The 72,089-nt window shown below is 36.6% G+C and overlaps 4 protein-coding genes across 13 annotated transcripts in view; 2 read left to right on the top strand and 2 right to left on the bottom strand.

Annotated features, from left to right (window-relative positions):
* Nucleotides 1-12,811: 12,811 nt before the first annotated feature.
* On the bottom strand, nt 12,812-15,014 carry LOC107803490 (uncharacterized). 3 transcript variants are annotated; one of them, XM_016627230.2, is made up of 3 exons: nt 14,900-14,999; nt 13,632-13,955; nt 12,812-13,535 (listed from the first exon to the last, which is right to left on the bottom strand). In XM_016627230.2, the coding sequence occupies exons 2-3, from the start codon at nt 13,830-13,832 to the stop codon at nt 13,242-13,244; spliced, it is 495 nt and encodes a 164-aa protein (XP_016482716.1). In that variant the 5' UTR covers nt 13,833-13,955; nt 14,900-14,999; the 3' UTR covers nt 12,812-13,241. The 3 variants fall into 3 exon arrangements, 2 of the variants coding, with proteins under 2 accessions (XP_016482716.1, XP_016482717.1); XM_016627231.2 differs by having other exon boundaries at nt 13,632-13,741; nt 14,900-14,980; XR_012695900.1 differs by lacking the exon at nt 13,632-13,955 and having other exon boundaries at nt 14,900-15,014.
* A 3,378-nt stretch (nt 15,015-18,392) lies between these two features.
* LOC107803489 (casein kinase 1-like protein 1) lies at nt 18,393-29,799 on the top strand. The gene is made up of 14 exons (XM_075223534.1): nt 18,393-18,757; nt 18,839-18,879; nt 25,756-25,825; nt 25,927-26,075; nt 26,161-26,256; nt 26,349-26,419; nt 27,502-27,563; nt 27,666-27,729; nt 27,796-27,880; nt 27,960-28,086; nt 28,173-28,255; nt 28,343-28,406; nt 28,580-28,707; nt 29,093-29,799. The coding sequence occupies exons 1-14, from the start codon at nt 18,682-18,684 to the stop codon at nt 29,390-29,392; spliced, it is 1,416 nt and encodes a 471-aa protein (XP_075079635.1). The 5' UTR covers nt 18,393-18,681; the 3' UTR covers nt 29,393-29,799.
* Nucleotides 29,800-44,398: 14,599 nt separating this feature from the next.
* On the top strand, nt 44,399-51,957 carry LOC107787141 (telomere repeat-binding factor 4). 7 transcript variants are annotated; one of them, XR_001648317.2, is made up of 7 exons: nt 44,399-44,619; nt 46,259-46,467; nt 49,286-49,370; nt 50,220-50,303; nt 51,026-51,299; nt 51,392-51,477; nt 51,662-51,957. XR_001648317.2 is itself a non-coding variant. In XM_016608665.2 (6 exons), the coding sequence occupies exons 1-6, from the start codon at nt 44,470-44,472 to the stop codon at nt 51,421-51,423; spliced, it is 834 nt and encodes a 277-aa protein (XP_016464151.1). In that variant the 5' UTR covers nt 44,399-44,469; the 3' UTR covers nt 51,424-51,957. The 7 variants fall into 7 exon arrangements, 1 of the variants encoding a protein (XP_016464151.1); XR_001648313.2 differs by having other exon boundaries at nt 51,565-51,957; XR_001648314.2 differs by having other exon boundaries at nt 51,548-51,957.
* Nucleotides 51,958-65,965: 14,008 nt separating this feature from the next.
* LOC107787142 (eukaryotic initiation factor 4A-9) overlaps nt 65,966-72,089 on the bottom strand; it is a 13,462-nt gene continuing 7,338 nt past the window's right edge. Inside the window, exons 11-20 of one of the 2 annotated variants that reach the window (XM_075222394.1) lie at nt 71,527-71,637; nt 71,005-71,121; nt 70,704-70,777; nt 70,473-70,524; nt 70,221-70,323; nt 69,327-69,518; nt 68,808-68,877; nt 68,520-68,626; nt 67,804-68,234; nt 65,966-66,867 (exon numbers count right to left, since the gene is read on the bottom strand). In XM_075222394.1, coding sequence (XP_075078495.1) covers nt 66,232-66,867; nt 67,804-68,234; nt 68,520-68,626; nt 68,808-68,877; nt 69,327-69,518; nt 70,221-70,323; nt 70,473-70,524; nt 70,704-70,777; nt 71,005-71,121; nt 71,527-71,637 — 1,893 coding nt within the window. In that variant the 3' untranslated portion in view covers nt 65,966-66,231. 2 annotated transcript variants of the gene reach the window in all.

Below are 72,089 nucleotides of genomic sequence, written 5' to 3'. Positions count from 1 at the left end.
ATTAATGTTTTATCTACGTGTTAATGGTTATTAAAAGATAATTAGTATTATTATAATGATAATTTTGTTTTTATTATTTTAATTATGAATTTAATAATTAGGAATTTAATTAGGAAATTAAAAGAAGTAGAAATTAAGTGGGTAAAACGGATCTGGGCCAAAATCCTAAACAAAAAATCAGGCCCAAACCATTTTTAACCCCCCACAGCCCAATCTAGGCAGCCCAGGTCCGGTCCAAACCAGACGAGCCAAAACGACAGTGTTTGGTCGTGGCTTCTCGGGGACCGTTGGATCAAATCCAACCAACGGTCAAGATCTCACCCCCTTACCCGTAACCCGTAACCCGACCCAGTGACCCGACTCAGCCGACCCTGGCATTAAACCAAACGACATCGTTTGGTTTAATGAATTGATCCTGGCCCTTCATTCTACTTGATCTAACGGTTAGTATCAATCCACCCCACCCCTATATAAGTCCCAAGCCCCTACCCCGGCCCCTAACTGAACACCCCCCCTCCTCTCACTGTTCATCATCGTCCCCAAACCCCACTCCTAACCCTAGCCGCCCTAGAATCCCACCGCCTGAAACCCGGCGGCATCAACGCCGCCGGTCACCAAAATAACACCCTAGAACCCCCTGAACATCCTCTACACAAATCTGACCTTAGTTTCCTTCGAATCAGACCCCAACTCTTCGAATACTAAATCGAAGGTGGGTCTGAAAACTCAAACCTTTCCAATGGCTTCCAAAATAACACCATAGCTTCCCCTAACCACCCTAAGTATAGATCTGTTGTTTGTTTGGTTCGAATCCTCTCAGAACTCTTCGAATCTTCTTTTGAAGATTTGGACCAAACAAGAACTTACCCAGACCTGTTCCAAAGTGACACCAAATAACCCCTAGGCTTCCCTCACCCTTGTGTCGTATTTGGTTCTCCTCAAATCTGACCAGAAATGGTTAAGTCCCAAATCGAACTTTCAAGAACCCTAAAAATACCAGACTTTTGGATTCTGTCCAGATTGAATAAAGATTGAGGTTTAATCGACCTTAGTCGAAGTATTTTCAGTGGAAAATACTTCGACTAAGGTCTGTTTAATTTCAAACAAATCCGAAGCCAAGTTGAGTTCGAGTCTGATTAAAATTCAGAGGTACTTTTCTATTTCTGTTTGTGTATTCTGTATGTATTTTCGTTTGTTTTAATAACTTGTTAATTTTTCATATTTTGTTTTGATTAATTCTGTCATCTTTGTCTCATGTCCGTCTTATGATCAAAATATGAAACTGTTTCTGTTGGTTGTGATTATTTACAATGTGAGTAATCGACTCGATTAAGTTCGTCGATTAGTTATATTATGAATTCTCATTCATGATAATACTGATTGAAACAATTTGTTTCTATTTTTATGTACTGTTTGTTGACAGATATTGTAGATAATCATTTTTAATTAATACTCGTCAGTTAAATCATCCTGGTTTATATGAATCTGTCAAAATAAGTGTTGTATATATGTTATTGTCTGAACATTAAAGTTTCAGGGCATTGTCAGTATATTGACAATGCTCCTATGTTTGTTTGATTTTGGTTCAAATTTGAAGTTCAGTTTGAATTATTATGCTGAACTCAGTGTAATATTGTTGTAATGTCAAGTTTGAATTCAAGTTTACAAAAGTTGGTCAAATACAATTATGTTAGGAGGTTAATAGGATTGGTTATAGCTGTAAATCAGAAGGATAATTAAGTTTATACAGATTATAGAATCTGTTTTGCAGTAGGTTCTGATTTTTCAGTAATATTTCTGGGATAAAACAGTAAGGGTAATGTGATAAAATAGTGGACTGAAAGTGGGATGTTAATGGTTATAATTTAAGATACTAATGGGGAACAAGGGATAATGGGCTGCTTAAAATCAGGATAGGATCATTTAAATTATTCAAAAGCAGTTTTAATGGAAACTTTCTGATTTTAAAAGGAAAAAAAGGGTTCATCCAGCACTAAAAGAGTATAGGACCAGCCCTGTATAAATACAGGGAGCTGGACAGACTTTAAGGGACTGATATTTTGAAAGAGAAAAATCTGATTTAAGAGCTTTTCAGAGAAAGATTGAGAGAGATACATTGAGAAAAATCAGAAATAGAAATCTGAAAATTGAGAAGAACAGAATCAGATAGAGGATAGAAGGAAAGAAAGAAAATCAGAAATAGTAAAAAGAATTCTACATATTAAGGCTGATTTTTGAAATTAAGAGCTTTTCAGTTTTCCTTTTCTAAAGTTTTAGAATCAGACATATTGTTCAGTTTAAAAATCTGAAACTTTTAAGAAGTCTTGTACTGTGTTTCTAAGTTCCTCGGGCCTTGTTTTGTTGACCAAATCTGTTGCACACTGGTATATTCTGCTGAATTTGTTACTGCTGCTACTGCTGAAATTTACTCCTTCTACCTTCATTTTCAGGTACATGTCTTTTAAATTTCATGTTGGAAAGAGATTCAACATGACTAATCAATGAAGCTTGAATTGCAATTCTGTTTTTCCATTTGTCCAAGTTCATCAGTTTAAATTTCATTTTTTGTTTCATGTTAGTTAATTAGTAGTGAATTCAATTTGATAGCTATGAGTTAATTGTCTTACCTTGAAATTCATATAAGGCTTTGTAATAATGTTAGCCCTTCATCTCATTAGTTTTGTCATGTTTGAACTGTCAAGGTAGGAAACATGACATAAAGATTGGCCATTAACTAGGCCTTGTGACGTTGTTAGTTGAATAAAGAATAGCGTGAAAATGTCAAAACCATATTGCTAGTTTATTCTGATAATCTGATTTAGTTGTGGAAGGAATGATATAAGTTGTACGTTCTTATGTGGCATTATAACAGGTATCTATAGAACCATTAGTGGATGGTAAGTTGAGTTGTTATGGCTCATTATGATGTTAAAGTGCTACGAATGTTTCAAGACATACAAATATGTGGCATGTAAGGCAATGTTGTTAATCAATTTGTATAATAATTCCCTTTCTTATCAATTTGATGCTTATTTACCATCCTAAATAAATAATTAGGCCTATTGGATTAAAAGCAAGTATATGAGAATAAAATGAGATATACAAATTGCAACACTTTACATCAACGACAATTAGAAATAGGACTTGCACTAAATAGAAATAATAAAAGTTCTTGAAAAAATATTTTTCCCTTTATAAATCATTTTTAGTTTCATATACAATTCATTATTGGGCATATAGATATATATATGTTGTATTTGTGAAGAATAGTATTAATCATGTTCTTATTCTTTATTTTGAATTTGAATAGTCTTGGATGAACATAAATTATACGCGGAGATTATAATCGACGGGCAACATTTAATAAATTGTGAATTTTTTTTAAGAATTAAGGGGTATCTTAAATGGAGATTTCTCATAATATAATAAACAATTTGGGGGACAAGTCCATAATACTATTTTGCGCAATCAGGGATGCGTTCGCGCACCCTGATTATATTTTAAAAGTAACTTCGGATTATGCGTACGCGCAATTTCGAGCGAATATTTAATAAAAACGAATTTCTTTGGAAAATATTAAATAAGTTCATATAACCCGAGATGTGCAGTTCATTATCTAAATACAAGGGTAATGATGTTCCTGATTTTATTTTAAATTTCGAACATATGTTTTTTTGTTAATAAAAACAATAACAATTTTATTGTGTACACGTACGTGTGGCACGATCCCCGGTAATTATAAAAAGTACATAATACGAATATACGTACGCATAATTCGTCCATATAATTGTAAACAATAAGTGAAAAACGGTAGTAAAATCATGCAAATAAAACGTATTTAGTAAAATCAAGATAATTAAGCCAAGAATGAAAGCAGTTGAGCGACCGTGCTAGAACTACGGAATTCGGAAATGCCTAACACCTTCTTCCGGATTAACAGAATTCCTTACTCAGGATTTTTGGTTCGCAGAATAATAAACAGAGTCATATTCTCCTCGATTCAGGGATTAAAATTGGTGACTTGGGACGCCTTAAAATTCCCAGGTGGCGACTCTGAAATAATTAAATAAATCTCGTTTCGACTGTCCTTTAATTGGAGAAAACTCCCTTGTACCCTCTCGGGTATGTAAAAAGGAGGTGCGACAGTAAGTGCCTAGCCTAACCTCGGTGAAATAGTGACGAGGCTAGGACCAGACTACTAAATAAACCTGTGCAAAATAGCGTACAAAAATAATAGGAAGCAGATAACAACGATGGAAACAATGATCAACCAGTGATATAAATAGCAGGCAACAAGAACACCATAAATGTTTCTCAACAAATAATAAATACAAGTGCAATTAATTAATCAAATCCTTCAAATATAAATCTTTCACCTATAAATCTTTCAAGTAATAATCTCTATAATATGCTTTTCAATAAATATATTTCGAATATATTTCCTTCAAAAAATATCTTTCAGATAAGCATCTTTCGAATATAATTCTTTCGAGTAAAGGTGACCTTGTGACACCTCATTTCATAATCATAAATAATATAGGTCTCAGCCCACTTTCATATTTTCATGGCACCTCGTGCCCATATTTATGTCACAACCGCACGGACAACTCACGTGTCATTAAATAAAACCATAATATTTTTCTCTGGCACCTTGTGCCCATATATTTTTGTCTCACATTGCACAACAATATTCTCATGTTACTCAGCTCATAAGTTCCATAACCCAATACAATTAACAGTGTTCAAGGAGCCTCATTCACTTAACATAAAGTAGAGTACAACTTCCAACCCAATTAGGAAATCAACAAGAAAAGATGATTTTTTTTTTAAATCATTTGATAAAGAAAATACCATTTTCAATGAAAGTACAATATCGAAGGAATCATTACCTTTGATACGAGAAATTAATAAATTAAAACATAGTAGAAATTCCTTTTTAAGTAAAGTACAACCTCAAACGGTTTAAGGAAACTTTATTTGAGAAATCAATTGAGTTAAAAATGTAATAATTCTTGAAATTTGAAGTATTGAACATATTAAAAAAATAAGTCGAGGTATTGTAAACACTATGGATTCCAACACAAAGGATCACAACAGTAAAGGGATCTAAACAGTTAATACACTTGAATTGTTAATAACAAGTAAACACAGCAAACAGAAAGTGCACGGCATCACCCTTCGTGCTTTAACACTCTCTCACCAAAACAATACACGGCATCACCCTTCGTGCTTTAACACTCTCTCACCAAAACAATACACGGCATCACCATTCGTGCTTTACACTCTTCCTCACCCAAGCAACAAACACAAGGCAAATAGGGTAAGAGAATCTATAACATCGAAATAAAATCAAGTAATAACGGAAAATCAGTAAATAAACGTACAGGACAACATAACTCAATTAGAATCAGGAAAAATCAAGGACAAGTGCACGACATCACCCTTCGTGCTTTTACTCTCGTCCTCACCATAAGAATCAATATAAACTCACGGAATCACCCTTCGTGCTTTACACTCTTCCTCACCATAAAATCAATATAATCGGCACGGAATTGTACATCGTGTGACACGGCATCACCCTTCGTGCTTTACACTCTTCCTCACAAAATCATACACGACATCACCCTTCGTGCTTTAACAATCTTCCTCACCCAAACAACAATCACAAGAAATAAGGGCAAGGAAATAAATGAAATCACAATAAAATCTCGGTAAGGGAACAATAATACAACAATCAAATAAACGGCAAGGGAAACAACATCAAAATAATAACATCCCGGCAAGGGAGACAATAATATCAAACAAACATCCCAACAAGGGAACAATAATATCAAACAAACATCCCGGCAAGGGAACAATAATAATAATAACATATGAAGCGCAATAAACCACAACGGAATCATAACAATTATAATATAAGACTCACGGGCATGCTTGACACCAACGTATAGATACTCGTCACCATGCCTATACGTCGTACTCCACAATTAACATGTAGCAAATAAGATACAACTCCTAATCCCTCAAGCTAAGGTTAGACCAAACAATTACCTCGCTTTGCAACCAATTCAAAATTCCAACAAGCCTTTGCCTCGCGAATTCGTGCCCGAAATTCCCAAATCTAGTCATAAACAATTCGATTCAGTCAATAAAAATTATAGGAATTAATTCTATATGAAATTCTACATTTTCCATTAAAAATCCGAAATTGCACTAAAAATTCACTCGTTGGGCCCACGTCTCAGAACCCGACAAAAATTACGGAATATGAAACCTCATCCAATCACGAGTCCAACTATACCAATTTTACTAAAATCCGACATCAACTCGACCCTCAAATCTTCAAATTAAACCAAGAGGATTTTCAAGATTTTCCCAATTAAAAATCACCAATTAAATGCCAAAACTAGTAATAGATTCGGGTAATCTAACCAAAATTAAGTTAAGAACACTTACCCTATTGTTTTATCTGAAAATCTCCCGAAAATCGCCTCTTCCCGAGCTCCAATTCGCTAAAAATGGAAAATGGGAAAAGTCCCATTTTCAGAATTTAATGTTCTGTCCATAAAAATTTCGGGTACTGTACACGACACTGTTCATGGGGGTACTGTACATGGGACTGTTCACGGAGTACTGTTCACGGTACTGTACACGGTACTGTACACGGGGTACTGTTCACGGGGTACTGTACACGGTACTGTACATGATGCTGTAAAAAAAGACATCAGTTTCCCAAAGAGAATTTCAGTAGCTTTTTCTACCCGTTGACCTTCCGAAATCCACTCGAGGCCCTCGGGACTTCAACAAAATACACCAACAAGTCCTAAAATATGATACGGACTTAGTCGAAACCTCAAATCGCATCAAATAATGCTAAAACCGTGAATCACATCCTCATTCAAGCCTAATGAAACTAAAAACGTCCAACTTTTATATTCGATGCAAAAACCTATCAAATCAAGTCCGATTGACTTCAAATTTTGAACACAAGTCATAAATGACATAACAAAGCTATGAAAATTTTTAGAACTAGATTCCGACCCCGATATCAAAAAGTCAACTCTCCGGTCAAACCTAAGAAATCTTTAACCTTAGATTTCTAGATTCCGTTAAATGGCGATAATTTGATCTAGGGACCTCCAAATTCGCTTTCGGGCATATGACCAAGTCCCAATTTACAATACAGAACTACCGGAATGGTCAAAACTTTTATCCTGTTTCGTTTGCTCAAAATGTTGACCGAAGTCAACTCAATTGAGTTTTAAAGCTCTAGTTCACAATTTAATCCATTTTTCACATAAAAACCTTTCGGAAAATTATACGGACTGTGCACGCAAGTCGAGGAATTATTGATACCGCTTTTCAAGGTCTTAAAAATAATGAGATGATTATTTAATTTAAAGATGAGATTTTGGGTCATCACATTAAAACATTCATGTAAGTATACATATATTTTCTCAACTTCTAATTTTTCTAATCTCATATAAAGAGTACAAATTTTCGTATGCGTAATTCTTAAAATGGTAAAAAAATAACCTCTTTTTCTTGTGAAAAAATAATTTATCTTTACAATAAAGAAAATCTCATATTATGTGTATAATTTATCATATCCAAAAATAGTAATAATGATAACTATCCAAAATTATACTTATAAAACTTTTACTGAAATACTCCACTTAAAATAAAATACCACACTAACATAATATCTAACGATATTAAGGTTGTAAACTTACAGGGTCTCATAATAATAATGTCTTAAGCCCTCTATAACCTCCTAATAGATATAATTCCTTCGAACTCTTGATGATTTTACCCGCAGTGGCCGAGATGATATGATGGGATGACCTAGAGGCTTGATGAAGTTATGAATACATGTACCTATGCACTACATGACATTCATACGCATATGCATGACACTATGAGTATTTCATGATTTGCAGAGTTATCCAGACTTACAGGTTGAGTCATTTACTCTATATTTCTTCTGTGTCTGTTATGTACTTATTTATGTGCCTTACATACTCTGTACATTATTCGTACTGACATCCCTTTTTGCCTGGGGACGCTGCGTTTCATGCCCGCGGGTCCCGATAGACAGGTCGAGAGCCCTCCAAGTAGGCTATCAGCTCAGCGGAAGATGTTAGTGTGCTCCATTTGCTTCACAGTTGCTTGATTGGTTAGTATGATTAGATGTGTATTGTTTGGTATGGTGGGACTCTGTCCCGACCTTTAAGGAAATTATATATTCTTAGAGTCTTGTTGACAGATGTCAAGTACGTAAAAGATTGTATGGCCTTGTCGGCCCATGTTTAGTACACGAGCGACTATTTTGGTCTTATAAGCCCGTACTTCATATGTATAAGTTTGTATTCCCTCATACTTTACTCCAATTTATTTACCTATGATAGAATGCTATGAAAGATACGTTACGTTGGTACTCAGCTGAGTAAGGTATTGGGTGTCCGTCGCGGCCCATCGGTTTGGGTCGTGACATATGGATAGGCCAAAGAAGTATTGGGGAGAGGTGATTAGACAGGAAATGTCGGCGCTTCACCTAACCGAGGACATGACTAGCGATATGAAGGTGTGGAGGTCGAGGATTAAGGTGATGGGTTGATAGGTAATTTTGAGTTTCTCCTAGGTTACCAGTAGTACTAGTAATATTCTTGTTGTTGGTTGAATATTACTTTCTTTTAGTTTTGTTATTAATACATTTTGTTTGTGCATAGCGCTACTTCATTATCATTTTAAGCTCTACATAACATTTGAAATGATTTTTTTTGGATCCACTGATCATAAACTATGTGCAATAAAAATAATAAAATAAAATCGATTTCTAATCATTCGATACAATTTCTTTTCTTGATGAAAAATCTAAAAGATAAAAATAACAATGGTGAAAGAAGTGCGAAATTGATAAATATGATGGGTTGACACGATAAATTTCATCCCAAAACCATTTTTTGACTGTGCTTCCATTATATCAACTGTATTTGAACTATTAGATAATTATAATCGATGATAACATCACTATGCCCATCGATATTATAGAATCGTATGTGAGTCACCTCATACGCTCCTCAGAGGTCACAAATAAACCTAAAAGACTCTTTTGTATTATGTATCTTGCTATGTTGTCAGATAGAGTAAAAACACACTCGGACCTATGTTCGCTAGATAAATTGAAAAAGGTATGATAATAATCTCACCATGCATTGCGCACTTTGTTCATCCAATTGGGCAGAACTAGATTCAAGATAGAGAAGGAGAGCCCTTCCATTTTTTTATGCACACGACTTTTTCATAGAGTCTTCTTTCACAGTTGCTAGAGAAGATTCCTAGAGAAGTTCTTTGGAGATACTTGGAGGCAAAAGGTGTGTCGGTACCCTACATTATGGCGATTAAGTGTTACGCCCCATGTTTTTGTACATTAAAGTTTTATCGTAAGTTAATCGACGTAAGTTTGGGAATGAGATTATTTTGAAATTATAAGTATTATGTTATTTCAAACAAGTGATGAGTAAATTCGTGAAGGTTAGAGGGTAAGTAAATCGAAAAAAATAAATTTCATCGAAGTTTGTCATGTTGGGATAAAATACGGCCCGAGCTAAAATATCCGGTATTTATGGACTAATGTCATACAAGGTACCATATGACCATGATAGTAAGGTGTATAAGGTGTGTTAAAAGTGAGTAGTATTTTAAGTAATTTGAGATAATCCTTAATTATGTGAATTATTGGATAATGGAGAAATTAACTAGTTAATTAATAATTAGGGGTTGACTAATTAAAGTTTTTGGATTAGATTAGTGAGAAAAACGTGGCAGCCACATGGAGACACATTAAGTGACTCTTGAATCACCTTGTAAGGTGGCAACAATTCAAAGATGAGTATCTTATCTCTTTGGATTAAAGAATGGCATCAAAACACTTCTTTAATTCACAAAAATGAAGTCCTTTTACATCTTCAAAGTGATGGATAGATTCTACAAGAAAGGATATTCAATATTGTGATCAAATTCATTAAGGGAGATGGATTAAACATTCAACAAAGTAGTGATCTTAAGCAAAAAATTCATACGAAATTATAATGCGTAATAGCAACGGGATTTTGCGATTCTAAGGGAGTACGGTATAATTTTTCTCAAGAATCTCATATGGATTTTCACTACTCCGATCTTGCCATTTCGTGTTGTCGCAATTGATGTGTGTTAAATGGATTGTCAAAAGAATTGACCTAGGTATGTTAAGGATATCCCTTCTTTCCTTTTGGCATGATCCATACGATACAAATGAAACGAGCAAAATACGCAACTTTCATAAATGATTCTATTCATAGAAATGCTAAGGGTATCTATATTCTTGATTCCCCAAGTGAATTCTTATTATGAGCCCATTTGGATTAGCTGGAAAAAAGTAGCTTTTAAGTACTGAAACTTGTTTTATAAATAAGCAGTTACCTGTTTGGATAAAAGTGTTGAAACTTAAAAAAAGTTGTTGAAGTGTTTGGTAAACAAGTGCTGGTAAGAACTTTTTTCTGTTAAAAAGACAGAGATATCCTTAAAGCTGTTAACATTATAAAATGAGCTGATTACTACAATATATTTGATTCATAAGTAATGCAAACAAAAAATAATTTATATTTTAATTTAAATAATTACTTAAGATAGTTTTTTTATTTGTTTGCCAAGAAAATAAAAAGAATAGTTTTTGCTTTGTATATATCTGTATGAGAATCTAATTGATCAATTATTATTTTTTTCTTTCCTTGGCTCAGAAAGTGCTGCGACAGAAGTCAATTGCATGGCTTAAGTAAATTTAACTTTATGTGGATTGGGTTATATAAAAGGGCTTTTACTTGTTCTGATGGAGTTAGTGAAAGCGTTAATTTGTTAGAAATTAAAGTTTGTTAGAGGGAGTTAGTTACCGTGCACGTCTATGAGCAGCGTAAAGCGTTGGTAATAATTCGAAGTCAATTGAAGTTATAGATTTGAATTCCAGTCAATTGAAGTTATACACTGATTTCTCAAATTATATAAAAAGTTAGGTCATCATATGCATATTTCAAGAGAACGAAACAAAATAATATTTATTAATTGAAATGTAAAATAATAAATATTAGTTTTTTAAAAGATTCATACAACTACAAGTATCAAGCTTCACAAATTTCATTAGCAATCAAATCGCGAAGACCCATCCAAACAAGATCACTTTGCTCTTCCACATTTTTCGCATTTATATTGTTATTAGCTCTCAAAGATGTACCAACATCAGGATCAACAGATGGAACATATCTCTCATTCTCAGCTGCTCGGAATGCATCATCCATATTGCATTTCTTTCTAATATAGTTATGAATGGCTATAGTAGCAAGTACGATGTCTCTTTGAGTGTCAATGTGATAGAAAGGCATGTCTCGCAAAATTGACCATCTTGATTTCCAAACCCCAAATGTCCGCTCAACAATACTTCTACAGGAAGAATGCAAATAGTTAAATTTTTCAATTCACCCTCTTGGTTCTCGCAATTGTTTTGTTGCACCGCGGCGGAATTGTGCTAGGTGATATCTCACATTATCTCCTTTCTATGGAGCCATATATCCCTTCATGTGAGGATATCCTGCATCAACTAGATAATACTTATTTCCAATTGGGCGTGGAAAGTTAAGTTCTGGTCTACGAAGGGCCTCACCAAATATACGACTATTGTGAGGTGCTCCTTCCCACCCAACCCATGTAATGTAAAACACATATTCAAATCTACGACAACAAGAATATTTTGAGTCGGATAATCTTTACGTCCAATATATGGTATCTCTTGACCTTGCGGTAATCTTGCTTTAACATGTGTGCCATCCAGTGCTCCAATACAATCCTACATACATTTACAAGTATAAATTTAACTTAAGTTAGTAATACTTACAAAAGTTAAGTTGTAAGTTTAATAAAAAATAATTATGTAAAAATATTTCTTACTCTAAAGAAAGGGAGATATCGACCATTACATGGCTTGTGAGCTCCTGCACCATCATTATAATTTTGATGTGGTCTAATTATATCTCTTGCAAGCTCACAAATCGCCTTTAAAACACTATGAAAGTGTCAATGAATTGTTTCTCCCAAATGTTGAAAGATTTCATGTATCAATCGATTTTCATCTCCATGTGCACAAGTTATCAAGAACATGCCTAACATCTCGTGTATAGACATTCCACGTGTGGGTTTAAGTCAATACACTTCAGTTAAGTCATTCGATAGATCAACAAACACCGACTTCCTCAATCGAAAATTTTCATAACAACGAGTCTCGTTTTCTCTTAATATCTCTTGAATAAATACATTTCCAGAGCGACTAGATGTACGACAAGCTTCGTTGCATAAGTATTTTTCGTAATACATCAATATCAATTTGCTTGCTATTTGACATAAAGCAGTTCATTCCTTCTCATCTTGCTCCCTCTGTATTTCCTCCGGTTCTTCTTCATCTTCATCGTTTGACGAATAACTTGGTTAAGGATCTACTATGTCACTAGAGTTCGAACTCTCTATTTTATTGAAAATGAAAACATAAGTAAAGAGGAGTTAACTGAAAGCTTTACAAATTGTGGAATTTAAAAAGAACTGGAGGATATTGAAGCTAACTAAAAGCTATACAAATTCATACGCTCGAATAGTCAGTTAACTGAAGCTTAACATTTAAAATAAATGTTACCTGAAGCTTAACAATAGTAAGCTTAACAAACAAAATCTTTAATTTAATAAAAGTTTAGTGATACAATCACAATATCTAAACAAGAAGCAATATATAAAGTTTACACATAAAACCATAATAAAGTTTACACATAAAATCATAATAAAGTTTACACATACAATCACAATATTCGAACACAGAATAATAGAAAGACTCAACCACAACGATACATTATCCATTTTTCTTAAGGTATAACTGGTAGTTAAACTCCAACCAAGACTTGCGAGCTTCATCAGTAGGCATCCCCAAAAATATTTGTCGGTTATTTTTCTTGCGGGACATATTCATAGTAAAACTGTAAATTTCACTCCCAACTAGAATATCAGGAATTTATCCCAACGTGCTAATACACTTCTCTATGGATGTCTCATCAACTGCAGGAGATGTAGCAGTGCTTTTTCTAAACATAAACTCTATGAGAGAGTGTATATCTTCTATTATTAATGTTGCATCTATTTTTTTTCTTACTTGACTACTGGTGCTAACACCATTAGTTGGTTTTTGTCTTTTTAGTGATGGCTCTGGAAACATAACAGAATTTATATTCTTGTAGATCATCACTTTCATCGCTTATTTCATCATTAAGATAAGTAAAGTGTTCTTTGTCACAATCATCAATAACATTTATCCCTTCTTCATCGAGATTAAGTCCAATGCCAGACGATTGTTCTTGATTTGCTGCACATGCTCTTTCTCCTGTGGCAACAACATCAGCAAACAATGCATCGTAAAACCATGTGAGCGAAAGATCTTTGTTCCTAAATTTCTTATATTTTGCATTTTCCTGTAAAAAGAGAAAATAAAAACTACTTTAATCAAACTGATAGAATTAACAATGACAAAAATAAGAATTACACATATAATAATGTGAGAAATGTACCTTAATTTTTCGCTCCCACCAATCATCATCTGCCATAATCATATTTTTCGTGGCATCCCATCCTAAACATGTCTCCCCTCTCATCAATTGCTTAAAAAGTGTCCATTTACCTTTCATGTAATCCCAATAATGTTTTATTTTTTTTATCATAGTCTTTCCCCGTCTTCTTACAGAACTCGTCAACAATACTTTTCCAACCATCTTTATTTAATTAAGTGTTTGGTCTATTTTCTTTTCTAACCTCTTGCTCACACAACTCAAGAAATATAATATGTGTATCATCGTCCCACTTAGTATTGTCTGGCATGATTGAACGTAAATAATCTGAAGAAAGCAGAACAACCAAGAAGCTAAGACTGAAGTTGCATAAAGCCTGAAAGAGCCTTGTGTTTGACAGAAAGAATGCCTTTAGGCGTTTGCTTTGAGGCTCCGTAAAGGAATTATTCGCAGCTCTCAAGCAAGAATGTGATACTTGTCAAGTTTCTTTTAAATACAACTACATATTTATGTAGGTGTAAGTTAAATAGTACTACTTTGAACTAGCTTATTCCAGTACAAAAAAATTATATTGTTTATGCCATTGAATTAATAGTGTCTTCATCCATTCCATTGCAACAAAAAACTATATTGTTAATGCCTAGAGAGAAGCAAATTCTGCCTCTTGCGCTAATCTACTTAGGGAGTCAAGCAAAAGTATCCAAATAGAAGCGTTTCATGCTATTTGCCGCAAATCACAATAAGCCTCCAGATATTGTTAGCATCCTTATTGCTAACGGAAGCAAACTACTTTGCCTCTTTGCTGATTTTAAGACTGACAAAGAGGAAGAGCAGTTTGAGGCCGACAAAGCGCAAGTTGTTAAAGAAATCGCAGCCCTTGGACACAAGGAATGTTGTTGAACTCGGCACTAGTTATTTTTCTGAGTTGTTGAGTTTGTGTTGTATCTTTAATACCAAAAACAAAATTGCTTTGTTTTCCTAGGTTTTACACACGTCATTCAAACAAGCTAAGGATTTAACTCTGTCTTTTCTATTACTGTAGTAGGACAATTGTTGAGGGCTATACAAATATCAACATAATTACATTAGTAGTTGTAGTAGTAATCAGTAGATTTTCTCCATTAATTTTGAATAAGTAAAAACTGAAAAGTGACTCAAGTAATATGAGCCTCTGTTATACTGTACCAAAGGAAATAAAAAGAAGTTTACAAACATAGAAATCGTATGATTAAATTTACTAGGAATTGAAATTCAACAGGAAGATAACTTACTGGACTGAAGAGGCTTTCAAATTGGAGCTGAAGCTGGGAAGAGTTATGGAAGAAGAGGAAGAAGAAAGCAGAGGCGCTGTTAATAACAGAGAAAAGAAAGAGACCGTATGTTTTTAGGTTTTCTAGTGAGGGGTAATTTCGGGAATAAGAAATATGATAAGGGATAAGAAAGTAATATCCTTGGTCAAACCAATATGGATTTTAAGCCAATTTAAAAAAAGTTGGGTTTACCCAACTTGTTAGTTTTGGCTTTTTAAGCAAATTTTAACTTTTTTATGCCTTTTTTTTAGTTGCCAAACACTTCCAGAAGTTAAAAGTGCTTAAAAGCTTGTTTGACCAGCTTTTAAGCCCATCCAAACAGGCTCTATATCTTCTGTTCATGGGTCTTAGAAAAATACGTATTTAATAAAGTTTATCCGAAAGGAATATTAATTTTTATGGCATTCCGAGAAAATATTATTAACATATTTCTTATACATTTCATGCATTTGTACATGTACATTGACCCATGAACAAATGGCATTATATACGCGTATATATGTATATTATATTTATATGGGATATGGGAAAAGGTTACGGCGTTATATACGCACCACCACCTGATCAACTGGTATATGTTGATGATTTTGCCCACGGTGGCCGAGATGATATGATGGGATGCCCTCAGAGGCTTGATGATGTTATGAATACATATACATATGCACAACATGACATTCATACGCATATGCATGACACTATAAGTATTTTATGATTTACAGAGTTATTTAGACTTACATGTTAAGTTATTTACTCTATATTTCTTCCATGTCTTTTATGTACTTATTTATATGCCTTACATACTCGGTACACTATTCGTACTGACGTCCATTTTGCTTGGAGATGCTGTGTTTCATGCCTGCAGGTTCCGATAGACAGGTCGAGAGTCCTCCAAGTAGGCTATCAGCTCAGCGGAAGATGGTGGTGCACTCCATTTGCTCCGAAGTTACTTGTTTGGTCAGTATGATTTAGACACGTATTGTTTGGTATGGCGAGGCCCTATCTCGACCTTTATGTTAAGTATGTACTCTTAGAGGCTTGTAGACAGATGTCGTATACGAATGCTTATATGGCTTTGCCGGCCTATGTTTTGAGTTTACAAATGATCATGTTGTCCTTATAGGCCCGTATATCACATGTATAAGTTTTTATACCAGGTTGAGTCGCCCTACATTGAGTACTCCCCTATGTTTATTCTAGTTAGCCCATGACGGCCCGTTTGGTCCATTTGCCAATGAAAGTACAATAAGAAAGATATATTATGTTCGTACTCGGTTAAGTAAGGTACCGGGTGCTCGTTGCGGCCCATAGGTTTGGGTCGTGATATTAAGGACATGTATGATGGGGCTAACACTCGAGTTAGGACAGTAGGAGGCGACTCTAAGCATTTTCTGGTTGTAATGGGTTTACACCAAGGTTCTGCGCTCAGTCCGTTTTTATTCCCCCTGGTAATGGACGCGTTAACACACTATATTCAAGGGGAAGTGCTATGGTGCATGTTATTCGCCGATGATATAGTTCTGATTGATGAGTTGCGAGCCGGTGTTAACGAGAGGCTGGAGGTTTGTAGACAGGCTCTTGAGTCTAAGGGTTTCAAGCTGAGCAGGACGAAGATGGAATACCTAGAGTGTAAGTTCAACACTGAGCCGGTGGAAGTGGCGAGTGGGCGTGGATGTGAGGCCTGAAGCATAGGTCATCCCAAGTAGAGACAACTTCAAGTACCTTGGTTCGGTTATCCTTGGAGGGAAGGGAAATCGACGAGGATATCACACACCATATCGGGGTAGGATGGATGAAGTGGAGGTTATCATCTGGAGTCTTGTGTTACAAGAGAGTTCCACTGATACTCAAAGGTAAGTTCTATAAAGCGGTGGTTAGACCGACCATGATGTATGGGGCTGAGTGTTGGCCTGCTAAGAACTCACATATCCAGAAGATAAAAGTAGCAGAAATAAGGATGTTGAGGTGAATGTACGGGCACCCTAAGATGGATAAGATTAGAAATGATGATATTCGGGAGAAGGTGCACGTGGCTCCCATTGATGACAAGATGCGGGAAGCGAGACTCAGATAGTTCGGGCATGTTCAGAGGATAAAACCAAATGTGTTGGTACGGAGGTGTGGGCGGCTGGTTGTGGAGCGCACGAGAAGAGGTAGAGGGCCCTAAGAAGTATTGGGGAGAGGTGATCATACATGATATGTCAAGGCTTCAGATTTTCAAGGACATGACACTTGATAGGAAGATGTGGAGGTTGAATATTAGGGTTGTTGGTTAGGAGATAGTTGAGTCTTGCCTTACTTCGTACCTTTATGAGACTAGTTTGGTAGGGTTTTTGTCTAAGATAGCTAGTGGCAATGTTGTGTCTTACTATTTCGCTTTCCAGTGCATGACCTATTTACTATCTATCGATTTTGCTTTGCATCTTTCTTCTGGATTTCATATTGTTCCTATTTTTCCTATGATTTTTATGGTGATACTAATATTGTCTCCTTTTATCCTTTTATCCTTTTATTTTCTTGAACCGAAGGTCTTTCAGAGACAACCTCTCTACTCATTCGGGGTAGGGGTAAGGTCTGCGTATACACTACCTTCCCTAGGCCTCATTAGTGGAATTTTACTAGGTTGTTGTTGTTCTTATTGTTGTTGCTGCTTTCATAGTTGCTTGAGTGACAACCACCTTGCATCATTCACATATCATCTAGGATTGGATAAATGAGTTCTCTATTCTTAACTAATGATCTCGGAACTAAACTAGAAAAAGAAAGAAATTTCTTGCAAAGTAGCTTTCTCTCCTAAACTAACATTAGGCGAGCACGAATTCGAATTTAGTGGTTAATAAACGTCGAATATTGGATGATTAAGTAGGCGCTTGGACATGGATTCCAAAATTTCTTTACAAATTTGAAATTTTACTAAAATTTGAATTGAATATGAAGTTGTGTTTGGTTATAATTTTTGCAACATATCTGGATATCTGTTTTTAATATATTTTGCAACTAAAAACTAGCAATCTTCTCATTTTCAAGTGAGATTGGAAAAATTGTAAGATTTGGATAACCAAACACTATTTTTAAAAAAAAATTGAAAAAAGGAGAATTTTCTTATGTCCAAACGGGCTCTTAACAACAACAACAACAACAAACCCAGTTTGATCCCAACATATGGAGTCTGGGGAGGGTAGTCTGTACGCAGACCTTACCCTTACCTAATGCAGCTAGAGAGTCTGTTTCCAAACGGGCTCTTAAAATAACAAAAAAGAGAAGAAAAAAAAAAGAAGAAAAATTAGGTCACGTGACAGTAGAGGCCTTGCCAGATAAGTCACGTGTCCATACCCCACGTATCAAACAGCACCAATCTTCTATTCCATGGAAACTTCCATCACGCGTGTTGTCGGCACGTGAATTATCCTCCAAATTATGCCCCGTAACCACGCAAAGCACTTTATTACTACTACTCAAAAAGCAAAAAAATTTAAAAAGGAAAAAAAAGCATCTATTCAAATTCTTTCTTCTTTTTTATTTTAATTTTCTTTTTAATCTTTCTTTCTCTGTTACCTGCTTCAACCTAACCCTACCTTTGTAGATAGAGAAGAAAAAAAATCACATTTTCATTTTTGAACTCCTTCGGATCCCTGTGCAGAACACAGTTGAAATCTTTTTGTTTTTTCCTTTTTTTTTTGGGCATTTGAAGCTTTCTTTAGGAATCCAAGGTTGACCTAGTTAATTTTTTTTTTTTCAATTTTTGAATGGAGCCTCGTGTGGGTAACAAGTATCGACTTGGTCGCAAAATTGGCAGTGGATCGTTCGGTGAGATCTATCTTGGTGAGTTTTTTTTTCCCCGGAGAAATTGTCAATTTATTTGTGTTGTTGTGGCTTTGAGATTTTTTTTTGTTGGTTGTGTAGGTACTAATATTCAGACTAATGAGGAGTTGGCAATTAAGCTGGTGAGTGGGCTTATTCATTCATTTATTTATTTATTTGTACCAGTAATTTACTATACTTGTGCTTACATTACTCTTATTGCAGTTGATTTTATTTTTGGGGGTTATTGTATTTTAAATTACTCTTTCTTTTGGAATGTGTTGTTTCTGGAAACTTAGATATCAATTGAGGCAATTGATGTTGACATAGTAGGGTAATGTAGTTAAAGTACTTCCATTTTTTATTTGGATGACGGTGGTGTGCAGTGTTGTGAAGAGCGTGAAGTTGAGGAAAAGCGAAAACCCCCATTTCACTTAAAGTGCGCTCGCTTTTTTGAAGTGAAACGGAATTTAAAAAAAAATGTTAGTAAAATAAATTCTATTAAAAGGAAGGGTAGCATACCATTCTGTTAAAAACTGGGCAGCATAAAAACAGTGAAAGAAGAACTGGGCAGCATTTCAACGAAGAGGAGAAGAATAAGAAAGAAGAACCGAAGGGGAAAAAAATAATTCGCCAGCATTTCGATGCTATTTGGACGCTGATGTTGAATATGACAATGTCCCACATCGGTTGGGAAGTAAATTTGGTGGGAATTTTTACCTATAAAAGGAGGCCTAATGTTTAGAATTTAAACACACCTCTCATTTGCCTTCTCATCTTCTTAAGGCATTTGTATCTTCTCTCTGTAGTATTATTTCACTTGTATTTTTGGAGTGGAATAAAATATTGGTTGTGTCCGAGGAAGTAGGCAAAATTGGCCGAACCTCGTAAATTCTGGTGTTCCTTTTATTGTTGTTTTATTGTCTTATTTATTATTTAGTGGCTGCCATATTTTTTGGTATAGTAGTTGTGACTCATTCACACTATATACATTTGGCTTCCGTAACAATTGGTATCAAAGTCAAGGTACTGTCTAAGTATGCTTTGTGGATTGCAGCATAGTCTGATCTTCCACATCAGAAAAGATTTATCTTGGTAACTGAGTCAAGGTTCTGTCTGAGTATGCTCTGTGGTTGCAGCTTAGTCTGATCTTCTACATCAGAAAGGAAATAATCTTGATTTGTGTCGTCAGCTATTAAATAGTATTTGTTTCAAAGATGGGAGACAATAAACAAGAAGAATCTACATCAAGTGTCAACAATATGTCATCATTGGCATCTTCGCTTATGACAAGAATTGTGTCAAATGCGAAATTTGCAGTAGAAATTTTTGACGGGCCAGGACATTTTGGGATGTGGCAAGGCGAGGTTCTAGATGTCCTTTTTCAACAAGGGTTAATCTTGCCATTGAAGAAAAGAAACTAGATGTTATTGGAGAAGAAGATTGGAAAATTATCAATTGTGTTGCTTGCGGTACCATTCGATCCTATCTTGCTAGAGAGCGGAAATATCCATACACAAAGGAAACTTCTGCAAGTAAATTATGGAAAGCACTGAAGGATAAATTTTTGAAGAAAAACAGTCAAAATAAATTGTACATGAAGAAGAGACTGTTTCACTTCACCTATGTTCCTGGTACCACGATGAATGAACATATCACCAGTTTCAATAAGTTGGTCACAGATTTGCAAAATATGGATATAACTTTTGATGATGGTGACTTGGCCTTGAGGTTGTTGGCGTCACTTCCTGATGAGTATGAGCACCTTGAAACTACTCTACTCCATGGAAATGACGAAGTTTCTCTCAGAGAAGTTTGTTCGGCTTTGTACAGCTATGAACAAAGAAAGGAAGAAAAACAGAAGAGCGGAGAAGGAGAAGCACTGGTTGTGAGGGGTCGTCCTCAAAATCAAACGAGGACAAAGAAAGGAAGATCCAAGTCAAGATCTAGACCCAACAAAGATGAATGTGCCTTTTGTTGAGAAAAGGGGCACTGGAAGAAAGACTGTCCGAAGTTGAAGAATAAGGCCAAACATAACAATGGAAAGGCCATTATGGATTCAAATGTAGCTGATTGTGATGATTCAGACTTCTCATTAGTTACAACAGAGTCATCAACATCATCAGACATATGGTTGATGGACTCGGCGTGTAGCTATCATATGTGTCCCAACAGGGACTGGTTCGTAGATTTTGAAGAAGGGGAATACGGAGTCATCCACACAGCGGATAACAGCCCTCTTACCTCATATGGCATTGGTTCAATACAATTAAGGAACCATGATGGAATGATCAGAACATTAACAAATGTTCGATATGTACCGGATTTGAAGAAGAATCTCATCTCTGTGGGAGCCCTAGAATCAAAAGGGTTCAAAATCATTGCAGAAAATGGAGTGATGAGAGTATGCTCTGGTGCACTAGTGGTAATGAAGGCTAATCGGAAGAACAATAACATGTACCGTTATCGTGGTAATACAGTTATTGGGACAACGACAGTGACGTCCAGTGACGACAAAGAGGCAGAACCAACCAGGCTATGGCACATGCGCTTGGGACATGCTGGAGGAAAATCCTTGATAACTCTATCAGATCAAGGATTATTAAAGGGAGTAAAGACTTGCAACTTGAAATTTTGCGAGCATTGTGTCAAAGGAAAACAGACAACGGTTAAATTTGGTACAACGATCCATAATACTAAAGGTATTTTGGATTATGTACACTCTGATGTTTGGGGTTCTTCCAAAACACCTTCATTGGGTGGGAAACACTATTTTGTAACCTTTGTTGATGATTTTTCCCGAAGAGTGTGGGTGTATACAATGAAGAGCAAAGATGAAGTGTTGGGAATTTTTCTCAAATGGAAGACGATGGTGGAGAATCAAATAGGCAGGAGGATCAAGTGTATTCGCACAGACAATGGAGGTGAATACAAAAATGATCATTTCAATAAGGTCTGTGAAATGATGGCATCGTCCGACACTTCACTGTCAGACATACACCACAACAGAATAGAGGGCAGAATGTATGAACCGGACCTTGCTGGAGAAGGTACGGTGTATGTTGTCCAATGCTGGGTTGGGCAAAGAATTTTAGGCTGAGGCAGTTACATATGCATGTCACCTCATTAATCGTCTACCATCTGCTGCTATTGATGGCAAGACACCATTTGAAAAATGGTATGGAAAGCCTGTTGTAGATTATGTCTCTTTGCACGTGTTTGGCTCAACTGCATATTATCATGTGACATAGTCAAAATTGGATCCAAGGGCAAAGAAGGCTATTTTTATGGGAATTACTTCTGGAGTCAAAGGATATCGCTTATGGTGTCCTATGACAAAGAAAGTAATATTCAGCAGGGATGTTACCTTTGATGAATCTGCTATGGTAAATAAGGTAACAGAAGATACCAAACAAAATGAAGGTGCTTCTAAGCAGGTGGAGTTTGAGGGAAAATTTATTTTTCCTTCACAAGAAGCAGAGGAGGAAACAAATGAAGATTATCCTCTGGAAGGAGAGCCAGTAGAGGAGATTCCAACTCAGGAACCTAACAACAACTTGAATCAATAGCAACCAGCAGGCCAAAAAGGACAATAACGAAACCTGTTCGTCTCATAGAGACGGTTTCTTGTGCAACCTCAATTGTAGCTGATGATGTTCCTACCACTTATAAAGACCCAGTCCAAAGTTCAGAAGAAGATAAGTGGAGGATTGCCATGAATGATGAAATACAGTCCCTTCATCAGAATCATACATGGAGATTGGCCAATCTCCCGAAGGGAAAGAAGGCAATTGGGTGCAAATGGGTATTTGCAAAGAAGGAAGGATTTCCTAACCAAGTAGATGTTCGCTACAAAGCAAGATTGGTGGCCAAAGGATATGCTCAAAAGGAGGGAATTGATTACAATGAAGTGTTTTCTCCAGTTGTAAAATATTCCTCCATTAGAATTATGTTGGCTTTGGTAGCACAATTGGATTTGGAACTAGTTCAGATGGATGTAAAAACTGCGTTTTTACATGGAAACTTGGAGGAGGAAATCTACATGACTCAGCCAGAAGGATTCAAAGTTGCTGGAAAAGAAAATATGGTATGCAAACTTGAAAAATCGTTGTACGGATTGAAATAATTTTCTAGACAATGGTACAAACGATTTGACAAGTTTATGTTGCGGCAAGGGTACAAGAGAAGCAAGTATGATCATTTTGTGTATTTGCGCAAGCTTGAAGATGGTTCCTTTGTATATCTTCTCCTATATGTTGATGATATGTTGATAGCTTCCAAGAATTCGGAAGAAATTGATAAGTTGAAGATTCAACTGAAGAAGGAGTTCGAGATGAAGGATCTGGGTGAGGCAACGAAAATTCTTGGCATGGAGATAATAAGAGATAGACGTTCAAAGAAACTTTGTTTATCTCAGAAAGAATATTTGAAAAGAGTACGACAACGTTTTGGCATAGATGAAAAGACTAAGTCAGTTAGTACTTCACTTGCTCCCCATTTTAAGCTAAGTACTACTTTGTCGCCAAAAGATGAAGCTGAACGAGAGTATATGTCAAAGGTACCATACGCAAATGCTATTGGTAGCTTGATGTATGCAATGGTCTGTACGAGACCTGAGATTTCACAAAGCTGTTGGAATTATTAGCAGATATATGCATAATCCAGGAAAGGAGCATTGGCAAGCTGTGAAGTGGATTCTACGGTATATTCATAATACTGTAGATGTTGGGTTAGTTTTTGAGCAGGAAGGCAATCAGTCTGTAGTTGGATATTGTGACTCAGATTTTGCGGGTGATCTGGACAAACGAATATCAACTACATGGCTATTACAGAGGCTGTGAAGGAGGCAATTTGGCTTCAGGGGTTGCTAAAGGAGCTTGGTGTTGGACAAAAAAGTATCACAATCTTTTGTGATAGTCAAAGTGCTATTCAATTAGCGAAGAACCAAGTTTATCATGCAAGGACGAAGCACATTGATGTTCGGTATCATTTCGTACGAGAAATCATAGAAGAAGGTGGAGTCACAGTGAAGAAAATTCATACTACGGAGAATCCTGCTGATATGCTGACAAAAGTGGTGACTGCGGTCAAGTTTCAACATTGTTTGGATTTGATCAACATTGCTAAACACTGAAGATTGAAGATGAAGACTAAACCAAAATTTGTTATTGAGAGAGAATTGAAGATGTGGAATTTTGCCAAGGTGGAGATTTGTTGAATATGACAATATCCCACATCGGTTGGGAAGTAAATCTGGTGGGAATTTTTCCCTATAAAAGGAGTCCTAATGTTTAGGATTTTGACAAACCTTTCATTTGTTTTCTTATCTTCTTAAGTCATTTGTATCTTCTCTATTTAGTATTATTTCACTTGTATTTTTGGAGTGGAATAAAATATTGGTTGTGTCCGAGGAAGTAGGCAAAATTGGTCGAACCTCGTAAATTCTGGTGTTCCTTTTATTGTTGCTTTATTGTCTTATTTATTATTTAGTGGCTGCCATATTTTTTGGTATAGTAGTTGTGACTCATTCACACTATATACATTTGGCTTCCGCAACAATTGAAACAGTGAAAGAAAAAGAAAAGGAAGAAGAAGAAGAAGAAGGAGGAGGAGGAGGAGGAAGAAATCACATACCTGTTGCTACTGGTCATATGTTGAAGTTGAAAAGTGTACAAGACTTGGAACCCTAGTCGCCTCTTTCTCTCTGTTGCTGCTAGTCGTATGTTTAATAAAAGAACACCTTTCTTTTTTAATTAAATAGGTTGGCAGGTGTTTAAAACAGAGAAGTGCTCGCTTCGGTCGTCTCGCTTCCCTTTGTCGCTTCTCGCTTTTTAGTGTGAAGCGCACGCTTTTGCCTACTTGAGTCGCTTCATATAGCAGAAGCGGTCATAGGGTCGCCTCGCTTCGCTTCTTACTTTAAGCGAGGAAGCGGCCGCTTTTCACAACGCTGGTGGTGTGTGTGCTAGTTTAAGCCATCTCGATTATTTCGTTGGATACCTGCTATTTCCTACCTAACATAGGTACCGGCTCGTTGTGCCCGCTATGGCTTACGCAGATGGAAGAGATCACCTAGTTCTTTTTTGCATCTATGTGTTAGGATTTGAACTTGAGTTCTCATCCAACTTCGTTGACCACTAAGCCGCACCCTCTTGAATGTTGAAGTACTCCCATATTCATCTGTTGTGGGTGGAAATTGAGGTTGTTTGTATTTCTTTTGTCAAGTTGTGCACGGAGTTTACTTGCTTGGTTGAGGTGCGTTCTTCAAGGCCTTTGCAGGCTGTGTTCATCTGAGGGCAACTAGGTCAAAGTTTTGTGTATTGCTTCTTCTTTGCTGAAACAGGGAGAGCCTAAAGAACACTATCAATTGCTTAGAGGAGGGAGTATTCTTTGCTTAAGTTTTAAGTGGGCATTCAGGAAGCTTTTAATTTTAAAGTATCCTAGGACATGGATGTATGGAGAAAAAGCAAAGACGTCTTTGATGCATTTTATGATTGGCTTATCAGTGCATGCTGATCCATGTAATGGTTTAATGTATCCATATATTTCCACGGAAACCTATGAAAAGATTCCGAACCAAACAGAAAAATAATAAATAGTGTTACAAATTTACTGTATTTTTGTAGAAAAATGAAATCAAGTTTTGAATTTGGTGTTTGAAGGAAAGTTATATCAAACTCATCTCATTTCTATAGTAAGAATTACAAACCAAATTGTCAAAGTCAGCACTTTAGTAAGACTACTATGTAACGGTGCACTGGTCTTAGCTCTGAAACATATTCCATCCCACCAACCTCTAAGATTTTGACATATCGCTTGCTTGTTGAACTAGCATTAGGCAATGAATCTCATGTGTAGCATATTCCTTTATAACAAACATCTGCAAGATCCTTATATAAAACAATTAAGTACCGAGCAAGGTGCTCTCCTTGCTCATGGCTTTCTAAGATGTCTTATCGCACTATAAATGGCTATTCATCTATATTTTTTATTATGCTTCAAGATATTAAATATTTTTGCAGGAAAATGTCAAGACAAAGCATCCTCAGTTGCTATATGAGTCAAAGTTGTATAGAATTCTTCAAGGAGGAAGTAATGGCTTTTCCTGTTTCTTTTTTTACTTTTTCATTTTTAAAACATATCTGCTCTCTTGTCTAGTTTGTAGCATTGTAATTCTAGTACTTCTGTTGTAGCTGGTATTCCAAATGTGAGGTGGTTTGGCGTGGAGGGAGATTACAATGTTCTGGTCATGGATTTGCTAGGACCCAGTCTTGAAGATTTATTTAATTTTTGCAGCAGGAAGCTTTCCCTGAAGACAGTTTTAATGCTTGCAGATCAAATGGTTAATCTTTCGTTTAAATCTTTAAATTTAGCATTTGTAAACCTTCTTAAAATATGTTGGTTATATGGCTATTCTGGTACTGCAGATAAATCGTGTTGAATTTGTTCATTCCAAATCATTTTTGCATCGAGATATCAAGCCAGACAATTTTCTTATGGGCTTGGGAAGACGTGCAAATCAGGTCCCACATTCTTTTTACTATATCTTTTCTTTTATTTCCACTATTTTGTAGGATATTTTTCCATTACCATTTTGTTTTGACTTAAAATGCAGGTTTACATAATTGACTTCGGTCTAGCCAAAAAGTATCGAGACACTTCAACTCACCAGCACATTCCTTACAGGTTAGTTGATTATGAGTTGCTTGTTTGGTGGGATACCAAGTGTTTACAGCACCTTTATTTCTCCTCATCTTTTTTGCTCTACTGGATAGTGTAGTGAATATCCTCTTGCTCCTTTTGTTCTTTTCCCTTAATTTAAAAGCTTTGACTTGGCTTTAGCATTGGAAGCAAACTGATTTGGACTCGACTTAAATCCCCCCACCAGTGAGGACATCATAATGCAAAATACTTTTTTTTTAATGAAGTAAGAATTTTCATTAAAAGGCATCAAGAAGATGCAAGGATTACAACTGCAAAAAGATAGGAACAGCTCCAGGCCATCTGCTAATTATCAGGGTGCTGACAACGTCCGTAATAGCGCAAAATACTTTACCTCGATAAAAAGGGATGACATCATGACTCAATATGAATGTTTATTCAAATTTCTTTTTGAAGTGCGAATTGCTTATTTCATAAGAAAAAGAAATGTTTAATATTTTTCAAATAACCACAGCAGATATAATCCTATTGGCTTCAGTTGAGCGTTATGTAAAGTTACAGCTAGGGTTGTTTTGAGATTTTAATAGGACAATGCAAGATTCTGCTTTGTCTATAATGGGCTATAATACAATATGAAATGTATGATGTGCTCTGCTTGATGAGCACATGTATTCCTACTGAAAGCTTTAATATTATGCTTGGATGGAAGAAATTGGAAGAAAAAGGAAATGAGAGGAGACTAGTGATTGTGCTAAAATCTTGAAAAATACCAGTCCCTCTCGTTCCCTTCGGTTTCCTAAAGAAAACCATGCGATGTGAATATCTGGATATTCCAGCTTAGAATTGTAAGTGCAACAGAGGGCAGCTCATTATTATTCAGAATGTCCTAGAATCTTATGGTGTGAATATTCCAGCTTAGAATTGAAGTACAACAGATCCTTATAATAAAAAAAAAATGAAGTACAACAGAGGGCTGCGCACTATTCATTCGAAGTGTCCTAGGTCTTTTTTTTAATGTTCAAGCACATGCATTATGCATCTAGTATTTGTGAATCCTATTCATGCCTGTTAGCTTATATGCTATTGTCTGGCATTTTGCACTGCAGAGAGAACAAAAACTTGACCGGCACTGCAAGATATGCTAGCATGAACACTCACCTTGGTATAGGTAAGTGTTCTGGTTCTTTAGGCCTGCTTCTTCACTCTTCTGACGGTTGAACTCTGCTGTCTTTTGACTCAATGTCTTAATGTATTATGTTGGTAATTGTAGAACAAAGCAGGAGGGATGATTTGGAGTCTCTTGGATATGTTCTTATGTACTTCCTCCGAGGAAGGTGATTTTTGCTGCAATCTATCCTCTTGTTTTTGTTCTGCTTGTGTTTGACATCTATTTATTGCAGTCTTCCTTGGCAAGGGCTGAAAGCAGGAACTAAGAAGCAGAAGTATGAGAAAATTAGTGAAAAGAAGGTTTCAACATCCATTGAGGTAATTTATTTACACATTTGGTGATTGGATCTTTCTAATTTCTTTATGGAGCCTAAACAGCTGATCTCTGTTTCTGCAGGCTCTCTGTCGTGGTTATCCTACTGAATTTGCATCATATTTCCATTATTGTCGTTCTCTTCGCTTCGAGGATAAGCCAGATTATGCTTATCTGAAGAGAATATTCCGTGATCTCTTCATCCGTGAAGGTCTTACTAAGCTTTTGGAAGCTGTTTTTGGCTTTATTTGGTAATATACAACTAGCTTTCTGTTACAATTCTGTTTCCTGTTGCAGGCTTTCAGTTTGACTATGTGTTTGATTGGACTATTTTGAAGTATCAGCAATCGCAAATTGCAGCTCCTCCTTCCCGACCTCTTGTGAGTGGTATAACATCTCGTTTTTCGTTCTTCATGTGTGATGAGCTTGAATCTGACAACCATTGCTTTTTATTTTTATTTTTCTAGGGTCCTAGTGCCGGACCCAGCTCAGGCATGCCTCCAGTTATTCCAAATGTAGAAAGGCAATCAGGTTATTTCCCAGAATCCCGCCTCTATGCGTGCTTTTGTTTTTAGACTTGAGCACATTGTCTCTATTTCAGCTTGTGTCTGGCTTTTGCTAACTACACTCAACTACTGGTCAAGTCTCTGTCTCTATTTTTTTCAGAATCTCATTTTTCATCTGCTCTCCTACATTTTTTGCAGGGGAAGGGGAAGGAAGACAATCAGCAGAGCCTTCTCGGAGGAGAAGTTCTGGGCCACTTATAAATGCTGGAAGTTTATCCAGGCAGAAGAGTCCTATTGAAAATGATTCCACGAGCAAGGATGCTATGGTGAGTTTGAGTTATTTGATAAGTAAAACCTTCGTAAAGAGAAAGTAAATTTCAAATGCTAGAGGCCCTGAAAGGCCATTAGCGGGAGATTTGTGATGCTCTGACAATCAAGACTTGTGAAGCTGTTACAGTGAAATGTGTCTTGGTCCAAGTCTTCCATTACTGCTGATAAATTTTCCCAAAGATGCTATAACCTTGGGTAAAGATGGTAGTTCGATATTAACTTAGCTTGCACGAAAACAAAATAGTAAATGGTGTTTTTATGGTTTCAAAGTTGTCAAAATTGAAGTTTACTCTTGTGCTATACCACAAGTCTTCAACCCCCACCCCCCCACCCCCACCCCCACCCACACACAAGTTTTCTAAATGCTACCAATATTTGCAGCTATCAAGCTCCACTTTTATGGGAAGATCTAGTGGATCTCTGAGGCGAGGTCTAGTCTCCGGGAGCCGTGAGACTTTCACAATGGGGAATGACTCTGACCCTACACATTCTCGCACACCTGAGGCAAGTCCAGGGACCATGCACAAATTATCAGGTGGACATAGAAGCTCTCCACTTGGCGGATCGTCCGATCCTAGATATGCTTCATCTGGCCGGAATACTTCTGGAATAAAGAACTATGAAACCACAATCAAAGGAATTGAGGCTCTACATTTTGATGACGAAGAGAGGGCTCATTGATTTTGCAAACCCTTTCACTTTCTTGTAAATTTTTTTACTTGTGTGGTGGACATCAGATAGATTGCGGCCCCCAAAGTTGATTTTTCTTCGAATTTGTGGGTTGGAAATTAGGGAACTAGCTGCTGTTGTTCAAGCTGGCAAAAGATCGATCGCAAATAAATAGATCCAGATGGTGGTTATGCACAGGACACCATGTGCTGTTAATACGAACTCCGATATGGTGCATGGCTCTTTATAAATCAATGCCATGCATGCAGAATCGTCTATAAACTTTTAATTCTATCCAACTGTTGGGGATTAGTAGAACTGTACATTGGCCATTGTAATACTAAAATTCCCGATGCTTTATACTTTTCAGGTTGGGTGTCGTTGAGTTTATACAGTCTCCTATATTAGGATTCTGGTAATTCATTATGTTTACCAGGCTGTGTGCAACAATCACGATATGTTCATTTCTCTTCGATATATCTATCGTGTATCTGCCAAATGTACTCCCCAACGTTTCCTCTGCCCCTTAGAAAGACAACTAGAGCTAGGGCCATTTGCAGTTGAATGTTGAGGCATTGTGGAAGCGAAGCATAGTGGTGATGTTTCGTATTTTGCCACCTGAAGTTTACTCATCTCTTGGTAGCTATTTCTAAGCCTGATTTTTTGCCACTTGCTTTGCACTACTGTAGTGAAGATACAATCTAGTTAAGTAGAGAAAACATTGCTCCTGTAATCGAGATTAAAGCTTTTATTGGTAGTGGGATGGGAAGAAATAGCGATGCATTCTTATAGTGCATCTATGAACTTTAACTTATTCTTTATTTTTCTCATATCATTACTGGATGAAATCATCACGTACAACATGACTTACACTGTGCCTATTAACTCAGAATGTATATAAGATATGGAAAAGTGTTTCAACTGTGTATATCCTCCTTCCCTATATTCCTTTATAAATATTGGTCTATCTAATATACTAGGTGTGCAGAAGTTGACTGTAACATAGCATTTTCTCCCAAAAATTTTTGTTTCACATTGTGGAGTTGGCATAAGTTGATAGTAACAAATTTTGAGTTGCGAGCCTATAGGGAGCCCAACTGGCGCACGGCTCGAAATTTGACAGATAATTGGTCTGTTGTAAAATTTGAACTGCTTGATTTGGATGAAGTTTGATTTGACGATGAAAATCTATTTGGACATAACTTTTCAAAACATATTTAACTTCTTTTTTGTTTTTGTTGAAAAAACATGAAATGTGACTTATACCCATAAGTTTTAAAAATTATCAAAAATACCCAACAATACCAAACAAACAAACTTGCTAATCCTGTATATGAAGAACTTTCATCAATGTTATTTATTATCATTATCACAAACCATAATCCCGAACATATATAAATTTGACACAAAATCACGTTTTTATAATGAACTACATATTACACTATCCTAAAACCATAACCGGATATTTTAATATCAACTCCTAATAACACAATTACTAACCGCTATAATTCGTCAAAAATACATGTGTAACACATCAGTTCAAAAGAAAATGATAGTAATTAGTTGGTGGATTAGTTGGATCATAATAGATGGTGATCTTTTTTATAAAACACAAAATTTTGGGGTAATTTTTAAAATTGTTAAAAAAATCAAAAGTCGTATTTTGGGCCAAAAATAGGTCTAGAGCTAGTTTTGGAATTTGAAAATTTGGTTTTCAAAATCTGCCAAAACATGGATAAAATCTATAAACAAAACATGTTCTGCCAATTTTTTTTTGGAAAAACTTGGCAAAATCTATGGCCAAACGGGGGCTAAATATCTTCTTTTTTTCCCACGGAAAAACTGACAGGCAGATCTCTTTTTGTGTAAAATAACAAAAATGCAAATCTGAAAGGCAGTTCCTCACCATAAACCTAGTGGAAGGACTCCACAAAGAGCTGTACTTGAAACAAAGGAATTCCTGCAATAGTTAGATGTTACACCAGCAGAGAAGCCACTTTTAAAAACTCTATTACTGTTGTGAACCATAACATTTTCGATACTAAAGCACACAGCTCTGTCTATTAAGAAATTGCTTTTAATATCACGGAGCAGTCAGAAAAATGCGGCTTAACTAAATCTTGAACATACATATCATCAGAGACTCTGGAATGTCAAATTTACTCTTCAGCACAAAGAAATAAGAAATGCTGGATACAACATCAATAGATCATGCATTAGGTTCTTCTATCTTGCCTCTACCTAAAAAACATCACAAGGCTGTTCCAAGCCAGAACATGACACTGCATTTTGCATTAAAAAGAAAGAATATAGCAAGCATAAATCAATTAATATTCTCAGGAGCGAAAAAGGAAGGGTTGAACGTTGAAGTATATATTAATTTAAACTAGAAAACAATAGTTGATTATACTATTTTGATATACTGTGTGGGGAAATATTATGTAATCTGGAAAGCAATACTCGGCCAAAAGAGGATTTGACTACACAATGCAGTAAGCATTTGAAGAAGATTCAAGTTTCATCAAGGAAACTTAACTCTTTTTGCACACAGTAAAGTTTCCCTATTTAGAGTGATATTGCCCTATTCATATCTCACATGTCACAACTCCGGCGTCCGAACTACAAATCTTTCCAATTGGTCGAGAATTAATAATTTGGCTCAGTGATGGATAAAGCTTTTTCTTCACAGCAAATGTCTAAAACTACAAGTCACTAGACTGCTTCAAGCTCGCGAATACAAAGGCAGCACCTTTCAGCTTACTCTAGAAGTTGGTAGAATCGATAGATCAAATTATGACATTCCAAGTATGAATTCATTGATTTGTACCCAAGGGTGTAACCTAGCAGTCGATGAAGTTAAAATGAAGATGATAGGAGACTACGTGAAATCTCAGTTCTGGCAGGAAAGTTTATGTGATTTTTTCCCATCAAGCTTAGTGTGGAAAAGTTATCCATCACCTACACTTATGGAAGGATGCAAGTTACCTAGTGGAATAGTCAAGGTGCATACAAGCTAGCCCGAACATCCCGTTATTCGAAACTTGTAATAAGAGCCAATTCATTTATCTACTAAGCCTTGGCGAAAAATCAAGCAAACTCCATCACATTTTCCACACAATCCTCCTCTTCCCACTCCCCAAAACATTAAAACAACTAATAAAAATCAAGAAGTTGATTAGGACATTCTATGCTAAGCAAAAGTGACACCTTTAAAAACTCACTTGCTGATGAATTACATTAATAATGGCGTCGAAAATTAATAATGGCTCAATGATGGATAAAACTTTTTCTACTCAGCAAATGTCTAAAACTACAAGTCACTAGAATGCTTCAAGCTTTCAAATACAAGGTCACCTTTCAGCTTACTCTAGAAGATGGTAGAATTGATAGATCTAATTATGACATTCTAAGTATGAAGTCATTGATCTGCACCCAAGGATGTACCTAGTCGATGAAGTTAAAATGAAGATTATAGGAGACTACGCCAAATCTCAGTTGTGACAAAAAAGCTTATGTGCTTTCTTCCCATCAAGCTTAGCATCACAAAGTTATCGGGTACTTATACTTATGAAAGGATGCAAGTACCTAGTGGCATAGTCACAAGTGCATACAAGCTATCCCGAACATCCCATTAATAATTTTTTTTAATAAGAGCCAATTTATTTATCAACTAAGCGTTGGCGCAATTCAAGCAAACTCCATTGCCTTTTTCACATAATCCTTCTCTCCCCACTCCACCCCAAAACATTAAAACAAATGAGTAATAGAAATCAGGAAGTTGATTAGGCATTCTATGCTAAGCAAAGGCGACACCTTTAAAGACTCACTTGCTGATGTACTACATTACAGTGCCCTGTATCTCATGCACTAGGTTATGCAACTCATTCACTGTAGAACCCCCAAAAAAAAGATACTTACATAGTACTTTTCTAGAAGGGGAGCCTTGGCGTAACTGGTAAAGTTGATGTCACGTGACCAGGAGGTCACGGGTTCGAGCCGTGGAAAGCCTCTAGCAGAAATGCAGGGTAAGGTTGCATACAATAGACCCTTGTGGTCCGGCCTTTCCCAGACCCCGGCATAGTGCACGAGCTGCCCTTTTATAGTACTTTTCTAATTTCACCAACCAAAACAGATTGATCAACAACAACAACAACTCAGTATAATCCCACAAGTGGGGTCTGGGGAGGGTAATATGTACGCAGACCTTACCTCTACCCCAAGGGGCAGAGAGGTTGTTTCCAGGAGACTCTTGGCTCAAGAAAGCAACAAGAAACGCTATATTAGTACTATCAATAGACTCATAATAAAATAACATAAAATACATAACATAACATAAAATACCATAAAATAACAAAATAACAGCAATATAAGAAATATAGAAAATACGAAAAAGATGTAAAGTATATTAATAACCAACAGATAAAGCCCATCATCAGTAGCTGATCACTAGCATCCTAAGACTAACTCCTAACTGGCTAGTCTCACTCTAGTGCGCTGTAGAAATATTCACAACTTACCCCTAACCTACAACCTTAATGCTCGACCTCCACAATTCCTTGTTAAGTGCCATGTCGTCAGTAACCCTAAGTCGCGTCATGTTCTGCCTGATCACCTCTCCCCAATACTTCTTAGGTCTCCCTCTACCTCTCCTCGTGCCCACCACAGCCAGTCGCTCACACCTCCTCACTGGTGCATCAATGTTCCTCCTCTGAATGTGCCTGAATCATCTGAGTCTTGCTTCCCGCATCTTGTCCTCCATGGGGGCCACACCCACCTTCTCTCGAATATCTTCATTCCTAATCTTATCCATCATTGTATGCCCGCACATCCACCTCAACATCCTCATCTCTGCAACTTTCATCTTCTGGATGTGTGAGTTCTTAACCGGCCAACACTCGGTCCCATACAACATGGCAGGCCTAACCACTGCTCTATAAAATTTACCTTTCAGTAACGGTGGCACTTTCTTGTCATACAGGACTCCCGTCGCTAACCTCCACTTCATCCACCCCACCCCTATACGGTGTGTGACATCCTCGTCGATCTCTCCGGTCCCCTGAATAACTGACCCAAGGTACTTGAAACTACCCCTCTTAGGGATGACTTGAGAATCAAGCCTCACTTCCACTCCCGCTTCCGTCGGCTCGGCCCCAAATTTGCACTCGAGGTATTCCGTCTTCGTCCTGCTCAACCTGAAACCTTTTGACTCAAGGGCATGTCTCCAAACCTCTAGCCTCTCGCTGACGTTGCGTCGTGTCTCGTCAATTAGGACTATGTCATTAGCAAATAGCATGCACCATGGCACCTCCCCTTGAATATGATGCGTTATGGCATCCATCACTAGGGCAAATAGGAAAGGGTTGAACGCAGACCCTTGGTGCAACCCTGTAACAACCGGAAAATGCTCGGAGTCGCCTCCTGTTGTCCTAACCCGAGTCTTAGCCCCATCATACATGTCCTTAATCACCCTAATGTAGGCAACCGGGACCCCTTTAGCCTCTAAGCAGCTCCATAAGACCTTCCTAGGAATCCTGTCGTACGCTTTCTCTAGATCGATAAACACCATGTGGAGATCCTTCTTCTTATCCCTGTATTGTCCCACCATCCTCCTAATAAGGTGGATAGCTTCTGTGGTAGATCGCCCCGGCATGAACCCGAACTGGTTGTCTGAAATAAACACCATCCTTCGCACTCTCATTTCTACCACTCTTTCCCGGGCTTTCATGGTATGACTTACTAATTTGATACCCCTATAGTTGTTAGGGCTCTGGATATCGCCTTTGTTCTTATACAACGGAACCATTGTACTCCACCTCCACTCTTCAGGCATCTTATTAGTCTTGAATGTAACATTAGTCATTCCAAGCCTGCTCTACCCACACACCTCCAAAGTTCAACCGGAATTTCATCTGGTAGCTCTACCCCTCCTCATCTTACGCATTGCCTCCATGACCCCATCGACCTCAATGTCCCTACAATCACTTAATTCATAGGGGCTGTCGGTATTCCTCAATTCACCTAGTACAATATCATGATCCCCTTCCTCATTAGAAGTTCATGAAAGTAGGTCTGCCATCTCTTCTTAATCTGGTCATCCCCCATCAAAACTTTGCCGTCATCATCTTTTATGCACCTCACTTGGTCCAGATCCTGAGCCGTCCTCTCTCTCACCTTAGCGAGTCGGAATAACTTCTTCTCCCCGCCTTCGTTCCCTAATTCCTCATACAAACGAGCAAAAGCTGTCGTCTTAGCCTCCGTCACTGCCATCTTCGCCTCCTTCCGAGCTACCTTATATCTCTCAATGTTCGCTCTCTTCTCCTCCTTGCCAGTGCTCCCTACTAACCGCAGGTAAGCCGTCTTCTTCGCTTCCACTTTACCTTGGACAACTGCATTCCGCCACCAGTTTCCTTTGTGGCCACCGGTGCAGCCCGAAGATATCCCTAACACATCTCTCGCCGCCTTCCTTATATAGTCCGCCGTCGTCGACCACATAGTGTTTGCGTCCCCACTACTTCTCCAAGCTCCCATTGCCGACAACCTTCCTTCCAACTCCTGAGCTTTATCCTTAGTCAAGGCGCCCCACCTAATCCTCGGGCGGCCTCGTACTGACCTCTGCTTCCTCCTTATCATAATACTAATGTCCATCACCAAAAGCCTATATTGCGTTGCAAGGGTCTCACCTGGGATAACTTTGCAATCCTCGCACAACCTTCTGTCGCATCTCCTGAGGAGGAGATAGTCAATCTAAGTCTTCGCCACCGAACTTTGGTAAGTAACCAAATGCTCCTCCCGCTTCGGAAAACTTGAGTTCGCAATCACTAGATCGAATGCCTTGGCAAAATCCAGCAGCGAAGCGCCCCCTCCGTTCCGCTCCCCGAAACCAAAGCCGCCATGCACCTCAGTATAACCACCTGCAGACGACCCAATATGACCATTGAAATCCCTCCTATGAATAACCTCTCGGAAGGCGTAATACTACGAACGATGTCATCCAACCCCTCCCAAAAGCGCCTCTTAATCTCCTCATCCAAGCCTACTTGCGGGCGCGCACGCGCTAACGACATTTAAAGTACACTCACCACCACCAATTTAATAGTCATTAGTCTATCATTCACACGCCTGACCTCTACCACCGACTCTCTAAGATGGCTATCTACCAGGATACCCACTCCATTCTTACCCTTCACGACTCCAGAGTACCACAACTTATACTCATCCGCGTTTTTCGCCCTCGATCCGACCCACCTGGTCTCCTGGACACACGCTATATTAATCTTCCTCTTCTGAAGGATCTTCGCCAACTCTATAGACTTACTCGTTAGCGAACCTATGTTCCATGACCCGATTCTCAACCTATAGGCTCCCTTGCCCCCTCTACCTCCCGACCCACACCCTGACCCCGGCCCCACCCTTTGCCCCACACTCTGCCCCACCCGAGGACATGCCTTTAATCTATCATCCCAGACTGCAACCACTACACCTACGACAAATCTAAAGAAGACTCGCTAGTGCAAAACGGACAACGAATCAAACTAGAAGGAAACAAGTGACTACCAGTACACTAGTTGAATGATTTAACTATTGTTAACTAAAGTAACATCAATTTAGCTAACACCAAAAAGGAAACAGTAGAACGGAAGGTACCAATTCCCAAGAACCAAACCTATGTTGATTTGCAGTACTCGATGTAGTTGTACGCTCACGCACCGCTTCCCACCGCCCTTTGCTGACGCTCGTCCAGGTTGCTCTCCTTTGCTAGTGCTCGTGCGCCCAACTTGTCTCCAACAACTTCGAGAATTTCCCTGAAAACACAGAAAATACCACGACCCAAAAACCAAAAAGGGCTGTCACCGCTACCACTGGTGTAGCCCCGAAAGTAACTAATAGAGAATGGGTTAGTGTTCTTCGGACCAATAATGGTCAGATTTGGCTTTATCATGGAGACCAAGCATGAGAAGGAAACGATGGACCTAGATCAGCGAGCTCCATAGGTCACTTGAAAACGAGATCTAATTGAGCAAAGATTTTCAGCAAATTTAAACCCAGAAGATGAAAAACCAAGGGCGTAGCTCAATTGAGTGGGGTCTGGAAAATAGATCAACAGTAGCAAGAGCCAAGAATAATAGTTTTATGTGGAAAATGCCAAAATAGATTAGCTAAGTGGAAGTACAACAAGTTACTGAGACTTAAGCTTAAATATTTTGAAACCCAACAAAAGCATAGGATAAACGACAAAGAATTTACGAAACTGTTGTGGCCAGAAGCACGGAGATTTTGCTTATTATTCTCCGGCGAGGTTTTCGGCAATATCCGGCAACGACGACTAAACTCTTGAAAACTGACAAATCAAAGAATGAGTAATTACAGATTTCTTAAAATCAATTAGAGTAAGTGTTAGGTTAATTCACGAAGCAGAATGAAGGAGAAAATAAGAAATGGAAGAAAAGGAAAAAGACTAAAAAATAAATAGGAAAGATTAGGAGGAGAAGCAAACCGAAAGATTAGGAGGAGAAGCAAACCGATTTCAGACGGAAGCTCGTCGGCGGCGAGTTTTGAGAAGTCGACCAAAACAGATTGATCAAAAATATAAATGCATCAAGCTAAAGCAATTCGCAAATTTAGCTAATCTTAGAGCAACAATAATTTTCTTACCCACTAAACGCAACAGAGGTAGATAGATGATTACTCATCAAAGGCAATAATATATTAATCCAGTAGTAAAATATATCATAAATGAGTTTTAACCAGAAAAAACACACTGTATAACATACTTGAAAGTGAATCATAAAAATTTGAATTTAATCACCTCCAGCCATAGACAACTTTGGTACACCTCTCTTTAATCCAACGAAAACTCTTCTTTATTGATCCCTTCACTTTTCCCTCAACTGTGTATACCTTATAACTAGCCACCCTCTTTTTCCTTTGCAACTCTGCGTCACTAAAACTCCAGCTCTTAGAAACTGACCCATTATTATTACTTGACTTTCCTTTCTTGAACTTTACATCTTTAGCCGCCGACAACTCCATCTGGGTATTGTTATTCGGTGCCGATGAAGATGCATAGGAAGCACTATAACATCGTAGATCTCCTCGAAACCCAGTTGGGTTTGAATTGGGTTCGTAACCGTTACCGTTACTGTAACCTACATCAGTAGTAGTATAGCTTTCAGCTTGTGTTCTGGAATTGTTATATGACTTAGATCTGAAGTCCTCCATTTTTCGATGTTTCTGATTCTTGAATTTGGGGGTAGTGAGTGGTTAATGTAATTCAGCACTGTGGATTTTGCCTTTGTCTTGTGTCGGTGAAAGTGGTGGTGGTATTTACAGGGTGGAATTGCATGTGATTCTGATCGATACGAATAAGGTGGCCTAACAATGGTCAGCAATGAACGCGTAGCACGACTTCTGTTTCGAGTAAATCAACACTTCTTGTATTTTTTGTCCCATTATACTCTATCTTCCTAAATATTTTTTATTTATAGTTCAATTTAACTTTTCATGATTTACTAGTGTTACAATACGCGCGTTGCACGTGTACTCCATCTTAATGAGTATAAAAAAATTAAAAATTACATAAAAATATATTATAAAATAAAATATTAAAGAACTCCGAATTTTTAAAAATAATGATTGTTGATCGTTGATTGTATTTAGCTAACTTAATATAATCAAGAAAAAAACTGTCATAGAACTTCTCAATCTTCACAATACAAAATGAAAAGGACAAGAATATGAGAACATAAATTTTTCTACCATCAATGATGCCTTTAACCAAACACCCTAAAGTTGAAGACTGGCTATTCCTAAATATATTTGTTACATGAAGGTGTAAGACGTAATAAAAAGTAGATCACATTTTCTCTACACAAAAATGTGGAGAAAGAACAAAGACAGAAGAGGACACATTTGGCTTATTTTATTCTCCATTAAAATAAACACAGAGATCCATCTTTTAAAGGTAAAAAAGCAAAAGATATTTCGCTAAGGGCCACCTATTCAATGAATGTAAAATTTAAAAAATTTATAAATATTACTCACTCCTCAATGTAGATGATATAGTTTGACTTGACACAAAGTTTAAAGAAGAAAAAAAAAAGACTTTTGAAACATATGGTTCTAAAAGTTTAAGGGGGAAAAACTTTGTGGAGCCATGATATTTATGTGGCTATAAAAGTTTCTCAATAAGAGTAAAGTAGGTAAAATAAAAAGTTCAAAATTGAATTGTTTCTAAATATAGAAATGTGTCATTCTTTTTGGAATAGACTAATAAGAAAAACGTGTCATTTGAATTGAAACGAAGGGAGTATTAAATAATTTATTTGAGTTATATGATAAAAATTTAATAATTTTTTAAAATTGTCAAATATTAATTATAAATAGACAGCAAAGTAGAGAATGATGTTGCTAAGCATGAAAACAATCTAGATAATTTTGAAAGCTCAGAACGTAGTACAAAATGAAGTTGAGTATTCTAAACAGGTCAACTATATAAAAAAAATAGCGACAAACCAAATTTGTAGCTAAATAATACAAATAAGCCGCTAATTACATATTATCAAAAAAATTCTATTTGTTTTGAGATGAGTTTATTTTTAACACAATGAATTAACAACGAGATTCTTTCTACAATAAATAGAACTTCGATTGTATAGGGTTAAGTTCTTGGAAACGTAAAGTGAAAATTCACAATTAACTTCAAAATTTTAAATATTAATCTATCTAAGATTTGTGAAAACTTTAGTATTTAAATATAACGTCACCTTTTGTGATGCTTGAAAGAGTACAGTTTATATAGGGAAAGAAAAAGAAGTAGTCCTAAATATTAGGTCTTCTACATTCTAAGAAAAAAATTTAGGTATCGTGAAAATAAATAAATAAGACTTAAAATAATTCTAAGTAATAGCTAAAACGCAATTTAGCAATCCAATAACTTTGCTACAACCGTCCAAATTAATAAGTGAAATTTCCAAATAATCCCAAGTAATAATTAGCCCGATGTCTTTTTAGAGTCTTAAATTGTATTCAAATAAGGAAAGAATATAAACAAAATCTTAAGTCCTAAATACAGGAAATAATTAATGCCCAAAATTTTAGGAAAATAACTTAAATTACAATTCTGTCCAATGTAAAATTTATTTTTAAAGGGTAAAAAAGACGAACGACATTTCGTTAAGAGCCTTCGTGTTTTTAATATAGTATAGATAATCACATTAATTATATACACTTATATTACATCACAAATTATAAAAAAAAAATCCCTTTTAAACACCATGCAGAATTATGCATCACCACATAAATTAAAAGGAAAGGGGGCAAGTGCACAAATGGCCGCTTTCAGATATGTTATTCAGAGATTAGTCAATACTTATTTTGACCTGAAATTTTAAAATAAAATTCTTGACTTCAGAACAATTTAATTAAACTGAAAAATTGAAATTCAGAACGCACTCACTAATTCTTAAACAACAGTCCTTTAAAATGACCATTAATTTCAAAACATTGCATTAGCATCTCTTTAAAGATGAATGTACCAAGTTAAGCTTATCTCAAGACTCATAGTCGTAATTTTCGTCCGGAAGAAAAATTCAACCATAATTTTCTAGAGCTACAAGTCTAGAAAAGGATAGAATTGATGATCAGCATTAGGTTTCGGGGGAACAAATTAAATCATGTGTTCTAGTTTTCCAAAACATTGTTAGATGACAAGAACGTTTTAATTTTTCTTATAACACTAGTTATATTTTGGAAACTCGAAGTTAAAGATCATATTGGAAATAATCTTTCCACCTCCATAAGAGTAAAGTTTGCATACATACAGTCGCAATCTATAAGGAATTTGGAGATGATAGAAATGAAAGTTGTAGGCCTTTGTGTTTAGCTTTCAGAAAAGTAAATCATTTAACATTTGTATTTCTGTACAAAAAGTTATGGCTGGTACACTACAGGCTATCTAGGAAGATGAAGAAGACATTTGTGTTGCACATGGTTGAATTTGGAGGCTTATAGCTCGAAATTTATAAAAAGTTGTAGATCTTGATGTCTAATTTTTAAAAAGTTAAACCATTTGTCATTTGGAGTTTTGTACAAAACGTTATAACCATTATACTAGAGGTTGTCTGTGACTTTCGAGAATTTTGTTCATCGCGAACGCGATGGAAGACCTGCGAACACGAAGAAGGTTGCCTGGCAGTGTATAAGTTTGCAAAAATGGGTTTGGCTCATTTCATCTCATTTCCTCCATGGGAGACGACCTAAGAGCGATTTTGGAGCTCCATCTTAATCATTTATGTCAAGGTATGTGATTCCCACCTATTGCAAGTTAATTACTTGGATTATATCTAGATTTTAACATGGAAAATTAGTGAAATTTTGGGGTTTTGAAGAAAAACCTAGAAAATTATATTTTTGAATTTTGACCATGAAATTGGACATGGAACTTGGAATAAATTATATATTTGTGTTTGTGGTGTTGTGAGTAAAGTTTATCTTCAAAAAAATTCGAAATCCGGGCACGTGAACCCGAGGATGATTTAATCGACTTTTCAAGCGGAGTTGAAAATTATTGTAAATAGGATTATAATGAGCATTTGAGTATATAATAATGGGTTTGCATAATTATTGACTAGTTTTGGAGCGTTGGGCATCGGTTTGAATCGTCGAAAGGGCTTGAGAGCCGGTTATGGAACTTCGGAGCGAGGTAAGTCTCCTTTCTAAACTTGTAAGAGGGAATTATCCCCATAGGTGAAATAATTAAATATGTGCTTCTATTTGTGGGGGTTACGTACGCACGAGGTGACGAGGATCCGTACGTAGCTATTATTATGCTTAAGTCTGGGTAGTCTAGGACCTGAAAGCATGCTATACTTGAAATATTTGTAACCTTATTGACAATTTAAATTGCTTAAATCATATTGAATTGGTAAATGAATTTCTAAAGAAATTTAACATCATTTTCTTGACCATTAAAGAGAAGTTGTCATTTTTTTGGATAATTGTTTCTCTGATGAATTCTTGATTGACTGTTTAATGTGTTAGTTTATATTTGACCGCGTCGCATGCATGATTGGCAAGTGGGGTAATAGATGTATCTATGGTTCGCGTCATTCGACCCTCTTGTAGTGCACTATTTAAATATTAGGTTGGATCTGGCCGTACGACCTCGACATGATTTGCACATGCTTGTATTGCTTGTCTTGAAATTATAAATAATGATATTGTCTCCCTGGTCTAAGATCAATTGATAATTGAGGAAATATGAACTTAGAAATCTCTTATTATCAAAAGGATTGTTTACTTGCTACATGATTCCCATGAATTTACTGTTGTTTTTAATAAATCCACGACTGATTATATTATTGGACCACTAGTAAGTATCGAAATCGACCTCTCGTTACTACTTCTTTGAGGTTAGACTTGATACTTACTGAGTACACGTTGTTTTCGTACTCATACTACATTTGTTGTGCATTTTTGTTGCACATGCACATGTATGTCTAGTGGCCTCGTTGAGCGCAATGACATGGTCTATACGAAGATTTAAGTGAGCCGAATTTCTCGAGACGACCCGCAGCCAGCAGAGTCTCCTTCAGAGTATTGTACTTTCTTTTCTGTCCAATTTGTATTCCGGACAATTATTGTATTACATTTTATTTCCGAGAAATTGCTCATGCACGTGTGACACCGGGTTCTGGGATGATTATGAGATTATTTAGTATTTAAATTTGCTAAAGACACCATTATTTTCTCAATTAAGTTCATTATTTATTGTTTAATGCAAGGAAAAGAAATGATTTCAAAAATACTAAAATGAGGAATTTATTTAACTTCTTGGTGTTGGCTTGCCTGCCAAGTGGTGTCCGGCGCTATCACGACCCTTAATAGATTTTGGCTCATGACAAATATTGGGTCTTCTTATTTACATAGTTTTCTTTAAGTCTAAAAGTAAGTTGGTTAGAAAATGGGTTTTTAGAAAGAAAAAAAACTAACGAAAGAAATTCACTAGAAATGAGCGTACTTTTCCCGGTCATTCTTGTGAATAGGCATAATTTGTAATTAAATTTTCTTTAAGATTGTAGGAAGTTTCTTTTATATTATGAAAAGTTTTTCTTGCACAAGAAACTTAAGAAAATATAGCTGCCAAAGTTCATTCGTCCTTGTTGTAATCACTAACAATTTTAACTTATATTTTTATACTATTACTGTTGTTGAAGTTAAAATTCATAAACTTTATTTTCAGTTATGCTCTATTACATTACATAAAAACATGACATAGACATTACTAAATTTAGTTCTATCAATGTTTTTAGATGCGCCCCATCTAGTTTGGATTGAAGCATAATTATTGTTGCTTCTTATCGATCTATTTGTTAATTATTATTATTTGGATTTTATCTAGTTAGACTTTTTAATTTTTAGTAGTTTATATAATTTTTTTTTTCTCAGGATATTCCTCTTTGTCTTCTTATATATAATTTGAAATTCGAGGAGTTCAACCTTCTTCATATTGCAGGGTACTTACATTTTATTTGGCGATTTTATGAAACATAAACGGGCTTATTTTTATTAAAGAAATAAATTATTCATAAATGGTCTTGAGGGAGTGGGTGGAGGTTGAAACAGTGACGAAATAAAATATTTAGTAACGGTATTTAAAAATTATAAAAATGTAACGTTTAAGATTTAAACCTATAACCTAAAGCAATTTTTGAATTTTCTTTGTTATTATAGTAAAGCTTCCCTTATGCCAATATACATAAAAATTATTTATACCTTTTTGTATAGTATATTTTTTTTTCACAAAAGAGATTCAATTGAATCAGTTCCGCCCTTGATTCAGAGCATATCAGTACAAATGTATAAATTGAAGAAATTCGGATTCCCAACTTATTGGGTTAGGAAAACCAAAACAATTTAAATAACAAGGTCCAAGTTGCAAAATAGATGGTTGAGGGGCCAAAACGTCAATAAATGCAAAAATCCCAACCGAAGAAGTAAACGCCGTTAAAAAAAAAAACAGAGAATCAGTTCAGAGGAGGGTTTAAGAAGCAGCAGCTGCAGCTGGTAAGAGATAAAATTGAGCAAAAGAGATGGGAAATCCAAAGCAGAAATGGACATCTGAAGAAGAAGAAGCACTTCGTGCCGGCGTCGCAAAGCACGGAGCTGGCAAATGGAAGAACATTCAAAGGGACCCTGAATTCAATCACCTCCTTTACTCTCGCTCCAACATCGATCTTAAGGTTTTCCTTTTTTCCTTCCAATTTTCTTCTGAATTAACACCAGGGAGACGAAAAGTTTTGTACTTGACCTGTCTTTTGTAAAAAGAATTTAATTTATAGGGATCTTTACTCAAATAGCCCGTCGGATTCACCTTTTACTTTTCCTAGACGGTATACATAGATTATACATTCATTATGCACGGTTATACACATATTATACATGGATTATACATATCATATGGTTGGATGGGCGGCTATTTGGTTAATTCTTCTAATTTTTATGCATTGGCGGTATATAAAATATTTACACAATCATGTCATGATATATAAGTGGATGTGCCCAGTGTCGAAGCCAGGATTTTCATTAAGGAGTGTCAAAATATATGAAAGTAACCATACATAAAGATCAAGGGGAATCTACATATAATATATATGCATATAACGAAAAAATTACCTACCTACACGGTGTATTATCCCGACGAAGGGTGTCAGTTGGCACCCCTTGCTATAAGGTGGCTCCGCCACTGGATGTGCCATAACATATCTATGTTGCCCGCTTGCTTTATTGAGGATATATTGGATTAGCGAGATAGTCGTTTAATGTATTCCATTAGTGTCGTTGGTATTAGAATTTAGAAAAAAATGTTGGAGTGCAGACATGAGATTGTTTTTTAGGTCAAGATAAATTTTTGTGTGTATATTAACTGAGGACGAATTTGATATGTTGTAACTTGTTGCAATTAGCCAGAAATTTTAACAAGTGATTCAAAGAAATGCAAACTTGCACAGTGAATGAATACACATTACTATCAAGGGGATTCAAAAATTCACATATACTCAAATAGTTTTGTTTTTATCCTATTTGTACAATGTAGTTTTTAGACGAAGGGGATTCAATTGCGCTGCATATTTCAAAGTGCTGAAAGTTTAGTTTTCAAAAAGTTACTTGGATGACCTATACGATAGGAATTACCCTATTACCATAGAAGCTTAGATGTATGAAAGGATATTGTAGATATGTTTAATGAAAAATTGTTAGTGATTACAACAGGGACGAATGAACTTTGGCAGCTATATTTTCTTAAGTTACTGATGAAAAAAGAAACTTTGGCAGCTAAATTTTTTTAAGTTACTGATGAAAAAAGGAACTTTGGCAGCTATAGGTAAGGGGACAAGTTTATGATAATGACAAAGAGGAAGACCTTCTTCCAACATTATCTAGCCAGCAACTTGTCTCCTTCTTTAGCATCCTCTACGACGTTCGAATGTCTATCAACCATCACCAAGTCTTTGTGATTTTGCTACATTTCATGCGACCTAGATTTAGTACAGATAATTTGTGAAGATATTTGCTTGTTCCTAGGTTGAACACCTGCTTGCAAGCTGTGTGTTCGCGATTTCTAGCCTTAAATAATAGTTACTTATGACAGATAAGCATACATCCAGTGGAGATTGTAATTTTATAGTTAAGCATTGATGTAATACACTAATGCTTTCCAGTAGATTAATCTGTTAGCCTATTGTTTTGAATCCCACTGCCTCTCAATGCTCGCAGAACGAAGAGGTTGATTTGGATGTCGATACGAATCTTATGGTTTTCTTGCATTGTACTTTTCTTTTCATTCTTTCTTCTAAACTTCTGGCACCGCATTTTATATAGGATAAATGGAGAAATTTGAATGTTAGTGCCAATGGACAAGGGCCAAGGGATAAATCTAGGACACAAAAAGTGAAGGCTGATGCTCCTGCAGCTCCATTGCTCATCACACAGGCCCCTGTTTCCTCCACTCCAGTTCTACAAGATGCAGCAGCAGACACTGTCATGGAAGATTCTTCAAAATGCGCATTAGACGGAAAAACTGCTTCTAAGTTTGTCTTTCTGGATTTCCTTTTCGAATTCTTGAATAATTCAGAGAATGAGACGTTAGATCCATATTCTTTGAGATAATGATTTCATCTTTGTCAAACTTTTATTATTGTTAAATCACATTGATTTGGGAAAAAGATAAGCAGTTTTTTTTGAATGGTATGAAATGCTTCTTATGGTAATCTATTAACTACTCCCTCCGTTCCAGTTTATGTGAACCTATTTCCTTTTTGGTCCGTTCCATAAAAAATAAACCCTTTCTAAATTTGGAAATAATTTAGCTTAAACTTACAATTCTACCCTTAATGAGAAGCTTTTATAGCCACACATATACTCTGGGCCCTTTTTTGAGTTGTTTAGGACCACAAATTCCAAAAGTCTTCATTTTTTCTTAAACTCCGTGCCCAGTCAAACAAGTAGACATAAATTGGAACGGAGGGAGTACTGATTATGGGGTGAAACAATCTGGCCCAGCATGGATAGTAGTAAGGACACAAAGATGTAATTTTACTGTTTGCCCTTTTATCTGTCTAAATAAAGAGTCTTGTATCTCAAATTGACCATACTAGAATTCCTGCAACACATTTCCTGGTATCTCAAATAAGAGGTTGTTTAGGTTAGCCAAGGCGCGAGAAAGGAAGGCGCGTGAGTTGGACAAAGTGAAGTGCATCAAGGACGAATAAGGTATAGTTTTGTTGGATGAGTGGCTTATCTATCGAAGATGGAAAACCTACTTCCATAGTCTCTTGAACGAGGAGGGGACAAGAGCATTGTACTGGGTGATTTGGAACTCTTAGGGAGTCGTTGTGACTTTGGGTATTGTAGGCGGATTAGAGTTGATGAAGTTGAGGGGGCTATGCGTAAGATGAGCCGGGCAAAGCGACCGGGCCGGAAGGCAGGCTTGGAGTGGCTCACTAGGTTATTTAATGTCATTTTTAGAACGAAAAAAATGGCCGAAGAGTAGAGGTGGAGCACGATAGTTCCCGTACACAAGAACAAGGGTGATATCCAAAATTGCAATAACTATCAGGGTATCAAGCTGCTTAGCCATACTATGAAAGTCTGGGAGAGAGTTAGAGCTAAGAGTGAGGAGGAGTGTGTCTATTTCCGAGAACCAGTTTGGATTTATGCCGGGGCGTTCGACTACAAAAGCCATCCACCTTGTTAGGAGATTGATGGAGCAGTATAGGAAGAGAAAGAAGGACTTGCATATGGTGTTCATCGACTTAGAAAAGGCATACGATAAAGTTTCGAGGGAGGTTTTGTGGACATCTTTGGAGGCTAGAGATGTACCAGTTACCTACGTTAGGTTGATTAAGGACATGTATAATGGAGTGAAGACCCGAGTGAGGATGGTGGGTAGGGACTTGGACCATTTTCCAGTTATGATGGGGTTGCATCGGGGGTCGGCACTCGGCCCTTTTTTGTTTGCTCTGGTGATGGACGTACTGACGCGCCACATTCAAGGGGAGGTGTCATTCAAGGAGAGGTGTCGTGGTGCATGCTATTTGCAGATGATATTGTATTGATTGACGAGTCGCGAGACAGTGTGAATGCGCATTTAGAGGTATGGAGGCAGACCCTGGAATCTAAAGGTTTCAAGTTGAGCAGGACCAAGACAGAATACTTAGAGTGTAAGTTCAGTTGAGAGACTCAAGGAGGGGAAGGGTAGGTGAGGCTGGACTCGCAGGTCATCCCTAGGAGAGGGAGTTTTAAGTACCTTGGGTCTATTATTCAGGGGGATGGGGAGATTAATGAAGATGTCACCCATCATATTGGGGCATGATGGATGAAATGGAGACTCACTTCCCGTGTTTTGTGTGACAAGAAGGTGCCACCGAAACTAAAGGGTAAGTTCTACAGAGTGGTGGTCATACCAACAATGTTGTATGGAGCTGAGTGTTGGCCAGTCAAGATCGCTTATGTACAAAAAATGAAGGTAGCAGAGATGAGGATGTTGAGATCGATGTGCGGGCGTACCAGGTTAGATAGGATCAGAAATGAGGTTATTCGCGACAAGGTGGGTGTGGCCCCTGTTGAGGACAAGATGCAAGAAGCGCGACTTAGATGGTTTGGATATGTGAGGAGGAGCACAAACGCCCCGGTGAGGAGGTGTGAGAGGTTAACATTGGAGGGCCTACGGAGAGGTAGAGGTAGGCCAAAGAAGAGATGGGAAGAGGTGATTAGGCAAGACACGACGCAACTTCAACTGATCGAGGACATGACCCTTGATAGGAAGGTATGGAAGTCGAAGATTAGGGTAGTAGAGTAGGTAGTCTAGAGTGTTCTTAACAGTAGTATTGGCACACAGTCTCGCTTTGTGTTGGTAGTGGGTTTTTATGACTAAACGTTGTTTCCTTTCATCGTTGATCACCTTACTGTCTTGGTGTTTTTATTCTGCTTTTATATGGCTTTTTGGTACTGTCCCTTCTTGTCTATATTTTCATTAATGTAGTGCTTATGCTTTCCTGAGCCGAGGGTCTATTGGAAACAACCTCTCTATCCTCACAAGGTAGAGGTAAGGTCTGCGTACACACTACCCTCCTCCGACCCCACGGTGTGGGATAGTACTGGGTATGTTGTTGTTGTTGATGATGAATGCTCATTATTTTAATATTTTAGCTGAATTTTTAACCTACTGCAGAGAACCACTTGCATCTCCTACCAAATAATTGAATATAGGTGGAAGAACAAAATATATAACAGTGTTTGATAGCCGTCTGTGTACATTACCATTTTTCGTTTTTGTTCTCTCATAGTTCCTAGCAATTCTGTTCATGTTTTCTTGAAATAATATTATTGCTTTATTCTTGTTCTTAGGTACAACCAAATGATATATGATGCACTTTCAAGTTTAAAAGAGCCAAATGGATCAGACACAAGCACAATTGTCAACTTCATTGAGGTATAAAGCGGCACCATTACTTTCTGGTTTTCTCTTTTGACTTTTCTAGCCATCCATCAGGTATTTGATACTTCTGCTTACTCCTTGACATTCAAAAAAACTGTTATATTTTACTAGTAGTACTATGAATTAGGCAATCCCTGTGATTTTGACCATCCAGAAATGAATTTTAAGTTTTCTGAAGCTAGATAAAAGTGCTATCAATAATAACAATAGGATTTTCAACAAACTATAAAGCAGTTACAGTTCCAAGGTCATTAAAAATGATAATGTGGCGCAGCCATGTATGGGATGAAGACCTTTACTATCGTCCAACATAAGACCTAAAGAATATGTGTTTGTGTTTCTTGTTTACATCTCCATGTTTTCTTTGCCACACTTGGAAGACACAGACAGAGAGGATAAAATTACAATCCCTCAAGATACCCAGGTTCTCTCTCTGTGGCAAAGAGAGCTAGAATTTATTCCAGGAAAAAAGGAACACATTTCAACTTTGATTAATGAACAGAACAAAACTTTTTTCAAAAGATTTCATTTCAAATTGGTTAATGAACAGAACTAAAAACTTACTCCCACCGCCTAGCAAGAAATCATTGCAGACCTGCTGCACACATGGAAGAATGATTGCAGAAGTATGTCGTATGGAATTCAAGATATTGAGGCTCGATAATTCTAGTAGTAGTTGTTTTCTTTTGTCTGATAAAATTGTTAGTTCACTAATGTTTTTGCTGGTTGATCACCGATAAAAAAAATGTATTTGCTAGTTGATTGCTCATAATTTAATGCATAATACTCTATGCAAGAAATGACTGAAGGGAACCTTTCTTATTGGTTTTGTATCTACTGCAGCAAAGGCATGAGGTGCCCCAAAACTTCAGAAGGCTGCTCAGTTCTAGGCTGAGGAGGCTTGTTCAACAAGACAAACTTGAAAAGGTCACCTTGTTTTTATTCTCATTTATCAGTTGGGTTACTGGTAACACTTTCTTTTGTAACTTCTTTTGGCACCAGAAGACTGGTCTGGTTTTTAAACACAAAACTTTATGTGCTTCATTTTCGACTTTCTTAAAGAACTATAAGAAAAAAAACATCTAAGTAGAACCCACATTCTGGAACACCCTTATAAAGTTAATAGCTTGGTTGAATGAGTATGCTAAGTTTCCTCGCCAGTTTTCAGATGTTTGAAGCTGGATTAGTGGCACAATTAAGATCATCATGACCAAGTTGTGCAGTGTCTCATGCATATATCATTATGTGGCTTGGTTGCTTGGTATTTTATGTAGTGAAATGCTTGCATCTTTTGGGCAGAGTAATTCTCTTCTTGTGTGAGGAATTATTCTTTTGGTTATCTAATATGATTTGGGTGGAAAAGAATGTTTGCATAGTTCATAGTTGATTGCTTTACATACTTCTTCTGGGTTTCCTCCTAAGTGTCGTTATCCTTGGTTGCTTTACATCAGTAAAGTGCATCTTTTCAGCAGCTTTTCTCTTTTACCACATAATGATTTATGGATTTTTGAAACTGAAATCGAAGGACAAGCGAAAGAGCATGAAGGAGTTAGGTGTATACTTGCTGAACCACCGAATAATGCATTCTGATATTCACCTGACTATAAAATTCTGAATTCTGGCATTTTAATTTGTGGCATCCACTGCAGATTGAGAATTGCTACAGGATTAAGAAAGAGGTGTTAGAAAGAACAAAGACAGCTACCCCAAAACAAAAACATGTTGGGCCAAGACAGTTTCCAAGTAGTACCTATCTTGGTGATACTGTTGAAGAAGCAGCAAAGACTGCTGTTTATAAGGTTGCAGAAGCTGACAATAAATCATTTGTAGCAGCTGAAGCAGCTAAGGAAGAAGCGAGAGTTTCAAAGATGGCTGAAGACCAAGATAGTTTACTGCTATTGGCCAAGGATATTTTCGACAGATGTATGTTTTCTTCCTATCGTCTTGTTTGTATGTGGTGTATTTTAGATTGTCTTGTTTAACATTTATTTATATCCTTATTCTTGCATCCTCAGGCTCACAAGGCGAAATTGTGCTAATGGCATAAAAGGGTCTTCCCCCTCTTTTGTAAAGTCGGAACCAGCTGTTCAGAACCTCTAAAGTATGTTAGTATTCTATTCGTATCAAGTAATTAGTGATATGTGGTTTGTTGTTAATTTAAGTAGTATTAGTTACGATCTTTGCACAGGTTCTCTTCTCCTATTATGTATTCAGCGTAGCAAAAGTTGGAGAGGGATAGAGAGATTATTATAAAGCTTGAGATTTGATGCTTGTAAATCATGCAGTTCAGAGGCGGACCCAGGATTTGAGAATAACGGGGGCACCATTAAAAAAATTGTAGCAGGCGGATTTCGAACCCGCATCGTATGACAAGGAACAAGGCTTATGCTTGTAATTTTGTTAATGAGGGGGCCAAGAAAAATATTTAAGGGGTCCCCAACGTATATACAACTATGCATACATAAGAGTTTTTGCCGAAGTTAACGGGTTCACGTGACCCCTCAAGGACTGCTGTAGGTCTGCCTCTGATGCAGTTCTTTCTATCTGGCAAATTGATAAAGAGTACTCTGCTTTTACATTCCGAGTATTGTCACAGTTCTTCTACTGACGATAGGTATTAGAGTTGAAGATTTTCTCCCGCAAAGAAGAATAACGAAAAAACTATTACTCCTATTAAATACTCTAATAGTAATTCAGCTAAATTGAGAGTAAAGAAAATTATAAAACATGAGAATTGTAGCAAGATTTCAGGCCATACATGTCACCTTTTTACTTTCTTTTCCTACTTTTATGGAGACGTGGACTATCTGCTTTAACCAAAGTTATTATTAGTATTGGACTTTATAAGAAAACTAATAAAATTCGATTCTTTTGAACTATTTTTACTCTCTTGGTGGCCAATGCCTTGCGTACAAAGATAACATCTCCTTTGTTATTCAACTTATTCGAATTGTAGATATTAACTTCTGAATTTTCTTTATTTAGTATTGCTATATTGTAATGGTAACAGGCAACGGAATGCTCAGGCTCGGGTTAGCCTGTTAGGGTAAAATGTAGCTTTTCTTCTGAAGCGTCTTAGTTCAATGGAGGAAATACTGATATTTCCTTAGCCTCCACCTAATAAGAAGAGTTGCAGAAGAAACGAAGTAATTCTTCTCTTAAATGAATAGAGCACTTTTTCTTTAGTAATTACTAAAGAATAAGGTCAAATCTCATTGTTCTCAAAAAATAAAAAATAAAAAATAAAAAAAGTTCCACATCAAATACACCACTTTCTATTTTACTACTTTAACATGTCCTACATAATAAGAACAAGGGCAATTAAGTAATAAAAGGAGGTTTCACTGCACAGACTTCAAACCACCAAATGTCACACATCTTTCTTCGCCTACATAAAATCTTGAAGCTATTTCACTAAAAATCAAGAGATTAGGTAGATAGTACACATCATTTAAACATAATCACTGGCAGTCTCAAAAAAAAAATTTAAACATAATCGCTGGAATTCATTTACAAACAAAATGCAATTGAAGAACCTGTACGTAACAAATAAGGGCAAAATTTTGCATATAAAGGAAAGTGTATCACCAAAACTTTATATTCACTATTAAGATTTCAAAATTAGAAAGCGAACTCTAAAATAATTGGTGAGCACACAATAGATGCATCAGCGAAACTATGAAATTTCAAATTTCTCGTGGGCGAGACCAACTTGTACCGCACTTTGACTATTTAACGAGTACTTGTTACCTCTCACCAACATATATATCAGGTAACTCTGCCTACTTACGATTATTTGACAAATTCGAATTCGAAGCCGAAGCCGGAAGAGGTCCTTTTCACATACCGGAAAAAATACAGAACTTCCTTCTAAAAATCCTGCATTCTACTTCGCAGTTTCTCTTTTAAATTCGTAAGTGTGATTTTGCTCCGTTCTTTGAGTTCGTTGGTATCCTACAGTTTGTATTGCCACTGTTGCCGGAAGGTTTATTCCGTTTCATCCTGGGAGGATTTAATCCATTACTTTGGCAACTTGTGAGGGGGTTAAAATTCCTTAAGGACGCACAAGGAAATTGTGGACTCGAAATATTTCTTATCGTTTACAGTTTTTCCAGTTTCTCCTAACAGTTTTTTAATTTCTGTTTTAACACAGTAGCTATAACAAGCTTAAGGAATTTTAATAGTAACGTTTCTGTGTTAAAATCTATATTGAACTGTTATCTATAGTTTGTATACTGGTTTGGAGACTAAAGTCTCGGTGCTTTCTACTCCGATATATTTTTTACTCCGGTTTAAAGAACATAAAAACTTTATCGGGGTATTAAATTTGAATACGGTTTGAACAATATAATAAACTTCACCGTTTATGTTTTGAATGTTTGGTTTGGTATTCAGTTTGAAGATATAAAACCTTCACTGATTTTGAAAAGTTCTGTTTGTTGCCAACTTTACAGAAAAATGGCAAATGAGGACCAAACTAATGCTAATGGAATGGGTGCTACTGTTACGAGTGTTGCTGCCTCTCGAGCCGTTCAACTCCTGCTCATGCTATGGCACCAGCAGAAAAACCCGGAATTTTTTCCAGTATTGACTTCAAACGTGGGCAAATGAAGATGCTCTTCTATCTTACTACGTTGAGTTTGCAGCGATTCATCAAGGAGGATCCTCCGATCATGGCTGAAGGCACTCCGGATGATGAACGATTTGTTGTAACTGAAGCATGGAAATATTCTGATTTCTTATGCAAAAACTACATTTTGAGTTGTTTGGAAGATAGCTTGTACAATGTCTATAGTGTCATGGAAACTTCAAAAGCGTTATGGAATGCGCTTGAGAATAAGTACAAGACTAAGGATGCCGGACTTAAGAAGTTCGTGGATGCAAGGTTTTTGGATTTCAAGAGGTTGACACTAGGTCGGTCATAACTTAAGTCCAAGAATTACAAGTCATTGTGCATGACCTCCTTGCTGAAGGTATGACCCGAATCAATAATTTTATTAATAAGATTTATCTTGTTATTAATTATAAATTTATTATTGAAGGTATGGTCATAAATGAGGCCTTTCAAGTCTCCGCTTTCATTGAGAAGTTACCTCCGTTGTGGAAGGACTTTAAGAACTATCTAAAACACAAGCATAAGGAAATGACACTTGAAGATTTGATTGGTCGTTTGAGGATAGAAGAAGACAACAAAAATGCTGAAAAGAAGTCACGTGGCAACTCGACAATAATAAGGGCTAACATTGTTGAGGTGGCGCCACAAAATAAGAAGAGAAAGAAGGCTTCTGGACCAAAGAATTACCCAAGCAAGAAAAAGTTCAAGGGTAATTGCCACAACTGTGGAAAGTTTGGGCATAAGGCCGTGGACTATCGTGCACCAAAGACTGATGTACAAAAGAAGAAGAAGAATCAAGTCAACATGGTTGAAAAAGTTGAAGAAATGGAGGACTTGTGTGCCATGTTGTCTGAATACAATTTGGTAGGAAATCCTAAAGAATGGTGGATTGATTCTGGAGCCACCCGCTATGTTTGTGCTAACAAGGAGTTATTTTCTTCTTATGCCCCCGCAGGACCCGATGAGACAATTTCATAGGAAATTCGTCTACAACCAAAATTGATGGAGTTGGCAAGATTGCGTTGAAGATGACGTCGGGAAAAATTGTGACTCTAAACCAAGTTCTTCATATTCCAGAAATTCACAAGAATCTTGTGTCTACCTCACTTCTTGTCAAGAATGGATTCAAATGTATTTTTGTTTCTAATAATGTTGTACTAAGTAAGAATGATGTGTATGTAGGAAAATGTTACCTGAATGAGGGCCTTTTTAAGCTAAATGTAATAGCAATTCCTATCAATAAAGTTAATTCTTCTTCTTACTTACTTGATTCAAACACTTTATGGCATGTACGCCTAGGCCACATCAACTTCAAAACATTGCGAAAAATGATAAATTTGGAAGTATTGCCAAAATTTGATTGCATTAATTCTAAATGTCAAATATGTGTGGAATCAAAGTACGCTAAGCATCCTTATAAGTCCGTTGAAAGGAATTCAAGTCCTTTAGACTTAATTCACACAGATATTTGCGACATGAAGTCAACACCATCTCGTGGTGGGAAAAAGTATTTCATTACTTTTATTGACGATAGTATGAGATATTACTACGTTTACTTGCTTAATAGTAAAGATGAAGCAATTGATGCTTTCAAGCAATACAAGAGTGAAGTTGAAACACAACTAAACAAAAAGATCAAAATGATAAGAAGTGACAGGGGTGGCGAATATGAATCTCCTTTTGAAGAAATATGTTTGGAAAATGGCATTATTCACCAAACAACTGCCCTTACTCTACACAATCTAATGGAACTGCAGAGAGAAAGAATCGAACGTTGAAAGAAATGATGAATGCATTGTTGATAAGTTCTGGTTTACCATAAAACTTGTGGGGGGAAAATATACTTACAGCTAACGGAATAATCAACCGTGTACCTCATAGTAAAACACAGTCCATTCCTTAAGAAAAATAGAAAAGAAGAAAGTCCAACTTGAAATACTTCGAAGTGTGGGGGTGTTTAGCTAAGGTACAAGTTCCTAAACCTAAAAGGGTTAAGATAGGCCCAAAAACGATTGATTGTGTATTTATTGGATATGTAACCAATAGCAAGGCATATCATTTTCTGGTTCATAAATAAGAAAATCCTGAGATCCACGTTAATACGGTAATAGAATCAGATAATGCTGAATTCTTTGAAACTATTTATCCGTATAAAAAGGAAAGTGAATTGTCCTACCAAAAATCAAAACGACCTCGGGAGGAAACAACAAATGGTATGCCTAATGAGGAAAATCCGAGAAGAAGTAAACATCAAAGAACATCTACTTCATTCAGTCCAGATTTTCTGACTTTCCTGCTAGAAAATAAGCCTCGAACCTTCAAGGAAGCAATGTCTTCCTCAGAAGCACAATATTGGAAAGAGGCTGTCAATAGTGAAATAGAATCCATATTGAGCAACCACACTTGGAAATTGGTTGATCTTCCTCCAGGTAACAAAACTTTGGGTTCTAAATGGATTTTCAAAAAGAAAATGAAAGAAGATGGTACTATTGACAAATACAAGGCAAGACTTGTTGTCAAAGGATTTAGACAGCGAGAGGGTCTTGACTATTTTGACACATACTCGCCGGTAATAAGAATTACATCCATTCGGATGATAATAGCGTTAGCCGTCTTGTATGGTTTTCAAATCCATCAAATGGATGTAAACACAACCTTCTTAAATGGTGATCTAGAGAAAGAAATTTACATGAACCAACTTGAAGGGTTTGTGGTTCCGGAAAAAGAAAAAAAGATGTGCCGACTTGTTAAGTCCCTTTATGGACTAAAACAAGCACCCAAGCAATGGCATGCAAAATTTGACCAAACAATGTTGTCAAATGGTTTTAAGATTAATGAATGTGATAAATGTGTTTACATTAAGAACGTTCCAAATCATATAGTCATTGTTTGCTTATATGTTGATGATATGCTAATAATGAGCAAAGACATTGCCGACATTCAAGCTACTAAGCGTATGCTTGCTAGTAAGTTTGATATGAAAGACTTAGGAGTTGCCGATGTAATTCTAGGAATTAAAATCCAGAGGACTCCTCAGGGTCTGGCTTTGTCTCAATCACATTACGTGAAAATGGTACTGGAAAAATTCACACTTGGAATTTAGAAGTGCAAGAACTCTAATTGACTTAAACCATTATCTTGTAAAGAATAAAGGTGAAAGCACGTCTCAATTGGATTATGCTCGTGTGTTGGGAAGCCTAATGTATATCATGAACTGTACACGTCCTGGTATAGCTTGTGCAATAAGTAAACTTAGTCGATTCAGAAGTAATCCCAATAAATATCACTGGGTGGCAATGAAACGAGTACTGGGATATTTGGAATATACCCAAGACTACGCTTTGCACTACAATAAATATCCTGCGGTTATCGAAGGATATAGTGATGAAAATTGGATAATCGGCTCAACAGAAACAAAGTCCACAAGTGGATATATTTTTACTGTTGGCGGAGGAGCAGTATCTTGGAAGTCTTCCAAACAGACGTGCATCGCTTGCTCTACAATGGAATCAGAGTTTATAGCTTTGGATAAGGCCGGCGAAGAAGCTGAATGGCTTCGAAATTTCTTTAGAAGATATTCCGTTCAGGCCAAAATCTTTGGCTCCTATATGCACACATTGCGATAGTGAGGCTGCAATAGGATGGGCAGGGAGCGTTATATATAAAAACTGTTAGACAACTACTCTCTAGTGGAATTATAACTATTGATTATGTAAGATCAAAGGATAATGTGGTGGATCCACTTACAAAAGGCCTAACTAGAGAGGGAGTTGAGAAATCATCTAAGGGAATGAGACTATGGCTGAGGACAAGTCATCATGGCGGTAACTCTACCTAGAATTTTGGATATTCCAAGATCTAGGTTCAAGGAGGTTAAACAAAGTTGTGATTGACCGTTTCAACATTGTCAAAGTAAAATCTTTGGTCTCTTCTCGTGATGAAGACAATGTTCAGTAACAAGGATAGAATTTTACACGTTCTTTAATGATTACCTAAGTTTGATGTGGTATTTATCAAATAGTGTCAATCTAAAGGATTACACGTTTAGGAATCACCTATGTAAGTGTGAAATGGAAGCCGCTTCAATGAGAATTCTGTAAGGCCAATTCTCTAAGCACTTATGAAATCAGGCGGTGTTCATGGCTGAAACGAACACAACAATGAGAACCAAAAGACGGTTAAGGGTTGGTTATCTGACATATGGTTGTCTAGGTATACTCTAAAGTTCAACGGTTCAAATATATCAAATCTATCGATTGACCGAGTATATCCGACATATGCTCACTACGGAAAGTTCAAAGGGAAACCTACTTATCCAGATGCAATTAATCCTTACTTGCAAATCACATAGCTTTCATCTATGTTCATTCTTGTTACAGTCCTTCCCATTCATGTGGGGGATTGTTGGACTTTAAGCCATTGGGTTTTAAAGATTAGAAGTGTGAATTGGGAAATGGTGGGAAATAAAATGGAGGAAAATGAAAAATTTGAATCAAGTGAGCTTTGTCATTTATGACAAATGAACTTTGTCCTTCATTGGTGAGGGACAACTACACTTGTGTGTATAAATATAGGATCACTTCTTAGAGCTCTTAAAGGAGTTGAATAGAATGAAGCATCGCGCCGTCGTCGTCGCTCGGCTTCGGCTTCGGATTCGGATCGATCGATGAGATTAATTTTTTTGGACAAAGTTTATTTAATTAATTAAGTACCAGTCAGTTCATTAACGAAATTAACTGGAATGTATAATCCAAAACGTTGAACGCTGCTTTCCCTTCTGTTCACATTATGAACAGACACCTCTTCCTTTCAAATATCTGTTCACATTATGAACAGACATCACACCTCTTCCGACAATTGCCTATAAATTTCGTGGCATGGCTTCCTTTTCACATACTGAAAAAAATACAGAACTTTCTTCTGCTGCATTCTACTTCACAGTTTCTCTTTTAAATTCGTAAGTGTGATTTTGCTCCGTTATTTGAGTTCGTTGGTATTCTGCAGTTTGTATTACCACTGTTGCAGGAAGGTTTATTCCGTTTCATCATGGGAGGATTTAATCCATTACCTTGGAAACTTGTGAGGGGGTTAAAATTCCTTAAGGACTCACAAGGAAATTGTGGACTCGGAATATTTCTTATCGTTTATAGTTTTTCCAGTTTCTCCTAACAGTTTTCTAATTTCTGTTTTAACACAGTAGCGACAACAGGAGTTACCTTGTAAAATAGGTTGTCAAGGTATGCGCAAGCTGGTTATAAAAAAAAATAACTATCCTATGCAAAGGGAGCAAACATGCTAAAGATATTGTTGTATATGCAATATTTAAGGCTTTATCATTTAAGAATGTTATATTATAAATACTAAGTATGAAAAAAATGACAACACTAACGTTTTTCTGCATATGTATATGTACTAATAAAAAAATATAAGAATTCCTATTAAAATTTAGCTTTAGGCCATTAATTTTATAGAGCCGCATTTGAATCGAAATTTTAGGAAGGATACAAAATACTGAAGAGACTATTAATTGAGTATATGACGCTCTCCTTGATTTGTTGGCAGTAGGGGTGTATATAGGTCGGGTTAGTTTGGATTTTGCAATTACCAAACCAAACCAATTATATCGGGTTTTTAAATCTATAGATCAAACCAAACCAACAAAAGTCGGGTTTTTCAATATCGGGTTTTCTCGGGTTTTTCGTTCCGATAAACTTGTGCTCCAAACTATATATAGCTGCCATCATAAAATTCTAATAAATTCCTGCAACTATCTTGGAGTACAAAAAAGAACAGGAGGACCATGCAAATATAAAAGTCCAAAATTATACACCAAAGAAGGATCATGACAATAACACCTTGTGAGGTCAGGATCAATCTTATACTGGGGCATTTTCTTGAATGAGCATGTTGTAACATGTTGCTTGAGTACAACAGGTCTACTTGAATGACAACCATGGTGGCTATTGTGTTAACCAAACAATGAATGACAATAGGTGTTAAGGAAAAATTACTCCTTACACAATGCAGATGTTTTTTTCCAGTAAATATTAAAAAAATACTATATATCAGGTATTTGATCTTGATATGTCAACACACTGTGTTCTAATAAAACATTAACAAGCCAATGAACTATTCCTGAAGGCTAAAACTCCATACATTTCCATATCAGTTCTACTAAGTCAAGAGAAAGATTGAATTAGATTTAAACAATATCTGGCCATTAGGAAGTAAGCAGAATGAGAAAATTATCACCAAAAATATAAACTGCATATCATATTGCACTCTACATAAGAATTATCACCAACTTTTTAAGAGTAGACATTACACCCAAAAGTCCTAAAAGATAAACAAAAAGAGAATATATTAAACTCTAAGAAGTTGGGCATCTTAGTAGATATTATAACCAGAGGAGCATGTTTCCAAAATACTTGTAAAGGCATAATGACCTCACTTCCAAAAATAGTCATGAAGCAAATTGTAGTTAATCATCCCTCTAATCAATCCTCAAAGGTGAGTCTACATATTCTGGAAAAAAAGAAGAAGAAACAATTAACATATTTAAATATTAATTAATGTAAAAAATAACTATACTCATTAACAATTGAATATAAATTATTACCTTCTTCAATTTGCTCAATTTTCTGGACTTCCTCTAACATGTCTTCAAACTTATATTCCTTGGAAGGTGATCGTATCCATTGTTGAGTACAAATAAGTGCTTCCACTATTTTTGGTGATAAAGAACTCCTATAAGAATCCAAAATTCGACCACCTGTACTAAAAGCAGACTCCGATGCAACAGTAGAAATAAGAATAGAAAGAACATCCCTTGCAATCTTTGAAACAATTGGATATTTACTAGATGAAACTTTCCACCATGCCAAGATATTAAAATCCTTGATCTTCACCACATCATCCATCAAATATATCTCAAGATCAGATTTTTTTTTAATATTTCCCTCATCTTCCAAAAGTTTCTCCCACTTTGATTGCAACAAATCACCAACTTCACTCATACTAGTATCGCCTCCAATATTGTCACTAGAAGCCTCAAAAAAAGAATCATTGTAGTTATTATACAAGCGAGTTAAAATGCTTACCACATCTTCGGACTTCAATCTTCCCAACAAAGAACTAAATACATCAGTAAGAATGAAGTTCACATATTTCATCTTGTATCTAGGATCCAACACAACAACAACAAGCAATAACATATTCATATCCTCAAACTTACCCCAATATTTCTCAAGCTTACTTTTCATTCTTCCTGCCATATCATTCAAAGTACGATCATCGCTTTTGGTATGCTTTATAATAGCATTTCGAAGATTGAAAAATTCATGGAAGAAAGAGTTGGAAGTAGCATATAAACTGCCTGAAAATTTTAAAGTTATCTGATAGAAAATGTTAAGAAACTTGATAAAAGCTTTCACATTCTTCCAGTCGTCTACAGATGGATTTCCTCTTAAAGCGCTTATTTCTCGACAATACTTTTGATACTTATGGTCATCCACATACATTTTTGTAAAGGCTTTTTCAAATTTTAGAGTTGTATCTAACATTGTATATGTGGAATTCCATCTTGTTTCAACATCAAGACTTACAAGACCATGAGTATCTATCTTATCTTTCTCAACAAATGACTTGAAAGAAGCAAACCTTGAAGGAGAAGACCTAACATATTTTACCGCATTTCTTACACGAGTAATAGGCTCAATTTGTTCATCTAACCCATCTTTTACAATCAAGTTCAAAATATGAGCATTGCATCTAACATGCAAAAACTCATTTCCAAGTATTGCCCATTCCTATCATCAATACGCAACTTCAAATGCTTAATGGCAGCATCATTAGCACTTGCATTATCCAAAGTCAATGTAAACAAGTTCTCAATGCCCCAACCAAATAAACATGCTTCAATTCCCTTTGCAATAGTCTCACCTTTGTGATCCGGCGTTGGAAAAAAGTTCAAAATTTTCTTTTATAGATTCCATTGATCATCTATCCAATGTGCAGTAACAACCATATAAGTTAAGTTTTGTAGTGATGTCCATGTATCACTAGTGAGACATACGCGTTGGTTCTTAATAAGATTTTTAATTTTTTCCTTCTCTTCATGATAAATCCTCAAACAATGTCTAGCAACAGTTACACGAGAAGGTAATTCGAAATTAGGTAAGGCTTTAGCCATTAATTTCTTAAATCCTTCTCCTTCAACAACTCTAAAAGATTGCTCATCAAGAATTACAAATTCGGCAGTCGCCCTTATAATGTCATCCACATTATACACTACCCTTTCAGTAGCACCCGAACCACCTTCTAGCCACCCTTCCTTGATAGGTTTTAATGTTGATTGTCTCTTATCAATGGCTCTAAAGGGAGATTTGTGACATGTAGAAGTTAAATGCGACCATAATATAGTAGTCCCATTCTTGCTACCTGCAGCCAATGTTTTAGGACAATAATTGCATTTTTGCCCTACATTTACCTCCTTTAGCAGTAAATTTGGAGAAGTGATTCCAAATCTCGGACGTCTCTCTGCCACTATTCCCAGATTTAGATTTTTCTGATGGAGTCGTTCTTTTTTGCTTCTTAGGAGGAGTGCGTTATGAGGAGTGTCTGCACTTTGTTTTTGAGCTGCCACTAGCGAAGGATTATTGACAACCACCTCAGCATCTGCTACAGAAGTTGTAGTTTCCATTCTTAGAAAGAGTTCCTGCAAATAGAACATATCCAGTTACTATTTAACTCATGGAATTTACCTTCGCATTGTGACAACAAATGACAGATCACTGGGCTATATTTATAGAGGTTATTTTATGTTGAAGTGAAGCCAAAGAAGGTGCAATATATTTATAGAGGTCATGGACTAAGCAATATAAACAGAATGCTAGATTATTCAGAATTAGCTGGATTGCGAAACTTCTGGGGCAATAACAGGATCACTGTCTAATCTTTCTACATTTTTTAATATGGGGGGGGGGGGCTGTTATATTGAAAGCATAAAGCAGGGAGGGTACAGAATATGAGTTTTTAGATTCACCCCAATCATAAATTTGAGGCTAAAGTAAAATTAAGGCTGTTATAAAAGAATCCAACTAGGATGAATTAAAGGTATTTGAACGACATTCTTGAGAAGCTAAGCATCTTTTTTCACTTGTTTCCCTTATATCTGTATCATTACTTCTACTTTGATCTTCTGATAAAGGACCAATGTAACCATTTGGACTTGAAGCTAGCTTGCCACATCTTAGTTAATTGGGGAAAAACAAGGTATATGTATGCAGCTAAAAGAAAACATGTAAAATGAGAGCAAAAGAGCTTTACCGATGATAGGGTTTGAGCAAAGGAAGAGCGTAGGTTTTTTGCCTTTGGAGAAGAGGCAAGATGATTTCAATTGTTTATGTGTTTCAGAACACCTTTTGGACAATCTATCTGCTTTTAAGATTAGGTTTTGGTTTGGGCTCAATTATTCTTTTATGGGCCAAACAAAAAAAAACATTTACATGGGCTATAATACCAATTTAAAATATTATGCTATATAAAGAAATTATAATAAAAATTAAGAAATAATTATAACTTACATTCTAATAAATATTTTTATCTATTTAATATATAAATATGTATACATGTGATGTCGGGTTGGTTTGGTTTCGGTTTGACTTTTTTTAGTTAATACCAAACCAACCCTATTGTGGTCGGGTTTTATTTTTCAATACCAAATCAAGTCAAACCAAACCACTAGTCGGGTTTTTTTTTCGGTTTGACTCGAATTTTCGGATTGGTGCGGGTTATCGGTTTGATTTGTACACCCTAGTTGGCGGTACCTCTGCCGAAAAGGTTTGTCCACCTTCTGAAGGCAGCAAGGGCATATCCCTTCTGAATGATACTTCATGACTGGGGTACGTAGCTGTAGTGTCCTTAACTTCATAATCTAAATCCGATTCGATTGATAAGTCTCCGCTTTGAACCTCTGCTGACGCCTGACGCATGCATGCTCTCACGCGTCAACAGAGTACGTAGTTATGATATCATAGTTTATCCTCCTGACCTTCGTAGTGGCAGTTATCAATAGTTTATATGACTATTCACAGTATATAGATGAAATATGATGTATTTGGATAGAAAATAAAAAGAGAAAGAATACCTCTTTAGAGTCGAAAAAATTTGGTACTCATCTATTTACAGCTTGTTTGTATAGTTGATACATATTGTATTGTATCGTATTGTTGCTTTAAATACGCTGTTTGTTTTGATTATTACTTAAATTTTATTGTATCGTATCGTTAAATTCGTCGTTACATAATGACGAAATATGCCACTTTATGTAACGAACAAGTTGGTGTGGTCGCGTCGTTACCTTGTTTTTTTCTCTCATCTCACCCTTCATTACATTAAATAATTTTATTTTATCATTTATCCTACCCTTTTACATAATAGTTTTACCCCGTATCATAATTTTTCTTTATAATATTGTAAGTTTATTTTTCATATTGGTGGTACGTGATATCATAAAACGATGTCAAACGATACAATCTATCCAAATATTATATTCATCAAACAATACAACACAATACAATACAACACATTATAAAACGATATATAACAATTATTCAAACAAGCTGTTATTGAAATTTGACAAGCATATCAAGTAATAAAGATCATGTGATAACGATGTACAAAAGTAAAATAGAATGGCCTTCTCGTATATACAAATTAAGAACAATTATCTGCCTTTTATTAAAAGTTAATTCTATGTATAAAAGGATGAAATAAAGTTTTCCAGCACTTAATTAAAAGAAGGAAAACAAAACCTCTACTACCTTCTAAAACTTGTTAACCAATTAAAAAACCAATTTAAAAGGGTAATGGTGTAGACCAAAACCAGGGATCTGACTCTTAGCCGACGTGCTGACGCAGCACATTCAAGAGGAGGTACTATAGTGCATGTTGTTTGCAGATGATATAGTGTTGATAGACGAGACACGAGGCGGGATTAACGCGAGGTTGGAGGTTTGCAGACAAACTTTGGAATCTAAGAGTTTTAAGTTGAGCGGGACCAAAATTGAATAGTTGGAGTGCAAATTCAATGACGCGGCCCTAGAAGCAGACGTGGATGTGAAGCTCAATACTTAAGTCATCCCAAAGAGAATGTCACATATCGTATTAGAGCAGGATGGATGAAGTAGAAGCTTGCATCCGGTGTTCTATGTGATAAGAAAGTGCCGCTAGAACTTAAGGGTAAATTTCATAGAGTGGTGGCTCGACCGACCTTGCTGTATGGGGCGGAATGTTGGCCAGTCAAGAGTTCCCATGTGCACAAGATGAAAGTAGCAGAAATGAGAATATTGAGATGGATGTGTAGGTGTACCAGGAGGGATAAAATTAGGAATGAAGTTATTCGGGACAGAGTGGGGGACAAGATGCGGGAGTCGAGGCTAAGATGGTTCGGGCATGTTAAGAGGAGAAGCATTGACGCTCCTGTTAGGAGGTGTGAGAAGCTGACCATGACAGGTTTGAGAAGAGGTCGAGGCAGATCTAAGAAGTACCCGGGGAGGTGATTAGACAGGACATGGTGAAACTTCAATTTACTAAGGACATGACCCTTGATAGAAGGGCATGAAAGTAAGAGTAGGGTAGAAGTTTAATAAGTAGTTGAGAGTTCCCTTTCTTACCCGTAGTACTAGTAGCACTGCATGTAAATATACTGGTTGTTGTGAAGGCCAAAATAGGGACTTCGTTTCCATTTTATGCGACAAATAATGACACACTTGGATATTTAAAACAATTTTACTTTCGACTAATCATTATGGCCTATTTAAACCAATATTTCACAAATTGTCTTTTCTTTCTTAAATAAATCTTTATACCCAGTTAAACACCATCAATTGGGATGGAGGGAGTACTTTTACTATTTAGGTACTTACTATTTAGGTACTTATTATTTTGGGGGGTGGGGGGCGACTAAAACATCTCTTCCAAAATGCAAATTAAAAATGTACTCGATATCATTCTTCAAATACAAAAACTTTGGATGTCAAAAACTAGCAAAAGCCCACCACTAAATAGGATGATGGATTACAAAATGCTAATATGCATTACTCATTAGTTCAGAATCACAGAAACTACTAAACAAACAAAAGGTAAGAAGGATATCAAGAAGATGAAAAAGAAAGGAGGGGAAGTTTCGCGACACAGCTAAAGCACCACATTGTAAAACCTCTGAATGTCCAAAGCTGGTTACAGGAGATCAGCAACATTTGCTGGGAGCTCCTCAATCACCACATTGTAAAACCTCTGAATGTCAGACAGCATTCTCTCATCGTCGCTGGTTACGAAGTTGATTGAAACACCCTTCCTACCAAACCTCCCACTACGTCCAATACGATGAAGGTAATTCTCAGGTTGAGTGGGGAGATCATAATTTATGACAAGGGAAACTTGTTGGACATCAATTCCTCTGGCCAAAAGATCGGTGGTGATGAGAACACGAGAGGAACCAGAACGAAATTCGCGCATTATAATATCCCTAGTATTCTGATCCATGTCACCATGAGTGGCCGAGACTGTATGATCTCTGCTTCGCATCTTGTCAGTCAACCAATCAACTTTGCGACGAGTATTCACAAATATCACACTCTGTGTGATGGCCAAGGTTTCATACAAATCGCAAAGGGTCTCAAGCTTCCATTCTTCCTTGTCCACATTCACATAAAACTGCTTAATACCTTCTAAGGTCAGTTCATCACGTTTCACAAGAATCCTCACGGGTTTGTTCATGAACTTCCTTGTGATCTCAAGGGCCTCAGGAGGCATTGTGGCAGAGAAAACACCAACCTGAATCTTAGGAGGCAAGAGCTGGAAAATATCGTAGATCTGGGGACAAAGAAAATGTGTAAATTTTAGAACCACCAGGGAAGAAATCATGTAAATTTAAGTAAAATATTCCATGTGAAGACAAGCAGTGGATACAGACCTAGAACACTAACACGGAAGTACCTGGGATACAACCATAGCATACATAAAAGAACACAGAAAGGAAAGTGGACAACAAAATCACAAATACATTGGACATCATTGCAAGGCTAAACATAATTTACAGCGTCACACATACTTAATCACAAACTATCAAGAAAACAAGGCCACGGATTTAAACTATGTTCCAACATACTTGAAAGAAAAGAAACTAGCATAAAGAAAACAGAAAAGAGAAGATGGCATCTTTGACCTCTACAACAATAATTTGGGCTATAGAGTATGTCAAGTGCACTGGTGCACAAAGCATCCCCTGTTCACGCAGGTTCTGGGGAAGGACCGCACCCTATGGGGGTGTGATATAGGCAATCTATTCTAATGCAAGCATCAGTGGCTTCCACGACTCGAACCCATGACCTATAGGTCACACGGAGATAACTTGACCGTTGCTCCAAGGCTCCCCTTCAAGTGCACCATAGACCAGATATCACTTTTTCCAGTATCTAAAACCTCTGGACACCCCTCATTCCCGGGAAAACAAGTGAATAATTCTGCACAGACTCATATTTCTCAGGCTGAAAGAAAAACTAACTCCTAAACATAGTCAACCCTACTACATTGATGATGTTGGTGGTCTCCTTTTAGAATCATTTGTATAACATGTGAACTGAAGAACCTTAAACATCAAGACTGTCATTCTTTTATAAAGAACAGGTAGAGACTTTCATATAAAAAACAGAGATATCAATGCAAAGATGAAGATGTGTATGCATCACAGACACTGTGCAGGTATGTGGGAAAAAGAAGGGGCATTTTTTTTTATCTAAAATAGTCGACCTGATCCTTGAAGCCTCTGGAAAGCATTTCATCAGCCTCGTCCAATACAAACATCTTAATGTGATCAGGGCGGAGAGACTGTCTCCTTAGCATGTCAAATACACGTCCAGGGGTTCCCACAACAACGTGAACCCCACTTGAAAGGATGCGTTGATCCTCACGGACACTGGTGCCTCCCACACAAGCATGAACCTTGACACCAAGATAGTCTCCAAGTGCTCGCATGACCTTTTCAATTTGCTGTGCAAGCTCACGAGTAGGTGCCAAGACCAAAGCTTGACAGTCTAGTAGTTCATAGTCTAGTTGTTGCAGAATTCCAGAGCAAAAAGTAGCAGTCTTTCCAGTTCCAGACTGAGCCTGTTGAATCACATCAAGACCTTTGCAGAAAGGTACAATTCCTCTTTGTTGAATTGCTGAGGGTTTCTCAAAACCTACAACAGATATAGTCCAATATTAGATCTAAGTATCTAACAAATTCGAAAATAGAAAAGTGACAAAAATATGAAGACAATACTTCAGTACGAGACAATATGCACAGAACAACTATGAAAAAAGCAAAGCTCCTATGGTAAAAGTAGAGGAAGCATTCAGTTTGATCCAAAATCCCCAACTTAGTACCAGCACGAAGAGAAGGGAAAATACGTCTTCCTCTTCTTAATAATCTGTACAAAAGTCAAGAACTGAGAAAGAGAAACGGGAAAAGATTTTCAACTGACCGTATGCATAAATGCCCCTGAGGAGGTTCTCCTTCAATCCCATGGCATCAAAACTATCATAGACCTCATCGTATGAGGTAAAGAAATCTTGCCCTTCAGCATTTAGCCTGCATGTGCAAATTTGCAATAAAGAAAGTAGTCACACACATTATAACTAAATATTTTATTTCTCACACATGCATGATTTTGACTCCCAGATATGCTGATGTGTGGATAGACAAACTCAAGGCAATATAACATAACTTAGGAATGGAAAAGCAACAGTATAATCGAGGCAGTGATACTCACAATTCTGTCATTTTCGAATCATACTGACGAGCATCAAACTGTGATCCTTCAGGAGCTGCACCCGCCATGACTAGAAAGAATTCACAGCACATCAGCAAACAGAAAGTTTTTAGCTTGAACCCAAAAATTATCAAAACATGTATCCCACCCCACCATAACCGGAATCAAACCACGCTGAACTAACCAAAAAACCAGAAGTTCGATTCACCCCCAACCCCCCCCCCCCCCCAAAAAAAAAAAAACCTAGCTTGTCACTATCCTTCTAAAGACAATAACTTTAGCACAACATGATGTTAACGAGTACATTTCTCTTTTGTTTTGAAAACATTTTGACATATGTAAGCTGATTCACACATAAAGAGCACCCCATAAACAGATTCATAAGAGATATATCTACATCAAACCACACAAAACAAAAACAAAAAAAGCATTTAATTTACACACGATATCTAGAGATTCAAAAACTATAGCTAAAATATACAAAAAAGTAAATAGAAAATAAACAAAGGAGAAAGGTACCTGAAGATGTAGAGGAAGAGAAGAGATGCTGCAGTTGTGAGTAATAAGAGAAGTTAGGGTTTTTTCCCAAACTTCTCGGATCTACGGCCCACTGGAGTTTGTAGAGATACGATACAATAATGTGCGAATGTTTTGAGGGTTCCGTAGTAGCCAAAGAGACCCATATTTTTTCTTGTTCTGACGAATTTGCCCCTTATGGAATTGTCCTTTCGGGCTACACGTGGCCCATTTTGCGGCTTCCTTACATTTACGTACATGGCTCCTTTTTGAAGGCATAGCAATTGGAGAATCGAAAGGCCATAGGTTTAAGGTTGTCCTAACCTAAACAAACAAAATCTAAAATAAAATTCCAAAAAAGTAAGTAGCAAAGGAAAAGTTTTGATAAAGATTGCCCTAAAAGTTATTTTTACAAATACTCCCTCCGTTCCAGTTTATGTGAACCTATTTTCTTTTTGGTCCGTTTCAAAAAGAATAAACCCTTTCTAAATTTGGTAATAATTTAGCTTAAAGTTACAACTCTACCCTTAATGAGAAACTTTTATAACCACACAAATACTCTGGGCCCCATTTGGTCTTGTTTAGGACCACAAATTCCAAAAGTCTTTATTTTTTTCTTAAACTCCATGCCCGGTCAAACAAGTTCACATAAATTGGAACGGAGGGAGTATAAATAGCTATTACACCGTTCAACAACCCATAAAATATGTAGCCAGGATAACTTCATCGTCAAAATCTTACTCACTCCAATTCATATCTCACCTTGCATGGCTCAACTAACACTACACTAATTACAATAGTACGTAGCTTTAAAAAGAAAACTTATTTAAATGATCTGTTCTTTTCAAAAGAATGTCAAATATTATGACAAATGTTTGCGATTGAATGTAGTATAACTTTCTTTCAATGTGTCATTCAGACTCAGTTTAAGATGTATAGTTAGCATAAAATAAATCTTCCTAACGGTAATCCCACTAATTCGTGCAGTAATGCTCTCTTTCTGCAAAATAAACACGTACTTGAATAATTGCAGTTTTTGTGAAGTTTTACGAGTAATTTTGTGAGTAAAAAGAATATTTTGAAGAGGTGCAGCTCAAGGTACCGCTTCATACTGAATTTTCAAAAAATTAAAAAAAGGTTTAACCAAACCTCAATCTCAAGCCTTTCCAATTCCAGAAATTTGAAGTGAAATTCATAGTCTCTACATGTACATGGCAATTTAAAGCATTATTTTCAGAGAGCGTTTTTCCTTAATAAGTGGCATCTAATTGACAAGTTTCTTTGCACAGGCATTCTTACTATTCTAACTGGCTACATCATCTACCAAAATCCCAAAGTTAAATAAGCTGCATTGACAGTCCCTTCTAAACCCTTCAGCACTGGAATGTGCACAAATGACTCCCAAATTGCGACACAATATCCACTAATGCTCCGTAACCAGCTACTGCTGTTACCTGAAAGTTATGGGCAAGTGAAACCCTGTTTTAGTTATTGATAACAATAGTTTAACACTAGAGTATCTGTCCTGCCACAGTGGCAATTCCACTTCAGTTTTGGTGTACAATATTCTGGTTTTTTATACAGAAAAGAGAAGAGTAAGAAATCTACCTAAAACATGCTGATCACACTTGTGAAAATATAAAGTGGTGTATCAGCAAACTAAAGAAAAGTAGTTTCTTACCCCTGAAGGATGTAAAGAAATGGAAAACAGTGACTGAGGAGCACATGGTATCTGTGAAATAATATCTCCGTTCAGGTCAAAGCGACTAAGCAGGGGCTCCGCTCCAACCGCTAAAACCTGACAGGGAAAATGCAGCTCCTTAGCCAAGAAGGAATGGGAATAACCAAAAAGCATTTGATGGAATTAGTTGTTCTCACCAGCATATACGTACAAGTAAAACAATAGAGGACAGCATATACGTACAAGACATACGTGAACCAAAGCAAAATAATAGTACAGTGCTGAGACGACAAAGATCATAAGTCAAATAGTTCAAAGATTTAAACTTTTTGGAACGCTAGAGCAAATCATTATTCGATCTCTTCTTTTATAACATTTAAAGTTGAAGATTACTGTAGCTAAATAGACAACCAACACAAACACGAAAGAGAATCAAAGGAACTCATTCCAAAAAGGGGACTTAAAACAAACACAGGGAACAAACGAAACTACTTGGAAGTTGATATAAGTGAAAGAACTGACTTGATTATCATGAAATATGGCATCCTGGATAGCAGCAGTTGTCGTGATTCGTGAAACGCATTCACAAGCTGGAAGGTTCCATACCGATAAAGACCGGCCACTTCCACAAGCCTATGAAATCAAGCATAGTGGCTGTAATTAACATCCTTGATGCAGGAAACTTACTGTCAGTCTGTCATGCATGAAAATATGATAAAATATTCATTTCTCCAATCTCAACCTTAAAGCTGTGAAGTTACCATAACCAGGCAAAAGAAAATGAAAAAAAAAAAAAAAGCATAACTTGAAATAAACCAGGAGATGGTACTGTATCTCTATACCCACCTGTATACATGTAAAGGCACACAGATTTCCTTTCTGCCGATTGCAAGGTCAGATGCAAAAGCATGCACCAACAAGAATTCAGAACATCAACAAAGATTGCCTTTTTTTTCTTTTTCTTTTGAACAACGATTATGTTACTTATCAAGATGAAGAAATTGCTTTATTTTGAAGAAAACAATCTTTTTAACAATGATTGCTTCACTTATCAAGATGAAGAACTTGCTTCATTTTGAAGAAAG

The sequence above is a fragment of the Nicotiana tabacum genome, chromosome 10 (genome assembly GCF_000715075.1).
Source record: "Nicotiana tabacum cultivar K326 chromosome 10, ASM71507v2, whole genome shotgun sequence".
Taxonomy (NCBI): domain Eukaryota; kingdom Viridiplantae; phylum Streptophyta; class Magnoliopsida; order Solanales; family Solanaceae; genus Nicotiana; species Nicotiana tabacum.
This window is presented reverse-complemented; position numbering and strand designations above follow the sequence as displayed.

Excerpts from the sequence above, each read along its gene's own strand:
- LOC107803490 (XM_016627230.2), bottom strand. The coding sequence starts at position 13,832 with ATGGTTGGAAAAGTATTGTTGACGAGTTCTGTAAGAAGACGGGGAAAG. Across the intron at positions 13,536-13,631 it reads GGTGGGAGCGAAAAATTAAG|GAAAATGCAAAATATAAGAA; the intron begins GTACATTTCTCA and ends CTCTTTTTACAG.
- LOC107803489 (XM_075223534.1), top strand. The coding sequence starts at position 18,682 with ATGGAGCCTCGTGTGGGTAACAAGTATCGACTTGGTCGCAAAATTGGC. Across the intron at positions 26,076-26,160 it reads TAATGCTTGCAGATCAAATG|ATAAATCGTGTTGAATTTGT; the intron begins GTTAATCTTTCG and ends CTGGTACTGCAG. Across the intron at positions 28,708-29,092 it reads CCACGAGCAAGGATGCTATG|CTATCAAGCTCCACTTTTAT; the intron begins GTGAGTTTGAGT and ends CAATATTTGCAG.
- LOC107787141 (XM_016608665.2), top strand. The coding sequence starts at position 44,470 with ATGGGAAATCCAAAGCAGAAATGGACATCTGAAGAAGAAGAAGCACTT. Across the intron at positions 50,304-51,025 it reads AACAAGACAAACTTGAAAAG|ATTGAGAATTGCTACAGGAT; the intron begins GTCACCTTGTTT and ends CATCCACTGCAG. Across the intron at positions 51,300-51,391 it reads CAAGGATATTTTCGACAGAT|GCTCACAAGGCGAAATTGTG; the intron begins GTATGTTTTCTT and ends TTGCATCCTCAG.